This window comes from Notothenia rossii, assembly GCF_949606895.1.
Source record: "Notothenia rossii genome assembly, chromosome: 8".
In the NCBI taxonomy this organism is placed as follows: domain Eukaryota; kingdom Metazoa; phylum Chordata; class Actinopteri; order Perciformes; family Nototheniidae; genus Notothenia; species Notothenia rossii.
In genome coordinates, this window is record NC_136906.1 from 13,430,574 (window position 1) to 13,499,795 (window position 69,222).

Genomic DNA, 69,222 nt, shown 5'->3' on the forward strand with positions numbered 1-69,222 from the left:
TGAGAGTGGCCCACTGGTTTCCTGGGAAACCAAAAAGCAGCCAACTGTCGCTTTATCAACTTGTGAAGCTGAGTATTATGGCTTCAGCAGTTACTATGCAGGAGAGTATGAACTTAATACAACTACTAGAAGGCATTGACAAATGTGAATATACACTACCTACGATTTACGAAGACAACCAGGGCACAATAGCGTTGGCAAAGAATCCTGTTAACAGACAGAGATGCAAGCATATTGACATTAAGTATCATTTTCTGAGGTCTACTGTGGAAGGGGGAAAAACAAATCTGATTTATTGTCCAACAGACCAGATGGTGGCAGATGTTATGACAAAACCTGCACCAAAGTTTAAGTTGATTAAGTTTGCAAAGTTTATGTTTGGAGAGTAACAATTTCTGTAAGGTAGAGAACCTTATAATGTTTTTTTTTGTTTTGTTAAAAGACCACAAATGTGATATCAAGGAGGGTTGTTAGCATTGAGATAAAATGTGTTACCAATTTGTGTTATTTGTTGTGTGTGACCGGAAGCCAATAGCGTCACAGGTTTCAGGTCATGATGGGTATAAATAAAGCCACGCCTCCAATGGGAGAGTCCGTTGAATGAAATGCCACTGTCTCTGATGTGTTGTTATTCCTCCGCTTATTTGGATGCTAAACAGCAATGATGATGCTTACTCTACTTACAAAACATATGGAAGTGTGTCAATGCTCTCCTTTTCACTGGACCCCATAACTCTAATCCTCGAACTAGAAAATGCATTTCCTGCTGAAAATGCGTGCGAATGCTGTAAACTGTGAACATGTGTGGCTGAATTTAGCTGAAAATGCAGAAAAAGCTGAATATTTTATTAATTGAAGGGTCTCTGTAGCTGCTTTTAGCTACAAACACCAAGTAAGTGTGTTGCTGAACTTAGCCGAGAAAGAAAAAGTGCAGAAAAGTGAAATGATTTGAATCAAAATTGTTACAGCTCAAATGCATTGCAATGACTTTGTTGAAAACTTGAAAGTGAAATATTAAACTGGGAGAGAAGGACAAATAGTGAAGTAGCTTAATATTTAAAAGAAAAGGTTTACAAAAGGTATAAACAACAAGATGTATAGCCTCAATGTCCTGACAGCTGAATAATGTAATAGTTGAATGGTTTCTGTAGCTGAAAGTAGGCTGACGGAGTTAGCAAACAGCATTCACACTAATAACTCCTAATATTAATAGCCTCTGTAGTGATTTCTAATCTGCTGTTCATAGACCTGCTCTTATTAGAGAAGCACTGAGCGGTAAAACACCACAGCAACATGGAGGTCTCTGCTCATGTCACTGCTTAGAGAGAGTGAGGGCTTCATACGTAAGACAATAGGAAGAACACTGTTACAGCATCAACCAATCAATATTGGACTAATTGCAGAAACTTGTACATGAGGAGACAGCTTTTGCCCTTTTTCGTTTACGAAGAACATACTTTGAATCCGGAGACAAAGCAGGGAAAATGTTAGCTCATAGATTGAAACAAATAGAAAACAGACAGATTATTCCAGCGATCAGAGATGAGCATGACAGGCTACAGTGTGATGCAGCCAAAATCAATGAATCTTTCAAGAATTATTATTCTAAATTATATAGCACAAAAAATAACTTGAATGAAGAAGCCTTAGATAGCTTTTTCTGAGATTTTAACCTCCCGAGCGTCAGCTTGGCTGACAGATCTGCTATGGAGGCACCTGTTTCCCAAAATGAAATAGAAAACGCAATCATGAAGATGGCATCAGGGAAAACTCCAGGGGACGACGGTTTTGGAACAGAGTTCTATAAATGTTTTAAAGAACAGCTTTCACCATATTTACTGTTGTTATTCAATGAAATATTAGAATCTGAAGCCATGCCTCCCTCCATGAGCAGGGCCATTATCTCATTGTTGCCTAAACCGGGCAAAGATCCTTCTCTGATGGGTAACCGCCGCCCTTTAAGCCTTCTAAACTGTGACTACAAGATTCTAGCCAAGATACTGGCACTCCGTTTGGAGAAGGTGGTTCCATCTATAGTGCATCTAGACTAAGTAGGTTTCATTCCAGGCCGCCAGTCCTCAAATAACATGAGGAGGGTTTTTCAGATTATCCTAGAAGCAGGCTCCAGCAATCTGCCAATGATTGCAGCATCACTAGATGCTGAGAAAGCTTTTGACCAAATAGAATAGGCATATCTGTTTTACACGCTCAAAAAATGTGGCTTTGGGCCCAAGTTGATTAGCTGGGTTAAGGCTTTGTATAGCGCTCCCTTCTCTTCTGTTAGAACTAATGGGTTAATCTCAAAACCTTTCCCCTTACACCGTGGTGTGAGGCAAGGGTGTCCTGTTAGTCCCCTACTTTTTATTATGGCTCTAGAACCATTAGCCTGTGCAATTCGCGCTAATGGTGACATACATGGTGTGAACATTCATGGACACGATTTCAAATTAAATATGTACGCTGACGATATACTTCTTACTTTGAGCAAGCCAGCACTCTCTATACCCGCAGTTCTTGATATGATACATTTATTTGGCAGCTTCTCTGGATATAAGATAAATTGGAACAAGAGTGAAGCAATCCCACTTAACTCATATACATATAAACACAACCTAATGAGCACCCCCTTTATTTGGAAAACAAATGGAATGAGGTATTTGGGAATTAACATCGTCTCTCCTATCTCTAAAATCTTTAGCCTTAACGGCCCTGCTATTTTCCAGTCCATTAAGGAGGACATCAACAGGTGGATGGCCATACCACTCTCTCTATGGGGCAGAGCAGAAACCTTGAAAATGAATGTTCTCCCAAGGCTTTCTCATATTATCTCCTCTATCCCTCTTGAATTCCCACTAAAATGGTTTAAAGATATCAAATCCCTATTTACTCTATTCCTTTGGAATAATAAGAAACCCAGAATCGCACATAATAAGTTGATCATTCCAAGATCAATGGGAGGTTTGGGAGTCCCAGATGTATTCCAGTATTATCTGTCCTTCAATGCAAAGTATCCATTATCGTGGGCGTACAAAAGTGCCTCTTCGGTAGGCAGTTGGCAATGGCTGGAGCAATCCATCATGTCTGTAAACCAAAACATATCTCTGGCATCAATGTGGTACTGCCCAAAACCACCACCCTCAATGGATAATACCATCATCCGCTTTTCATGCTCTATTGGAAAGCAACTGCACAGGAGACTCAACATAGAGGGGCTCTCTTTACCATCTTGCCCCATTTGGAGTAACCCCTGTATTTCTGCAGGAGGAGGCACTTTAAGTAATAATATCTGGCAGAAGGCTGGTATTACTACAATTGGACAGATATATAGAGACCAAACCCTTCCATTTCAACAACTCAAAAATCAGTATGGTCTCTCAGGCTCGTCTTTTCTATCATATGCACAACTAGCATCTATTATTAGTACAAAATGTAAGGAGGGAGCCATGCCTGCTTCATGTATGGAAGAGGACCAGCGCCTCAAGAAAGCAATCATATCATCAGGTGTGGTCTCTAACATTTATAAATTATTATCTAGGGCTGCCCCGAATACCTATTCTCCTGTCCAACTGTCCTGGGAGCATGCCTTGAATATCTCTCTGTCTGCTTTGCAATGGAACTCCATTTGGCAGTCAGCTATGTTTTCATCTAAATATGTAAGATTCAGGATCATACAGTTCAAAATTCTAGATAGAGCTTACATCACCCCTGTTACAAAATCCAAGATGGACAATAAACACAGAGACTTATGCTGACATGAATGTGGCAAGCGAGGTACATTGTTGCACCTACTCTGGGAATGCCCAGCGGTAAAAAAACTTTGGTCAGAAGTAATATCCTTATTGTCTGAATCTTTAAAAGTTAGTTTCCCTACATGTCCCATTGCATGTCTACTGGGTCTCAAGCCAGATGGCAATCTTGCAAGGACTACCGATCGGCTCTGGACATTGGGCTGTTTAGCCACAAAAAGACTCATCCTATTAAACTGGAAGGAACGCAAACCAGCCTGCTTTACTAGGGACTCATGGCTGAGGGAGTATCTGGACCTACTGAACATGGAGCGTGCAGCTTCTCTGCTGGGGGATTTTGAGGGGAGACAGGAGGATTGCGGTTCACTGCCCGCAGCTCTCCTGTCTAACCCTGTCAATATGGCATCTCCTGTGTAATGTATAATGTATTGTGTATGTAATGCTCTGTGTATGTCACAATCAGCTGTCTTAGGAAGTCATCCTTGGATCCACCCCCCCCCCCCCCCCCCCCCCTCCCCCGTTACGTTTTGTTTAGTTGTTTGTTGTTACATGTTTTGATGTACGGTTTGTTATCTGGTGCAATGTCTGTTAAAAAAAATAATAGTAATAAAAATAAAAATAAATAACACAGAGACCACAGCCTGTTCCTCTCAGAGGGGATGCAGAGTTGGATGGTGCATGGGCAGAGGACCATGCAATCACTTGACCCTCTATCTGCAGGAATACTGGTGACATGTTTTGCTTAGTCATTGGGTGGGTCTGTGCTACGCGATAGAGAGAATATATGCAACAGCAGAGTTTAGATGGATATTGAGCTTCATAGTACTGCAGCAGGTACTGCTACTCTGCTCTCTGAGAAACAAAAATAGGAATCTGCCCGAAAAGGGTCACCTCAGCATCTATATAGAATTTGGATCCATTGCTAATCCAAAACTGCTAAACATTTTGGAACTGGGGCAATTATTTTCAACAGGAAATGTTCATTACTGTGTGAACAAAAAAAACAAAAACAAAAAAAAACCGAAAGGATGTTAAAACATTTATAGCTTCAGGTCCTCACAAAAAACACTACTTTGTAAATAACACTGAGCAGGATTCAACAACTTACACGTTAAGGTAACTATGTCTCTATATTCACAAGTTTAGGAACGTAAACTTGTGATTATGAACAACTTTTCACTGCTTTTTATTTTCCCCCAAGAAACCTTGATCAAATTTTATTGCCAAAGTAATGAAAAGGAAACTTATATATTTAAAAAAAAAAGTGTAATATAGTCATTTGTGAATCACTAAAGATAAATCAACTTTACCTCAGGAGGTCAGTAAACATAAAATTGTTGATAAAGGCAATTCCTTTTAAGTCACATGTGTGATATAACCAGGAAAGAAAGTGAAAGTGAGCAACTGTTATCGTATAAAAGATACTTTCCTGTCGAGTTGAAAGGCACTTGAGACAAATAACTGAAGGTGAGGATTTATATTATTTCCCAATTCTTGTTATGCTTTCATCATTTTGATTATAGTTATCCTTTTAGTGCAGTACAGTTATAGAAATAGTTACTGTATGTATGTTAACATTATTTTTTATCTCAAACCTTTAATGCTTTGTAGAGATGCACTTAACATTAATTTTTTTATATAAACCTATATTTTTCTAGTTCTGTGAGTTTATTTATTTCGTTTGATTGAATCTCTTTATTACCTGTACAAACACTGAATTTTCCATAACGCTGCTTGTTTGTAGTGAGCAAGATTAACTGAAAGATACTGTGAAAAATATAATTCTCTGGATAAATACAAAACAAGTCATTTTACCAGATTGCTGCTTAGTGATTCACTTACAGTAGATGTTCGGGTCTTGGTTTGAATAAAGTCTGATCATAAGGCAAAGAATGCATTATAGGGTATTTGTTCCTGACTGCACTCAAAGAGAAGAGCATTTACACTCTCCTTTATTCTTTAAATAAAAGAAAGGGGAAAGTGAAATCATTTATTTTACCTTCAATGTCTGTTAGAAATAAGGTGCAGTAAACATAAACAGACTTACAGTTTCACTGAAATTGTAGATAAACTAAATATTTCACGTCTATTTTAAAACTACATAGACTTATTTGAAGGGTTTAAGATAACACTAATCTGTCCCTATGGCAGTGGTACGCTTATCAAGTATGTACTGTAAACTCATAAGAAAGTACTGTGAGTATTTATTGAGCGGGACAATTTAGCTTTTGATCAAGTGAAAGTATTTTTTTTTTTACAGTTTTTAGTTATTATACCTTTGTACTTTTTAAATTGAACTTTATTTGTTATATATTTTCTGAAGTAGCAATTCAACAGACTTTAAGATATTAATACATTATAAAAGGGACTTATAATATTATACATCATTAATAATACTTTACTATACATGATGAAAGTTGTGAAATATTTGATCTCAAATGTTGTATTGATAATGTTTTTACAACAATTTTTTGTTGAAGCCATGGGAAACTCGACCCCCCCACCTCCCCCCCCACCTTCTCCAAAAGGTGAGTCACATTTTTCTAAACATTGCCTAATAGATTAAATCAATCAAAATGGGACTAATGTTTTACTGCAAATGTTCACTTTACTTTTCAGTTTTGCCTCACTCATGGAGGAACTTGCCTTGGGGGTGAGTTCATTTTTCAGTGTGTGGTGTCTCTGGTGTTTAGTGGCTTTTATACAAATAACACTTTTTAAAACCACAAGGAACCTGCACACTCCTTTGTTGAGACTCACCTTTGTTATGCAATTGTTTCTATTTGATGTCACTTCTTAGAAAAATAATGTTTTCTTCTGTTGGGTCTCAGTGACACCATTATGCAAAACTGATAATAATGCAATCTAAACTAAAGTCTAATGTTTTTCCATTAAACAGAAACAAAGTGAGAGATTTGCAGATTGTGAAGGATTACCAGCCTTTTAAAGAGGATGTCCAGCTCAGATTTATGCTTTATGGACCAGCTGGTGCTGGCAAGTCCAGTTTCATCAACTCTGTGGACAGTGTTTTACGAGGCAAAATAATTCGTCGAGCTGCTGCAGATTCACTCTTCCGCGGGAGCTTCACCACACAAGTAAGAATCCCTGAAAGCATTTCATAAGACACAACAACAATTAAAAAACACAGAACATATCTTTCTCTGGCTCAGTGGTTAGAGCTGGTGCCCCATGTTCTGAGGCTCAGTCCATGCTGAGGAAGATGCAAGTTTGAATCTGGCTTGTGGTCCGTTAACACATGTCTTCTTTTTATCTCCCCCCTACAAAGAGGTTAATTCTCAAATAAACCGGATAATCTGGCCCCCCCCAAAAAAATGTATTGCGTTACAATATTCCGTTTTTTAATTGTAGTTTCAATTTTTTAAATGTGGTATTTGATTTTAGGTTTTTATTTTGTATGTTGATTTCTGCTTTTTCTTTTAAATATTTTCTATTTTGTGAAATGATGTTATATTTTAAAGGTTAGGGCGACCATAACGGCATTTTTTTTATCTTACAGTACAGAGAGTTCAAAATCCCAAAAGCACCAGGGACACATTACCCTTTTGTCTTCAATGACATCATGGGCCTCGAGAGGGAAACAGGAAAAGGAGTTAGTTTGGAAGACATCAAACTGGCCATGAAGGGACACGTGAAGGATCGTTACAAGGTAGAACTTGGTACAACACAATCCCACATTGTGGTCATTTTCTACCATCCATATTATGGATGGAATGTATGAAATATGAACTATGGAAAACTAACGAGACTCCATTAGAAACTATTGTATTTGTGCATGCAAATTATTTTTTATTTTTTATTTAACATTGTTTTCCAGTTCAATTCTGACTCTCCCATCGCTGAGGATAACCAATACTACAACAGAGACCCCTCTCAAAGTGAAAGAGTTCATGTTCTGGTTTGCGTCATCCCTGGCAGCATAGCAGGATTACAGAATGATAATAACCCATCACAGTTACTGACTGAGGATTTCGAGAAAGAGTTGAGGGAAGTCAGACTTGCAGCCAGGGATATGGGTAAGGGTTGGATAATAAATGAACAAATACAATTATGTACATTGTATTTTAAAAGTATATTTAATGTATCGTAATTCTAATAAAATATAATAACACAGTAAAATAACCTGACCAACTTTATTTTAACTGAATCTGATTCTGCTCTGTATTTCCAGGAATTCCTGAAATTGCTATTCTCACCAAAATTGATGAAGCCTGTCCAGAGGTCGGCGAGGATATAAGGAACGTGTATAAGAGCAAGTACCTGAAGAAAAAGGTACGTTTCTATTGGTAATTTAGTTTTAGACAACTGTAATTCAAGTTGGAATATCATTTTGTTTTACACTGTTGTATTGTAACAGCAAGATCTCCTTGGATCAGCACTTTCATTTCTTAAATGTCATATTCTTAAATGTAGATTGAGGTGTTGAGTGGCAGGATGGGATTTCCACAAAACTGCATCTTTCCTGTGAAGAACTACCACTCAGAGATCGACACAAATGATCACACTGATACACTGATACTGAGCGCACTGAGAGGGATGATTGAATCTGGAGAAGACTTTGTCAACGACCTGTAAAACTACATTCTGCTGAGGCAGATCTTGTTTTTATAACAACATGTAAAAAGGTCCTGTTAACAATTATGATAATTACATGAAGTGGGCAAAATGGCTTTTAGTTTTTTTTTTTTGCAGCCTGTAATGCATCATATCTATAATATAAATGATGGTGTCTCTACCTTAATGAGTAGAGTATGAAAAGGCTTTATTTTTCCTATATTTTATGTTTTATTTGCATTATGATATTGTTAGTTATATGCTTTGTTGATTCAGGTGGTAATTTATATTGCCGTCTCCGCAGGTAATCGAGAATCTGAATATTCGTAGGTCGAAGAGGAGATTTGGTTGAAACGTGTTCAGAATAATGATACCTGTCACTGATTAAAAAGTGTTTTGTATATAATGATCTTTTTTTTTTAATGTAACCAGATCATATTCATCAAATAATGATAACATCAATATTTTTAAATGACATAATAAACATAATTGTTTCAATCAAGACAACAGATCAGAGCAGTTCTGTGATTTGCAGCTCATTCAGATCAAAGCAGCTTCACTTGTCTCTAAGAAAACCCTCGTCAGGTTTTAAAACATGCATGTGATTACACTCTCAAAAACAATACATGGTGTTTCTTATTTTTGCTTGCATTAAATGGTTCAACAATGATGTACATTAATTGTTTAACATATTTGGTGAATCCATATTTTGTTGTTACATTGGGAGGGTGCAAAGTCATGATAATCAGTGCCTGTTTTATACAGTGTGCCTATTCTAGGATGGTTACATTTTAATGCTTTGATTTCTGTATCGATGAAGATGAAGCTGTTGATCTACAATCATTTGATTCTCACCAATAATATTTTGAGCAATAAATGCATTCACACATTCAATTGTGACTTAGTGTGTACTGTAGTCGTTGGTGTTAATCAACATTGCTGAAAAAGTAAGGTTGAAACATATGTATTCAAACTTGATATGAATGTAAAGGATAGTCAAGGCAGCACATTTATTTGGGTTGTTGGCACGCAGCAAATCATTTTTGGGTGGTCTCTGCTGTTTTGCTTCTAACGCTATGGCCTAAAATGAATAATTGTACCGTATGGTTTGTGATATATTTATTTTAATGTCACCTTATATATATTCATGTGTGTTAAATTTGAAGGGACAAATTACATTTTTCCTCCCCAATATAGAGAGGTGAAGTCTTTGTGTTTAGAGTGGGATGTGAGCAGGAGACATCCTTATTTGGGCATAGCTCTAAATCTCTGGAATGTTTCCATCATAAAAAAGAGGGTGCGTTACACATGCTTAGGGCAGATGTGTGTGTGTTTTCATTGCAGTAAATATTAGTGCTGCGTGATTACTGTTCAACTATACCTCTGTTTTTATTATTTCATGTGTGGGTACTAAATGGCTACAAACATTGTGGAGAAATTAGCTTAAACATGTTTTATTACTCTGTATGAAAAAGGAGCAGTTGTGGATGACAGGAGACATTCTTCTTAAAAGATCTCCAGCATGTCAAATATTAGGGAAGTCTACATGATAAATATATGTGTGTGTTTAATTACTTTGTATCAAGAATAGCAGTAATGTTTTCCTCGGTATTGTGGATATTAAGGTCACTCACATGTGATATTTGTATAGTCCAACTATATCTTGGTTCGCTCTTCTTTTCTTCATACGGCCGAGGTGGTAAGACCTCTCCCAGCGAGAGGACCAGAGCAGGGGCACCCGAAGGGGGGCCCCTTTTGAATTGTTTTGTGTTGTATTGTATATTTTACCATTAAAGCAGATTATTGTTTAACCCTTATCCTGGTGCTTTGACTTTTCCTTCTTGTAAAACAAACTCATAGAGGAACGCGCGGAGCAGAGATTCTGCCTAAACAGGTTTAACAACAGCAAACTTGACATTTCAATCAGGAACAATGCCTCTACTTAAATGTCTTTAGAAACGTAGCTGTAATCACAAATTCTAAATATGATATAACAACTTGTTTTTGTTCAGAAAATGACATCAACTTACTGTAATGCAGCCACAATAACACTGATGCCATATCACACTATTGGGATAAGATATTACATTGCATTTAATTTAGCTGATGCTTTTATCCAAAGCTTTTATCGTGTCATTTCACATTTAACAGCAGTATCTTTACTGAATGCACCAGCTCAGCTTCAACACAACTCCCCTGCCAATACCATGATATACTGTGGCAATAATATACCTGAACTCATAGCTCCACTCAGACTTTTACTAATAAAATAAACTTCATTGACAAGATACATTCCATAAATCATGTTTAGTCTGTAATATTACTTAAATAACTTTTCAAACAGTTACTTATCTTAATAAAAAACAGTCTAATTTAATTTAGATTTATTGCTACATATAAATTATTTGTTTCCATACTGCTACTTCCTCTCATGGTTAAGAGTAATACTACCATACTTGACAACCTTGAGACCTTAGAAATAGGGAGCATTTCAAAACCACCGCCCGGCGGCGGGTTGAGACATTTTCCTGCATCCTACTGACTTTTAAAGATGAAAAGAATAAAAAGCACACTGCAACAGGATTTATATGTTAAAACATTTTTATTGAATGGGCCATCTACAAAAAGCTAAATGAAATTCATCTAGATTCAAGTAATGTCAAAATGTCATTTTCAAAATGTCAAGTAATGTCAAAAAGGCTTTTCTGATACCCAAATGGCTAAATTGTCTTTCTAACCCCAACCCTAACCGTCCATAGTAACCTAGCAGATAACTTGACATTAAAAAGGAACTGGAGACTGTAGTTTGTTTCCAGTCTTCTACCAATCGTAAATGTTGATGTTCTTATGATTTCTAACTTCAAATGTTTATATCACTTACAACTACAATAAGCATCTACACATGCTTATTGTAGTTGTAAGTGCAATGCCTTGCTGCCTCTAGCACCATCCTTGATGGAGCGTATGTGTGGGCTGGACCTGTATAATTTATTTTACAGGAAAGGAGTGAGCAGAGGGTAGAGTTGTCCATTCTCGTTCTGTCACTATCTTCCTCACCATGCTAAACACCCTCTCTGATGAGGCATTGCTGTGTGGAATGCACAAAAGTGCCATCATCAACTGTGCTAGGTTCTTGAACCTTCCATCCTTTCCAATGAGAGCCCAAAACCTGTCCACTCGTGTCTCCTCAGGAAGTTCTGCCCTATCAACGACCTGGTACTCCACCACTTCTTCCCTAAGGCTAGACAGATCCAACCTGAGCTGATGCAGCCTCTTCCCTAGCTCTACCACTGTAAATAAAAATGAATAACTGAATATTATGTTTTCTCTGTAACCAACCTCAATTAAATACAAAAAGAATAAAAACACACTAAATAAAAGTTTCACTACTGCACCTGAGCTTGGGGTGAACTTATGCCGTGACTCTGGGTCCAACACGATCAGATTTTGTAGGACGATGTTGTCCAGGGGAAACACTCTCAGCATCTTTGTAGTCACAGCTACAAAGAAGCCTCTCACTGCCCTATGACATGATCAGATGCACAATTACAATATGATTCAGTTACCTAGTGATTTTATATAGGTGTGTGTGTGTGTGTGTGTGTGCGTGTGTGTGTGTGTGTGTGTGTGTGTGTGTGTGTGTGTGTTTTTATATGTACTTCTGTCATATAATAGTATATTGAGCCCCCATTGTTTATATTAGTAACTATTTTAATATTGGAGCCCCGGGATGTCTTAATGTTGTTGTTTCAGTACATTGATAACGAAGGAAATCTAATCTACTGTAATCTAATGATAGGATTGCAGTTGTTTTTTGGACACTTAGCTTACTGAAGCATCCTTGGGACAGGCAGCTCGTCTTTCTTATCCTCCAGGAAGGTCTGTGCCTGATCCCCAATAAAGAGATCTTCATCAGGAAACTGCAGGCTGGTGTCCTGGAACTGGATTTTCTTTAGAGGCACATCTGCAATGAGATGGGCAGGGAGAAACCTTCCTAGATATCGCCGTACAAGGCTGCACATTTCCTTGTGCAGCCTATGCACCATCACCCCCTCAGCTTAGGAACACATGATGGATTTATCAGTTATGAAACATGATGCCATTAGAAAGAGGGGTCCTTCAGTTGGTAATGATAATAATTGAACATGGAGACCCTAATGCTGTAAATATGTTTACATTATCTATGCTCACCTGAAAGGCAACATTGAAATCCACCAGTGGTTTCAGAGCGTGGGAGAGGAAGGAGAAGAACTTTGTCTTCTTGCTGGACAAGTGACCTGCCAGCATCCTCACTTTCCCAGGCTTCTCCACATCCTCGTGACTCTCAAAATATGCCAGCAGTGCATTCCACTGATTCAGGACTCGGTTGATGCAGGTCAGCAGGCTGAGCCACCTTGTTGCGCAGTACCTGAGAAGCTTCAGTGTCTGTATCTGTGAACTCAACAAACTCTTTGTAGAGCTCACATCGCTCGGCACTAAGGTTTATAAAAAAATAAATAAAGAGGGGGGGTTGATTATTATTATTACATCCAATATCTGTCAAAATGTGTCACAGAGACTATACTACCCTAGGTGTATTGTGATACATATCAACATATCAATATGCTTAGCCTACCTGATGTCAAAGTGACTGTATATGGCCTCCAGAACCTCTTCAATGGGCTGGTGGAGCGCTTTGATTCCACATCCAGTTGCCAGCTGGACTAGATGGCAAATGCAGCCTATATCGACGACGCCTGGCTGCAGCTCTTTGATGCGACTGGCAACAGAGTTATGTCTGCCTTTCATAACACTGGCGTTGTCACTGTTGAAGGCGACTAGGTTGTTTCAGTCGATGTTTCTCTCACTGGAAATCAAAAGTACAACATTACTGGTCAGTGGTCAGCCTCTTGAGACAGTAGCCTATTTAAATTTTTTGGACAGTAGGCCTATTGATTTTACAATTACCTTAGCACTTTGGTCAGGGATGTAAATAAGCGCTCTGCTGTGCCAATGTTGCACACTGGCATATGAAGGAACTTGGTGACCAGCGTGTCCTCCTCAAACACTCTGACCAATATCACAAACTCCTTATCTGTGCTTCTGTTGGTACCCTCATCACACATGAGACCAAACCTCCTTGTCCAGTGCTGGGGCAATGGCACCTGCCAAAATAAATAGCCAAAATAAAATAGCCTACAGTTTGAAGTCATAACCTACTCCTTCTTCTCACACACATTACATATAAGATAAGACAAGATGGAGCTTTATTAATCCCCTTGGGGAAATTCAGTTGTTCAAACAGCAACAGGGTTAAGGTGAAAAAACCGGATAGCACAGATTCACACAGATTAATAAAATAAAAAATAAGATCAAAGTTAAAAAAAAAAAAAATAATAATAATAATGAGAAACTATGAAATAAGAAAATAATACAACAAATAAAAATGACCATATATACATATTGGGTCATATAAACTATGAATTAAAAATGAAGATGGACATTTATACAAATTGGATCATACATACCTATTATTTAACATATTAACATTAATATGGGGAACTTTGTTATAATGGCTAACGTTAGCTTACCTTTCACAATTTGAGTAGCCTTTGTTCTCCCACATGAATATTGCTTGGCGATCTCCGAGTCTGGGAACATGTCTTTCACTGATTTGTTTATTTCATCCGTGAAGGTGAAAGGGATGTTCTGTTTGGCCACCAACATAGACATCTTTACTTCAGCATACACAACTGGATCAGGTCTACCTTTTCCTAGCAGGCTGGCGATGCTTTTTGACCCTGTAGCTGTTTCGCTGACTTCTTGTGTTTTCGGAATCTTCGTGGTGTTTCACGTCTGTGCGACCACCATACGCGATACTGAAATCGACTTTACAGCATTTACAAAAAGCTTTCCCCTTTCCCCTAAAACTCTCCGTGACAAATATACATTCTTCTTTCCACGAGGGCTGGAATTTACATAAATATTTCTTTTTCGATCTCATTTTATCAGCGAACGGCGTCAGAGAGGTATAATGGGAGACTTTCAGTTGAAAGGACACGTTACCACGGAAACCAAACAAGTGTGTAGCTGTATTAAGTCCGAGTGGAAACAGTAACATTTGGAGCTTTATTTATGTTAGAATAAAACATGTCGTGAGTGACTGACAAATAAGATTTGCTCACGAGTCGTGAATAAATCTGATTTAGTCAGAAATCCGGAGAAATGCGGGAGAAATATAACCCCGGGAGGAAATCGGGAGAGGGCCATGAAATCGGGAGTCTCCCGCGAAAATCGGGAGGGTTGGCAAGTATGGACTTGTAACTGACCAAAATCCTCTCCCAGAAATGACTGTCTAGAATGCCGTATCCCAGAGTAGGTGTTTGGTGGTATCGTGGAACTAAAACCTTGTACCCAGTGTTGTCACAGGATTGGACTGGGACCTGTGCACTAGCACAGCCAGTGATGTTTTTTATGCAGTTAATCAACATGGCGAAACACCCCAAAGCCAGTAGGGTAAGAGACCAGTCCCAGGGGGAGTTTAGGCTCCAGTGTACAAGGATAGCATAGGGGCGCCCAGGGAAGGGCTAGATGTTGCATTCCATGTCCTAACGTACCGATTGATCACGATGGCCTCTTCTCGAGAACATATTACTTTCATACCTTAAATGGTATGAAAGGAGGGAGGGTACATTTCTCATGATAGACAGTTACAAATGCTAGCAGAACAAGATGACCCACCCCTGTATACAGAGATGAGATTGTTCAATGAATGTCCAGCCGATGTGATACTTTAAATGATGAAATCATGTGAAGAAGTGAACATGCTAAAATGGAGTGAATACATTTCAATTTACTTTACACTATTCCAAGATAGTTTATTTTATTCTTTTATACTATTCTAATAATAGTAAATGTCATGTTTCCTATTACTTTGCACTATCCTAAAATTGTTTGTTTCTTTTCACTTTGTAAAAACAAGTGCCTTAACACTGAGCGTGGTATGAGAACGCTTTCTGTGAAAGGAGGGAGGAAGAAATGTTCTAATACCAAGCCATCGCTGCTATTTTGAAGAATGATATTGAATGTAAACACTAGAAGTTATGCACAAGGGAAAACCTTTATATTTGAGCACACTGAAAGTATTTATTTTTTATTTTTGTAAAGTTAAGACTATTGAACCATTCCATTTTAATTGTATGTTTTTGATATGAGTTATGTAGGAACTACTATGCAAAGTTCAGATGAAGAACTCATTGATTTCAGTATTAGATACACACCTTTTATGTGTGTAAGGAGGGATTGTTAGAAATTAAAATCAATGTTTTGGATGGCATAATGTAGCTTAAACATACCGTCAGTTTAGATGCTGTTTTATACTGAAAAACCAGAAGTTCTCGCGCACAATGTCTGATATCAAGCTTTTATTCTGAAAAACCTTCATCTCTGGTTAGCATTTAGCATGTGGCTAATATTCCTTTCCCTATAGAGGTACATTTCGAAGTGAAATGACATGGAGTGATGCACACCGAAACCTACTGATTTTAACACTACAACTATGGACGTCGAGATATTATTATTGCTGAATATTAAAATGAAGTTTTGTTTACAGACGTGTGTAGCATGTGAAAACATCCGGAACTACCGGAAATGATAACTGCCACGAAGTATTTCCTGTAATTTTGGAGTATTGATTACAGCGTTTAAAATGTATTAAAGGAAAAGTAATGAAAGAGATAAGGAGGAGAAAAGGCGTGTTTAGTTATATATTGAATGTACAATGTCTGAATCCTCTGTTATGCGCAACAACGGATATTAAAGACGCGGAGGGCCGGCCCCCAGCAGCGCCAACCGGCCCACAGGGAGGAGCCAGCAGAGGATATTTAACAGCTGGAAGAGTGGTTCTCTGTTCTCCTTCGCTCTCGAGAGCCCGAGAACACAGCTGTTTTTCTCACTGAACAATATTCTGCTTGTAACATTACCGCGCCTTTTTTAATTAAAGTACCCATTTGAACCTTCTCAAAGACTTCATTAGTCTCCCTTTTTAAAGCTTCTCTCCTGGACGCGAGAATAACGAACAAAGCTAACAGAGGCTAATAAAATGGCGGCTTCACAAAACTTTTTGGGTAGTTTTACGGGGCGTGGTCAGAAATGTGAACCTTTTTCTCCCATGAAAGTACCTGCTCTCTAGCAGGGACTGAAAAGGGGGTGAAAAGGTTCTCATGAATTAAGTTCTAGTTCCGGATCTTTTTGGTGTGAACACACATTTTCGGAACTATACTGGGAAAAGTAATCTGGTGTGAAAGATAAAAGTATCCAAGGAATACACAATAGAATATATAAAGAATAAATGAAATATTTCTACAAAAGACCAATTCAATTCAAAAACAGAAACGTATTGACATAGGTAATATACATAAAAAAAGGCTTAAAATGTATTCAGTATTGTATGAACATTTTTTAATTGGGGTGTGGACGTCACATCCTCTTGCGGGGTCCGGGGGAACAACTCTAAACACCCATATGAAAAAGATCGGTTAACATTTTAATAACCAAATGAGTATATGCACATAACCAATAACCTACCATAGCCAATAACAAATAAATGTAACTTATTTAATTGTTGTTGTTCATTCAAATCTTATTTTACCTAGTTAACATTTATTTATGCATATTCTTTTATCTCTCCCTTTTTAAACGATATTTTTCGTTCACTGTCCTATAGTATACTTTGAAATTATTTCAAAACTATTTATCCCAATAATTATAAAGGTGTGCATTGGAAATAATTTATTTACATAAATTGCATTTATCTCTCTCTCTCGCTCGCTCCCTCCCTCCCACACCCACTTTGGCTGTGAGCTGCGGGCGCCTGATAAGCCAACATCCCTCACTATCACCACTTACAACATCCATCGTACAGGGCAAATGAAACGTGTAACCGGGGTGAAAAGGGTGTTACCTTTACTTAATTATGAATAATGTTACATCAAGGCTGAAAATTAGGGTAAGCGGCAACAGTCAAAAAAAATGTTTCCCTCCCAGAGCTGCCAGCGGCAGCACCCCCCCAGATCTGGCGCCCTAAAAACCGTCCCTGCACAGGACAAGTGCACAGCAGAACAACATTTCATTGCATCTGGCTCATGAATGTTCAGTGGTGGCTGGCCCATAGGGGGTGATAGGGCGCCGCCCTCCCTAAACCACACACACACAAGGAAATGCTTTTCATATACACTGTATGACTGAAGTACTGTGCTGGGGCGATGGAGAAATCGTCCCACGGAGGCAGGTCTCTGTAGCATGTTAGCCAATTGTTGATTCAAGATATGAACGAGTGTCATAAAATGTAGCCAATCAGCGTCCTCAAAACTTCTTCCGGAGAGGCGATTCTTATATCAACACATCCTCACTCCCAGGTCGGCCTATGTTGACGTTATGTCAAGTCCCCTGTGTCTGATTTTTCCAACGCAAGACGGGGGGGGGCGGCCATGTCGGCTTTTTCCAACACAAGGGGGGCGGCCCTTAGCGTATTTTCAACTTTCGGGGATGTCCACAGGCTTCTATATAGCTCCCTAAACGTATGTTGTAGACGACTTGAGATCGCGAGCGAATGCTACCCGCAGATCCATTCTCACAGCGTTTATCAACCCTTTTCTTTCTCAATATCAAGCCAAACTTATTGTTTTTACTTCTTTATTTTAATTGAATAATGTAGGACTTTTGTTGCCGTCAGTTATGGGGAGAGTAGGGGCTCAGAATACTGAAATCTGTATCTGTATTAATGGACGTGCCGTTGTGCAAAACATTTTATAAGGCCTCACGTCCCAAGTGCGTCCCATGACAGATCTCCTTCTCCTTCCTGATCTTGCACCGGATCCTGGCACGAGCTTTGTTGCCGTCTGTATCTTTATAAAGCCGCTGAGAGCGTCTCTTTATACTTGCAACCAGGACCTCAATTCTGTTGGTCAAGGCATCAGCATCATCGGTAGTGGTTTTTGTTGTTGTTGCTGCTTAGAAAGAAGTATGTGGTTTAATACATCATATTAAAACACTTATTAAATAGCTTCACTTCAACATAATTGGGATAAAGTAATATTGCATTCTTAAAAATGCTTGGCAGGACAGTCCTGGCGCTGCCACCTTCATTTCTTCAAATGAATGAAAGCTATCCGTGTCATAAATTGTGGCAAATTGCAGTGTAGCAGGCCAGTATCCAATCTGGATGAGATTGTCCACTCCAGCAGCCCAAGTGGCATGACACGCTTCACAACTTAACTGAGGCATGCTAAGATCATGTCTTCCTAGAAAAAACAAAACACATCCCCTCTAATTTAAAATGTAGACAGAAGTCATGTGTAAATGTATGTCTATCTATTCAGCTGACATTTCTCGAGGGGGTGTAACTGCAAAGACTTTCACCACTTCGGGATTACTCCACCACTTGAAATCAAAACACCCGGACAAATATGCGGAGTAAGATCAAATCACAAGCACTGACAGCGAGGGACTGTTCAGCTCTGCCTCTCATGTGCTTGATGAGAAGAGGAACAGACTTATGGCTGATGAAGCAGAGAAGCTAATGTTCATTAAAAAGAACCTCCCACTTTTCCTTAATAAGTAGACAAGGCTGGCTTATCATAAGCTTATCTAGTTCTACATGCAGGGCCGTGGGAAGTAGGGGTGCTGAGGGTGCTGCAGCACCCCCTGGTGGAGGACAGGGGATCTGCACTTCCACAAGATATAATAAAAAAAAAACGAATTTTCAGCCTTGATGTAACAACATTCATAATTAAGTAAAGATAACACCCTTTTCCCCGGTTACATTTTCCATTTGCCCTGTACGATGGGCGCTGTGAGTGATGAAGTGGGGGATGTTGGCTTAGCAGGCGCCCGCAGCTCACAGCCAAAGTGAGAGAGATAGAGAGAGGGGATACCGCGGTACCGGCGGGGATTGTTGTTAGCTTCTGCTGCGCTAACGGATATAAGAAGCTGTTTCTATAATAATGTGGAGGGAGAGCTGTCCTGTCAGACTGAGAGGCTCAGTGAGGTAAAGGACTCTGAGGGCTTAGATAGTTCACTTTAGTCGAAGTTATCTCAGTGGGTCTCAAACGTTTTGATCACAATTTATGTAAACAAATATTTCCAAGGCACACCTTTATAATTATTAGGATAAATAAAAACAGGTTTGAAATCATTCCAATGTATACTATAGGACAGTAAACCAAAAATATCGTTTAAAACTGGAGAGATTTTAAAATATACATAAATAAATAAATGTTAACTTGTAAAATAAGATATGAATGAACAACACAAATAAAATAAGTTACATGTATTTGTTATTGGCTATGGTTGGTTATTGGAAATGTTCACATACCTGCTTATTTGATTGATAAAATGCAAACTGATCTTTTTCATATGGGTGTTTAGAGTTGTACCCCCTAGATCAGTCTCTAATTGGGCGCTCAAAGTGCACCAAATTGAAGCATTTTACTTTAAAATGTTAAAAAAATCTTCCCGGGGGGGTACCCCCTGACCCCCCTAGAGGATGTGAAGTCCACCCCTCCAATTAAAACATGTTATAATATATAATACATTTGAAGCCTTGTTATATAAGCTGTCCAACATGTCAATATATTTCTCTTTTTGCAGTGTATTGGTCTTTTGTAGAGGTTTTTCATTGCCAGCTAAAATATTGCCTTATAGGGCAGCACATTGGTCAGAACCAGCCCTGGTGTCATCCCCACAGCACCCCCCATTTGAAACATGTTCCCACGGCTATGTCTACATGTCTACTCTATACCCACTTTCCTGAACCATTTTTAATTGTGAGTTATAATTCACCATCTCAGGTTATCATTAGGGGGAAATGACAGCAGCACAGTGTTCAATATATTGTACTTTCGGTATCTAAATGATACAATGTTGTTTACATTGCTCATGATGACAGACCACCTTATTTGCAGATTCTTGAAATTGTAATTTCATTTGTAATTGATTGTGGATTTTGTATCCAGTTTTCACTTTATGTATCTTTATACAATGTTTACTACTTTGCTTATGAGGACAGACAGCCTTATTTACAGATTCTTGAAATTCAATTGTAATTTCATTTGTAAATAGTTACATTCATGTGGATTTATCCAGTTTGCACATTTGTATGCATGCACTTATAGGTGCATTTGTTGTTGTTGAAGGCCTGGCTGTTAGTCTTTATTTACACAATTTTGTTGTAGACCTACTGGCCTAGATGTTTATGCAGTTTTAAAGCACCTTGGCTTTGTTCTGAATGCACTTTGTTGTAGTTATCCTACAGAGAAAAGAAAATGCACTTGACTTGGAATTAATGTACTGTATGCATTCAAAAGTGCTGAATAAATGTTTTATGGACCCATAATAGTGATTATTATTTAAGTTAAGTTTTGCCATAATCATGTATTTTTCCATAATCAGGTAGTTGAACACCATTGGTAAAAAATGTATACATTATATATATATATATATATATATATATATATTTCTATTAATCATTTTCGGCCTTTCGGCATTCGGTTTTTGGCCAACTGTTTCCTATTTTCGGTATCGGTTTCGGTCAAGAATTTCCCATTCGGTGCACCCCTAGTTTTTTGAGAACAAAAATTCGTAACTAAAGCACCATAATACATTCTGACGAAAAATACAAATGATTATGAATAAAAATAAAAATAAAAGAAGCCTATCGTGAGTTACTACAAGCTATAAAGTAGATTTTAAAAACTGAGTTTACCTCAGAATACTATTGAAATACAAAAACATGGTTTGAATGTGAAGTGTGTCCAGTATAGCTGTTATATTCTGGTTCGGTGGTACAGTATCTACAGTTTCCTTTAGATCACGTGATTTAAAAGGATCAGGGGAGAAGGGAGGGGTGGGCTTGCAGGGCTGCAGCTATACGGATGTTTTCTCAACAGCCCGGTTCTATTATCCTGCATTGCACTCTGTCATTCTGTGTTATGTGCTGTAGTATTACTCTTAACCACGAGAGGAAGCAGCAGTATGCAAACAAATACAAATAATGTATGTAGCAATAAATCAAAATTAATTAAATTAGAATGTTTTTTATTAAGATAAGTAACTTTTTGAAATGTTATTTAAGTAATATTACGGACATATTGTTGGGGAAATATTTTCCAAGGTCCATAACATTGACCCAGTTTATCAGTTCAAACTGTCCTGACTGAGCACAGGCACCTGTAACCTTGGCTGCTGTATTCTCAGTGTTCTGTCTCCCTGCTCCTGCCTGTTGGCGTCAGCTGATAGAGGTGTTATGATTCTATCTTGTTATGCAGCATGTTGATTATTCTCTCTGAACTAGCTAAATACATGGGTCTGGGGTAGAGTTCTTCAGATTTGATGTGGCGACTCTACCGTGAAGTCAGAACCTCTGGCTCTTTGACTTGTGATGTGAATTCTCCGGCCGAAGCTCCTAAATAAACCATCAGTGTTTGACATCAAAGCTCCTGCTCTTCCCGTGTCTCCTTCATGAGTCGGTGACTCCCACTAAATTGCTACACAGAAGTTTCCCCCCAAACATCATTTATGGAATGTATCTTGTCAATTAAGTTATATTTTAGGAGGAAAATTGTGAGTGGAGCTATGAGTTAAGATATTTTATTGCCACAGTATATCATGGTATTGGCAGGGGAGTTGTGTTGAAGCTGAGCTGGTGCATTCAGCAAAGATACTGCTGTTAAATGTGAAACGATATGATAAAAGCTTTGGATAAAAGCATCAGCTAAATTAAATGCAATGTAATCTCATATCCCAATAGTGTGATATGGCATCAGTGTTATTGTGGCTGCATTACAGTAAGGTGAGGTCATTTTCTGAACAAAAACAAGTTGTTATGAAGCTCAGCGCAAGTTCAAGCAGGAAGACCTATCACTTCGTATTGCGCGTCATGGCAATACTCGCTCCCTTCACTAAATGATAGGGAGCGCCACTCCTCAGCTAACCTATCACTTCCCTCCATTCACAAGCCTAATCATCGCACCTGTTAATCCCTCTATATATGCTCTCCCCTTTTCCATCAGCTGTCTTCCAGGTGTCAACGCGCAACCCTCCTCCACCCCTTCGCCTCCTGCTTCCACCTCAGGTCCAAGCTCAACCTTCTCCCTTCCAACCGGACCTAACCACTTATCACCACTACCAGTGTCTAGACCCAGGGGGGTTCATCGGAAACGGTTCTTTCCCTTCCCGAATGATATCCTACAAAACCTGGGCCTAATCGCCAAACACCATTTCATTCACTTGTTATAAACTGTCATCATTATGTTTCATTTATATAATGTGACCCGATAATAAACATGTATTCCATACATCACGTCTCTCCTGATTGAAATATCATATTTTCTCCAAATTGTTTATTCTAAATCTACTTAAAAAATATGTATGAAATTGGAATGAGTCTGAGTGAGTTTGTAGCATTTGTGATTAGAGGGACATTTCTAAAGACATTTAAGTAGAGGCATTGTTACTGAATGAAATGTCAAGTTTGCTGTTGTTAAACCATACGGTACAATTATTCATTTTAGGCCATAGCGTTAGAAGCAAAACAGCAGAGACCACCCAAAAATGATTTGCTGCGTGCCAACAACCCAAATAAATGTGCTGCCTTGACGATCCTTTACATTCATATCAAGTTTGAATACATATGTTTCAACCTTACCTTTTCAGCAATGAGGATTTACACCAAATGACTACAGTACACACTAAGTCACAATTGAATGTGTGAATGCATTTATTGCTCAAAATATTATTGGTGAGAATCAAATGATTGTAGATCAACAGCTTCATCTTTACAGAAATCAAAGCATTAAAATGTAACCATCCTAGAATAGGCACACTGTATAAAACAGGCACTGATTATCATGACTTTGCACCCTCCCAATGTAACAACAAAATATGGATTCACCAAATATTTTTAAACAATTAATGTACATCATTGTTGAACCATTTAATGCAAGCAAAAATAAGAAACACCATGTATTGTTTTTGAGAGTGTAATCACATGCATGTTTTAAAACCTGACGAGGAGACAAGTGAAGCTGCTTTGATCTGAATGAGCTGCAAATCACAGAACTGCTCTGATCTGTTGTCTTGATTGAAACAATTATGTGTATTATTATTATGTAATTTAAAAATATTGATGTTATCATTATTTGATGAATATGATCTGGTTACATAAAAAAAAAAAGATTATATACAAAACACTTTTGTGACAGGTATCATTATTCTGAACACGTTTCAACCAAATCTCATCTTCGACCTACGAATATTCAGATTCTCGATTACCTGCGGAGAAGGCAATATAAATTACCACCTGAATCAACAAAGCATATAACTAACAATCACAAATCATAATGCAAAGAAAACCTCAAATATAGGAAAAATAAAGCCTTTTCATACTCTACTCATTAAGGTAGAGACACCATCATTTATATTATAGATATGATGCATTACAGGCTGCAAAAAAAAAAAACTAAAAGCCATTTTGCCCACTTCATGTAATTATCATAATTGTTAACAGGACCTTTTTACATGTTGTTATAAAAACAAGATCTGCCTCAGCAGAATGTAGTTTTACAGGTCGTTGACAAAGTCTACTCCAGATTCAATCATCCCTCTCAGTGCGCTCAGTATCAGTGTATCAGTGTCATCATTTGTGTCGATCTCTGAGTGGTAGTTCTTCACAGGAAAGATGCAGTTTTGTGGAAATCCCATCCTGCCACTCAACTCCTCAATCTACATTTAAGAATATGACATTTAAGAAATGAAAGTGCTGATCCAAGGAGATCTTGCTGTTACAATATAACAGTGTAAAACAAAATGATATTCCAACTTGAATTACAATTGTCTAAAACTAAATTACCAATAGAAACAAACCTTTTTCTTCAGGTACTTGCTCTTATACACGTTCCTTATATCCTCGCCGACCTCTGGACAGGCTTCAACAATTCTGGTGAGAATAGCAATTTCAGGAATCCCTGGAAATACAGAGGAAAATCAGATTCAGTTAAAATAATGTTGGTCAGGTTATTTTACTGTGTTATTATATTTTATTAGAATTATGATACATTAAATATACTTTTAAAATACAATTTATATAATTGTATTTGTTAATTTATTATCCAACCCTTACCCATATCCCTGGCTGCAAGTCTGACTTCCCTCAACTTTGTCTCAAAATCCTCAGTCAGTGACTGTGATGAGTTATCATCATTCTGTAATCCTGCTATGTTGCCAGGGATGACGCAAACCAGAACATGAACTCTGTCACTTAGAGAGGGGTCTCTGTTGTAGTATTGGTTATCCTCAGAGATGGGAGAGAGAGGATTGAACTGGAAAAAAAATTTAAATAATAAAATAATAATTTGCATGCAGAAATACAATAGTTTCTAATGGAGTCTCGTTAGTTTTTATTGATAGTATAAAATGACCACAATGTGGGATTATGTTGTACCAAGTTGTACCTTGTAACGATCCTTCACGTGTCCCTTCATGGCTAGTTTGATGTCTTCCACACAAACTCCTTTTCCTGTTTCCCTCTCAAGGCCCATGATGTCATTGAAGACAAAAGGGTAATGTGTCCCTGGTGCTTTTGGGATTTTGTACTCTCTGTACTGTAAGACAAAAAAAATGCCGTTATGGTTGCCCTAACCTTTAAAACATAACATAATTTCACAAAACAGAAAATATTTAAAAGAAAAAACACAAATCAACATACAAAATAAAAACCTAAAATCAAATACCACATTAAAAAAATTCAAACTACAATTAAAAAACGGAATATTGTAACGCAAATTTTTTTTTGGGGGGGCCAGATTATCCGGTTTATTTGAGAATCAACCTCTTGGTAGGGGGGAGATAAAAAGAAGACGTGTTAACGGACCACAAGCCAGATTCAAACTTGCATCTTCCTCAGCATGGACTGAGCCTCAGAACATGGGGCACCAGCTCTAACCACTGAGCCAGAGAAAAATATGTTCTGTGTTTTTTTTATTGTTGTTGTGTCTTATGAAATGCTTTCAGGGATTCTTACTTGTGTGGTGAAGGTCCCGCGGAAGAGTGAATCTGCAGCAGCTCGACGAGTTATTTTGCCACGTAAAACACTTTCCACAGAGTTGAAGAAGCTGGACTTGCCAGAACCAACAGGTCCATAAAGCATAAATCTGAGCTGGACATCCTCTTTAAAAGGCTGGAAATCCTTTACAATCTGCAACTCTCTCACTTTGTTTCTGTTTAATGGAAAAACATTAGACTTTAGTTTAGATCAAATTATTATCAGTTATGCATAATGGTTTCACTGAGACCCAAGAGAAGAAAACATTATTTTTCTAAGAAGTGACATCAAATGGAAACAATTGCATAACAAAGGTGAGTCTCAACAAAGGAGTGAACAGTTAGATAGTTGTGCTTTTAAAAAGTGTTATTTGTATAAAAGCCACTAAACACCAGAGACACCACACACTGAAAAATGAACTCACCCCCAAGGCAAGTTCCTCCATGCGTCAGGCAGAACTGAAAAGTAAAGTGAACATTTGCAGTAAAACATTAGTCCCATTTTGATTGATTTCATCTATTAGGCAATGTTTAGAAAAATGTGACTCACCTTTTGGAGAAGGTGGGGGGGTCGAGTTTCCCATGGCTTCAACAAAAAATTGTTGTAAAAACATTATCAATACAACATTTGAGATCAAATATTTCACAACTTTCATCATGTATAGTAAAGTATTATTAATGATGTATAATATTATAAGTCCCTTTTATAATGTATTGATATCTTAAAGTCTGTTGAATTGCTACTTCAGAAAATATATAACAAATAAAGTTCAATTTAAAAAGTACAAAGGTATAATAACTAAAAACTGTAAAAAAAATAATACTTTCACTTGATCAAAAGCTAAATTGTCCCGCTCAATGAATACTCACAGTACTTTCTTATGAGTTTACAGTACATACTTGATAAGCGTACTACTGCCATAGGGACAGATTAGTGTTATCTTAAAACCTTTAAGTCTATGTAGTTTTAAAGTAGACTTGAAATATTAAGTTTATCTACAACTTCAGTGAAACTTTGTAAGTCTCTTAATGTTTACTGCACCTTCAACAGACATTGAAGGTCAAATAAATTATTGACCTAATCCCATTTCTTTTAAGAATAAAGGTGAGTATTAATGCTGTTGTCTTTGAGGGCAGTCTGGGAAAAAGACCCTAAATAACATGATGTGTTCTATCCCTTATGATCAGGCTTTATTCAAACCAAGACCCGGACATCTAAGTGATTCACTAAGCAGCATTCTCTGGTAAAAATGACTTATTTTGTATTTATCCAGAGAATTATATATTTCACAATATCTTTCATTTAATCTTGCTCACTACAAACAAGCAGCGTTTTGGCAAATTCTGTTTTTACAGGTTATAAAGAGATTATATCAAGCCAAATAAATAAACACCCAGAGCTAGAAAAAAGCATTAAAGGTATGAAATAAAATAATGTTAACATACATAAAGTAACTATTTCTATAACTGTACTGCACTAAAAGGGTAGCTATAATCAAATGATAGCATAAGAATATACTGAATTGGGAAGTAATAGAAAATCCTCACCTTCAGTTATGTGCCTCTCGCCCAAGTGCGTTTCAACTCAACAGGTAAAGTCTGTTTTATACGATAACAGTTGCTCACTTTCACTTTCCTGTTTATAGCTCACCATGTGACTTACAAGGAATTGCCTTTATCAACAATTGTATGCTTACTGACCTCCTGAGGTAAAGCTGATTTATCTTTAGTGATTCACAAATGACTATATTACACTTTATTTATTTTCTTAAGTTTCCTTTTCACTACTTTGGTAATATCATTTGACCACAGTTTCTTGGGGGAAAAAAATAGAAAGCAGTGAAAAGTTGTTCATAATCACAAGTTGACGTTCCTAAACTTGTGAATGTAGAGACATAGTTACCTTAACGTGTAAGTTGTTGAATCCTGCTCAGTGTTATTTAAATTGTAGTGTCAAGTGTGAGGACCTGCAGCTACAAATGTTAACATCCTTTCGGTTTTAGTTTTTTGTCTTTAGTTTTGAAAGAATTGAAATCTGATGCAAGATGGGTGTGTCACACATTGAACGGATATGAACACTTCCTGTTGAAAAGAAGCTTGAAAAACCCTCCAGATTGCCCCAGTTCAAAAGTTTTAGCAGTTTTGGATTAGCAATATCCAAAATAATTCTATATAGATGCTGAGGTGACTATTTTCGGGAAAATCCTATTTTTATTTCCCAGAGAGCCGAGTGGCAGTACCTGCTGTAGTACTATGAATCTCAATGCCTATCTGAACTCTGTTGTTGCATATATTCTCCCTCTTCTTTCCTCCCATAATTCTCCTTACTTGGTCAGATCCCACTTCTGAAACCATTTGTGAGAACGACCGTTGAGCGGCCCAGACCAAGTAAGGAGGCAGAGGCAGAAGATCCAAAAATATAACCCGACGGGGCATTTATTAAATGATCAACACAATGTTAAGATCACACACAATGACACAGCCACAATGAACTGCTCACGTGCCCAGCCTGCGGCCACCAGCAGCTCACTGACACAAACAACAAGACACAGCACTTAAATAGACAAACTAATTACACACAGGTGAGGGGGGAGGAGACCACCCAGGGCTCCAGGTGCGCAAAATCACCCAGCCCAAAGCCATCAGTCCATAGTGACGCAGTTCCCTGCGTCACATTTCCTTCCTCCTCTCCCCAGAAAGCACAGTGTCCCACAGTCTCGGCCTCACCAGCCAGCCACCTGGCCCCAATGCCGCCATCCGGAAGCTGCTCTGTCCCGTTGCAAGGCGTTGGTCCGCCCCTACTCCAACCCAGGCTCTGTCGACCCCTCGTGGGTCTTCTAGCTAGTCCGTTAGCTCGTCCTTTAGCTACTCCGGTAGATCGTCCGTTAGCTACTCCGGTAGCTCATCCGTTAGCTACTCCGGTAGCTCGTCCGTTAGCCACTCCGGTAGCTCGTCCGTTAGCCACTCCGGTAGCTCGTCCGTTAGCTACTGTTGGAGATTCGGAGGATGTTGGAAACCAACCTCGTCTCCGCGTGTCGTTTGCTAAGCTGGGTAAATTCGTAAAAAAGGAAGGGATTAAGAAACACCAGAATACAAGTTAAACAATAATCTTGCTTTAATGATAAAGAGTAACAATACACACACAGACACAAACACAAAGACAAAGGAAGTACTTCCTGCTCTCTCTCCTGTCCTACCCTCCTGGTCAGCCTGAAGAAAAAGAGAGCGAACCCCGAAAAACACAGTGTTTCATACTAAAAACACAGGAGGGGGTGTGTGCGGGCTTTCCCCCCGAGGTCATTTTATTGGCAGAGACCAACACATGGCCTGTCGCACCCAATCAGTGCGACACAGCAGAAGAAACCTGGTTCACATCTTGTAGCCAGCCCACACCTCCTTTATGGCCCTTTGTCCCTGAGTCCATCTTCCCCCCTTCAGGTTACCACACACAAGTTAAAAGTATGTTTTAAGATATAGTTGTTATAGTTGGCTAAATATACGTAATACATGTTAATTACTTTCATATCAATAATAACGAGGAACACATTACCTATGCTCTTAAGCAGTATTAGAGATTCTTTTCAAATAGTCAAATTTCACACAGGCCTAATATAGAGAACACAATCATTTGTCCTGCAGCCTTTCCATTTGTTTGAGCTATTGTTCACATCTTTACTTCAAATAAAAGGTTTCACATTGTATATTTCCAGCTTCCTTTACACATACTGTTATTATTAATACAAAGTAACCAACCACACATATCTATTGAAAACAAGTCGATTCCCCTGATAATTGACCTGCTGAACCTCTTCGGAATGTGTCTCCTCCCCCAACTCTCTCGTCCCTGTCATAAAAAACTGCTTCCATTTCATATAGAGTAATAAAAGATGTTTAAGCTAATTTCTCCACAATGTTTGTAGCCATTTAGTACCCACACATGAAAGAATAAGAACAGATGTATAGTTGACCAGTAATCATGTAGCACATATATTGACTGCAATGAAAACACACACACATCTGCTTCAAGCCTGTGTAAGCACACCCTTCTTTTACGAGGGAAACATTCCAGTGTCTTGGCCCTATTCCCAAATAAGGGTGTCCCCTGCTCCCATCTCTCTCTAAACACACAGACTTCACCTCAATATATTGGGGGAGGGAAAAGATACTTTGTCCCTTCTGATTTTAACACACATGAATATATATAAGGTGACATTAAAAGGAATATACCAGATTTAACTTTCCTGCCATAACACGTTACTTTAATCCTTCAAATAATTCAAATAATCCTTCACTACTCCGTTAGCTCGTCTTTCCTGTCTCTCAGCTCGTGCTGCCTGTCTCTCGTCTCCTGCTGCCTCAGCAGCCGTGGCCCCCTGGTCAGTTTCAGGCCCAGCCACCCCCAGCCGCGGTTCTTCCCCTTGGTCCCTCTTCTTTCCTCCCATAATTCTCCTTACTTGGTCAGATCCCACTTCTGACACCATTTGTGAGAACGACCGTTGAGCGGCCCAGACCAAGTAAGGAGGCAGAGGAAGAAGATCCAAAAATATAACCCGACGGGGCATTTATTAAATGATCAACACAATGTTAAGATCACACACAATGACACAGCCACAATAAACTGCTCACATGCCCAGCCTGCGGCCACCAGCAGCTCACTGACACAAACAACAAGACAAAGCACTTAAAGAGCCTGTGACACGATTTTCCCCCATCATCCAAACCCATCAATTTGAGTAAATATTGTCCCCTTGAAAACCGTTACTGAACTGATTTAGGATATTTGTACTTTGATAACCATTAATCTGCCCTTCAATGTTGACCATTTCCTGGATCTTCTCGGGGATTCTTCAAGTCCCGCCAAATTATGGGTGACGTCAATGCGGGCACAGCGCTCCAGCTGCACCGTTCAGGATCCCAGCATCTGCATGTAAACACACGATGGCGCACACAGCAGCAAGCTCAGACAGCGATGACAGTTTAATTTTGAACGTGTCTGAGAGCTCATATGAGGCTGAAGGATCGGTTTATTTTGTATCTGTTAGAAGTTTAGGAATTAGGTGCGTCAATATGGGCGATCATACGGTCATGTAGCCAGTGGTGGACTGGGACTAAAAATCAGCCCGGGACTCTCGACCGGCCCACTTCGGTACCACTAGTAAATTGTCAACGGGGGGAGTGGGGCATGTGCTAGTGACTTATCCGACCGGCCCACTTCGGTACCGGCCCATCGGGATTCGTCCCGATGGCCAGTCCGCCACTGCACCCAGCCCAGCCCACGTAAACTGTCAACGGGGGGAGCCTCGCTGCGGGGAAACGGTGGACCTAGTGTCCCGATCGGAGTGGGAATAATAATAATAATAATAATAATAATAATAATAATAATAATAATAATCCGTGCATTTTATCCATTAATTTCCCCAACAATGTGGTAAAAAAAACCACACGTTTAATCCATGTTGGTGTACTACTACAACCAGTGGTGTAGTGGGGATGTTTTTACCGGGTGGACGGGGTGGTGGGTGGACGGGAGACACTATGGACGCGCTCGTGAACTGTCAACGGGGGGGGGGGGGCTTGGGTGTCTTTCGTGTGTCGCCTGTCAGCGCAACTTACATGATGCCGTTTAGACAATATAATAATAAAGGGCGGTGCCGGCTGTCAGCGAACCGATCCGGCCTTTCTGCGCGACTATCACTCAAATGCGGGACATAGTCTCAATGTGTGGGACGCGGGACAAATAATAAAAATGCTGTGTGTGCAGTCCCGCACAGTGCGGGACACCTGGTCACCCTACACACACAGTTCTGCCCAGTGGTGTAGTCTACGTGATACGCAGGTATACGCCGTATACCCACTAGAAAATGCCAGTGATTTCCGTATGCCCTCTTAAAAATGAGCGATGATACGTAACAACATCATTTTGTGACTTCGCGTTCACGCTTTCGCCCCCTTCTGTGTTAATACTTTTGGACGTCTGGGGCTTCCGTCGCCTTTGGCCTGTTGCTAAGCAACAGCAACACACTTTGTTTGGCTCTGACAAACCCCACGTTTCTCTAACGTTATCAGAATTTGATCCTTCCATCATTCAAGTTCGCGGAGCGCTAAACAGGAAGCAAACATGAAACGAAAACAGACAAAAATATTTTAATGTTTTCCGAAGTTTTCCCCTATTACCACTACAGAAGAAGAGCCAGGTTAGGCGGCTGTCCTAAAGGTGACAGAGAACGAGCCCGGCGCTACCGCAAATTTACCCGGTAAGTGGAATTAGCATGGTTATCATTAACGTAACAGTAGCTGGAATGTAAGAACAGGCATCCTTGGTTAGAGTGGAGGGAAAGAAAGTTAGGTAAATGTCAGCACACATGCAAAGGAAAGCTGATCTAAACAACAGAAATTCATAAAGTCAATGACTATGCAAATGAGAGTTAATTCATGGTCATGTTAAAAGTGCATTTAAAACATTTGCACCATTATATTACTATATGTTAGTTATCAGTAGTTGTCAAATAATTAGCTATTGAAAAAGTGGAAGATTTTTCTCCTTTTATCTGCTTTTCATGCATTTGTTAGCCATGATGTAAATATTGTAAGCAGTTTATTAAATACTTTTGAGTAAATCTTGGCTCTTTTCTGCAGATATTATTGGTAAAAACTTGTATTACGCTAATTAGTCATGGTTTTGTTTATTTCCAGGTTGTGCTCTTTGCAGCGCTACAAAATCAACAGGTGTCCTCACAGAACAACGAGTGTCTATGTCTGAGGAGTGGGTGCACTTTAAGATCCAGTCCTCAGATTCAAGCAGATCAACATCTCTGGCCTCTTTGAGAAACAAGATTAGACGACATGAGACGTCCAGAGCACACAAAATAGCCCAGGAGCTCACGGAGAAGGGTGGACAGGATTTAGTTGGAAATTTGGTGAGAGCTGTGTCAGAGACAGTGTTTGCAGTAGGCCATATTGAGATTTTGATAAAAATGTCGATTAATTGTTCAACCCTAGAAGATAAGTGGGCTTTTTCCATCATTGTTCATTCTTTTATTTTTTTATTGTTAATGTCTCTGGCAGTTAAAAGTCACATAAAAATGCTTATAATACATTGACATGTTGATAACACATAACCAGTCTCAAGACTAGTCTATGCATTACTAAGTGTGATGGTGTTCATGAGGTGTTGCTTCGAGACAGGATGAATACAATTATTACAGTATACCCACTACAAAAAAGTAGACTACACCACTGGTTCTGCCCCTCACACACACACGCTTCAAATCAAGTTGCATAAATGCTTGAGCTACGTTTCTATTATAATTACTGTGAAATCTGCCTATTATGTTTTCGTCATTATTACAACAAACACACACTTGCAACTGATAACACTGGCAATGATTTTAGATGTATTAGACTATTAAAAAAAGAAATCATGCTTCAAATAAGTGGGGGTACGGCGTACCCCCGCGTCCAACGCCCACTACACCACTTACTGCAACTACAAAAAGCTAAGGTTTGTTTTCTCATCAGGAAATGCAGACCGGCTCAAACAAAAGATTTTTAAATCATCAGCCTCACGATCATTTAATGCAGGGGTGTCCAAACTTTTTTCATCGAGGGCCACGCACAGAACAATATACGAAGGGCTGGGCCACTCACTAGAGGTATGTAGCCTCATAAGTTCAGTTATAAGTTGGCACAATCAATCAAATGTAGGTAAATTATGCGTGTGAGTGTTGGCAGCTCATCCCTCAAAACAGAAGCCTCAGATTGATTATAGTATAATATGAAAATACACAACCGGAGAAAATCTGGCACTTCCTTACAGAGCCCCTCCTCCAACACACACGAACGCGCACATGACCAATGAGGGCACGAGATAAGTTTGTGCACAGATGGAAGGCTGACAGTCAGGTAGGCCATCCAGTTACTTTAGCCGGGCCGGCTCAGATGATTGGTCGTACTTTTTACAGTACTACGGCTTCCAGATGAATTTTTTGTTATGGATTTTTTGTCAAAGCACTTCAGATATTCATTGCTATCGGGATGTTAAGAGCATTCCATGGAATATAACAAAAAGTGTATCTCGAGCCGGTTTCTCAAACTTACCTACCCCACCTTTAAGAAGTACAATATAAGACAAGCATAAGTTTCATTTTTGGGCCATATTCCATTATACTTTTTTAATTTGCTGAGGGCCGATTCAAAATGGTCTGCGGGCCGCATTTGGCCCCCGGGCCGTAGTTTGGACACCCCTGATTTAATGTATCATATGTTCGCCGAATTGACATGAAAGCACTAATAAATGTAGTTTCATCCACTTGAGTTTACAAAAATAATCGATTTGTTTTTATATCACATCCGACGGGAGGAAATTCAGCAGCTCTCACTACCGATTTTTAATCCTAATTTAATCATCATCTTCACCACGATCATTTATGTTTATGTTCGCCGAATTGACATGAAAGCACTGACAAATATGTATATACTGTATTCAACTTCATTAAAACGTTATTAACGTGCCTAAACTCAGTAATTCACCATTTCTACGCATGACAACACACTTTGTCCGTGTTTGGCTCTCTCGCCGCACAGTGAAGCGTTCCCGCATTGACGTCACTTCCGGCTTCCCCACAAAACCTCAAAATGAGTCGAAGGAATTTTCCCGCGATGTTCGAAATTATTGATATTTATCGGAACGGTATCGCTTTTTCTTTTTTAAACTGACGGTTCAAGATTACTAGTAGCCCACTATTTCATTGCACAACAGTTGTTGGGTTCGTGTCACAGGCTCTTTAAATAGACAGACTAATTACACACAGGTGAGGGGGGAGGAGACAACCCAGGGCCCCAGGTGCGCACAATCAACCAGCCCAAAGCCATCAGTCCATAGTGACGCAGTTCCCTGCGTCACACCCACCCAATGACTTCTCAAAACATGACACCAGTATTCCTGCAGATAGATAGAGGGTCAAGTGATTGCATGTGGTCCTCTACCCATGCACCATCCAACTCTGCATCCCCTCTGAGAGGAACAGGCTGTGGTCTCTGTGTTATTGTTGGGTTGATGCTTTAACAGTGTTCTTCCTATTGTCATATGAAGCCCTCACTCTCTCTAAGCAGTGACATGAGCAGAGACCTCCATGTTGCTGTGGTGTTTTAGGGCTCAGTGCTTCACTTATAAGAGCAGGTCTATGAACAGCAGATTAGAAATCACCACCGAGGCAGCGCCGTATAGACTGAGAGTTACGTCCTCTCCGTTCACTCCAATGGACCACTTTTTTACAGCAATGGCGGATCGTGGAGAGTCTCAATCGTTCCCCGGAAGTTAGCGCCAAGGCTAGCAGAGCTGTAGAGTTGCAGCATAATAGACCGGCTGTGACGGACTTTTAAAGGTAAGAAGAAGTTTAAAGATTTATATTGCGGATATTATCAGTACATCTGATTCAAATTAACATGTGTATTAAAGGATGTCAGTGGATTATTCTTAATTATTAGATTTAGGGAACGTTTACAGATAACAGATAAAGCTAGGATAACGGATCAAGTTAGCAACACACGTTGAACAGCCTTTTAATTGTAAATTCCGTTCTCTTAATGTCATTTCGTCCAACGTTGTTGAATTAGAGAAGAGGGGCTTCTAAACGGGATTGTATGCGGGGGTGGAGGGAGTTAAATATTAGATAAATATAATTTTGGTGCGTGTAAGAGTGAGTGTTTTTAGAAGAGCCATATTGTGTCCTTGTGATTATGTTGATTATTACCTGTCTGTATAATGTTGCAGCTCAGCTGATTTTGGATTGATGGCAAAGGGAGAAGGACTTAAGTGAGAGTGAAAACACAAGGTAAGTGTAATACTTTTAATCTCAATGAGACCTATCCTGGTTAAATAAAGGTAAAATAAATACTACTGTTTTATATAAGTAAGCTACGGTGGCTGGGAAGTGCAATGGACAATTACAAAGTGTGAAACACTTTAACAAAGCTTGAGACAAATTTACATTTTATAAAACAAAATAACATTAGCAAAAACACTTTTACCAAGGATAAAACAATTTAACATTAACAAAAAAAAATTAACAAAATGCAAAACACTTTAGCATTTCCCGAAACACATTAACATTTCCCGAAACACATTTACAAACCAGAATCAAACCGGAAGTGACGTGACGTGACATGACCATAGGACGTGACGTGATTGGCTCAAATTTAAATTTGTTTTGGCGGAAAGACCGAAGGTGCGAGTGTGTTTCATATACAGTCTATGGTGTGTTTACGTTCGGTAAACATGTTTTGTCCGTTTTGTGGAAACAACCTGGGACAAGTGACACGGTTTTGCCTTTCGTGTGGAGGATCTCTGGAGTGTTTAAAGGACACGGACCAGACAGAAGGACCAGATATCTTGCATCATTGCGTGCAATATTTTTATGAAGGTCACTCGTATGCTGTAATCGTGGACATTTTGTCTACCTTTCACGGTGTAAAAATCAGTTTGCGGACTCTTAAAAGCAAACTGAATCAAGCCGGGTTTTACCGCAGAAAGGGTTATTCCTCTCAAATCGCTGTAATTAACGCCATCAGGTTGGAACTTCGTGGACCTGGACAATTGTTTGGATACCGAACAATGTGGCAGGTACTAAAACAAAAGTACAGTCTTCGAGTGAAGAAAGATGATGTTATGAATTTGCTCCGGGAGCTTAACCCTCGAGGCTGTGAGAGGAAATCTCGCAGAAGGTTTATAAGGAGAACCTACCACTCAATGGGACCGAACTATATGTGGCATGCTGACGGTTATGACAAACTTAAGCCATTCGGTGTGGCCCTTTCAGGATGCATAGATGGATTTTCACGTAAAGTACTATGGCTTGAATGTGGTCCAACAAACAATAACCCAAGAGTTATCGCTCAATATTTCCTCAAATGTGTGCGAAACCTCGGTGTCATCCCCATGAGGCTGCGGACTGATTGTGGCACGGAGAACGGAATTATGGCTGCAATTCAGTGTACCCTACGTCACCATCACCATGACTACTACTCTGGAGCGTCCAGCCACATGTATGGCACATCCATGACTAATCAGCGTATTGAGTCCTGGTGGTCCATATTAAGAAAGGGAAGGTAAGTGTTTATCATTATTTTCTCTTACTTGCCAACCCTGTCAGACAAACAACATTTGCTTAGCTAAAGTGTATCAGTTTTTATTATAATAGATATAATATATAGCCTGTAGTCTATGACCCAGACTATACAAGGCCTTTCTTTATAACTTCTTTTTGGAAGAAATAAAGTTAGAAACTGTGAACATCTAAGCGTGGGCTTTGGATTGAACAGCGGCCCCTGAGGGGACCTAGGCCCTATAGGTTGTGAAGCAAATAAATTATGAAATAGACACTCAATGATTTGTTGTTGATTTTACTGGTAACCTTTTAATGTAATTTGTAGAATTGTTGTATATTGCTTAATAATTCACTTGAAAATATATCAATTTCTATAGGTCTCAGTTCTGGATGGAGCTATTTGCAGACCTCCGAGATGCTGGATACTTCAACGGGAGTCACGAGCATCAGTGCCTTCTGAGATTCTGCTTCGTTGATGTTATTCAGAAGGACTTGGATGAGTGTGTGAGACTGTGGAACAGTCACAGGATTCGCCCTTCCAGAACAGCATCATGTCCAGGAGGAGTGCCCAATGAACTGTACTACTTGCCACACAGGTAATACATTGTTGATGGATTGATACTTCTTTGTGTTTTTATCTTAAATGTAAATAAATACTATGTCTTCTATTTAACATAGATTTGGCTCCAGGGACTGTGGATTTGAGATTGAACAGGCAGAATTGGATGCTGTTCCTGAGACAAGCCTGTCAATAGCTCCATGTGGGGACCAAAACATGCAGGAGTACTTGGACTTTGCTATGGAGCGCAATGACCTACAGAAGCCAGAGAACTGGGAGACTGCATCAGAACTGTACATGAAGCTGAAAGAATATGCTCAGTTATAAAGTAATCGAAAAGGTATTCAGAAGTACAGTAGCACTGTTTCACCACTCCAAATCAGATTTCAGGGCTCAACAATTCTTGGTTTCATGGTTTGTCAGACTGCATTTACTCTTTCCCCTGTGATGTATCCAAATGATTATGGTACCTGTTCATCTGAAGACTGGTCCTATTTAGAAAAAAGATATTCCCATACATTTTTAAATAAAAACAGCATTTTGAAATGAACATTGTTTCCAGCCAATCACCATATTTGTTTCAATGTCATTTATACAGCACCAAATCACAGCATAGTCATAACATAAATATCTTAATCATTATAAAATATAACTGTAATAACAACAAACAACGCTCCAATTAGCAAGCACAAACAAGGTTATGTTGTGTGCGTAATTGTGTGCAGAAAGAACATTTCTGTATAAGTCTTATTTCAACCATGTGGACTCACTGGAAACCTGAGAATGAATGACTGATTTACAACAAAGAAGCTATGGGTGGCAATGTGAAATATGTATAGCAAAGTTCAGAGTATTTATAACAATTGTATAGGTATAGAACAATACTTTGATTTTGTCCCAAACTAAATGGACAACATGAGCTGTGAGAAGAAAAAAAAACACGTTCACATCTAACAACAACTATATGAACAACCTTTATAGAGTGTTTACTCTATGAACAACCTTCATAGAGTCTGTACTCTATGGGTCATCCAGTCACATGACTTAAAAACAGCCAAATCCTGGAGAATTTTGCATTCCAAAGTCCATTTGGGACTTAAACACATTGTATGCGTCAAGGAGTGGTAGTTTTAATGTGTTGGAACATGTGTTTGCCATTGGGAATGGAGAGTCATCAAGGAACTCTATTCCTGGCGATGGTTCAAATCCAGATGGGGGAAGTGAAGTCAGCCCAGTCGCAAACATCAAAACATCTTCCAAAGACACAGAAGTCTGGCTTTCTGCAAAGAAAACATGTTCAGATACATTTTGGCAATGTGTTTCCTGAAATAGTTATAAAAACAGCGATTTACAAACCTTCACAATCGAGGAGATAGTCTGCCCAGTAGCCCAAAGTTTGACTTTCCCTAAGCCTCCTGTTACTCCCTGGTGGACTGAGGTCAGGCTTGAAGAGTCGCTCAATTTCCAGAGCAGTAAGTCGCTTTTCAGAGTGGCACAGGACCGGGGCCAGCAGAGTAGGGTGCTGCTGTAGTGCGTTTAAAAACTGAAGGGCTGAAAGACCCTCCTTGAATCTGAAGAGTGAACAAAACAAATGTTTCATCACAAAGTCACATTTAAATAACCTAATACCTAAAACAAGGGGGGGTGGCATGAGCACTTAAAGATTGGCACAAGACAGGCAGGGAAAGGAGAGACGGACGTCCCATATCAGTTATACTACACAGGCACACATTTTGACACTGACTAATTGCTAACAGATAAACATAGAATAAACCAAAGAGGGGGACCATGAGGCATTTTAAACAAAAAATTCTTACATACATTTAAAAAAAATCACATGAATACAAATATGATCTTACCTCTCAATTACAGAGGAGTTTCGGCCAATAATGTACCACTGGAGGTAGTCTGACACAATATCTTTCTTTCTTTCAACAGAAGCCACATGTCTCAGACAACCTGCTGTCTGTAACATTGTGCTGTGTCTCATGGTCATTTCTCGCAAGGCATCCACTGAGGCAGCATTTTCAATCTGAAGATTATAAAATGGATATAAACAATCCAGTCAATAACTGCATGTACTGTATATTCTTGCCATTTTTGTTCCATTGCAAGATTTATATATTACTATTACTACTATCCTTGTGCAATATATACCTGGCTGCTAAATCCTCTATTACAGGATGTGTTTTTTGTAAATTGTGTTTGTTTATCTTTACTAGTTTTTTATCATTCTTCTTAGGTAACATTAAGCTGTCTTTGGCTCTATTCTGCTCCAACAATGTAAATGTCCCCTCTGTGGGACTAATAAGGGTACTCTGATTCTGATCACAAAACAAAAAATGAAGTCAATTCGGTGTATGTGATAAAGGTAAAGTAAAGATGTCTCAAAACACTGCAGGAACTACATAATAATCCACCCTACCACACTGTTGCTGTATGCAATTATCACCTCTTGTAAAGCTTTCCCTACTTCTTCATCAGTTATTAAATCAACTGTTGCTTTGAATGAAGGCTGGCCTGCAAGATAATGTACAAGATCTTCTGACAGGAAATGTGGCCCTGGACCTCCATGCACAACTGACACTGCAATCATCTTTCCTGCCAAGTAGTATTCATCCTCCCTAACAGCTGTGAATAAATGTATTCATATTGCAAAATTAAAACATTATTTACTATATACTTTAATGTACTGTAATGAAACTCAACGTTTTGGAAAAATTGTTCAAGCAACAAATCATATGTCATATGATATATATGGTTAATGATCATTAACAATTGTATTAGTACACTTCTAACCGTATGCATACCATTTGCATTGTAGACCAAGAAGCGGCGTCCGTCTGGCCCATAAAAAATGGGCCGGTCTTTCAGATTCTTCATCAGTAGAGATAACAACTCTCTCCTGGGACCACCTGAGTCAATTCCTTCTTCGAAAACACCAGCATCATCAGTGAATTTTACCAGCATGTCACAGTTTTCTGAATACGATGTACGCTTGAAACCTCTGACTGCTCCATCCCAAACATTAGCCCTTGAAATGTTGAACCGGCTGACTCTTCCATGATCAATAGGCTGTGAGAGGTTAGCAATAATGGCAGGTAATGTAATGTTCATCTCCTCCCTGTAAAGGAAAAAAAGCGACCTTATTAGTGGATATTCCAGAGAGTGCACAAACAGTTTAAGAAAAAAAATGTTGTACCAGAAATATTGTACAGAGAAAAAAAATGTAATGTCACTGTAATAGCTGTCCGTTTACATTTCAGTGTCCAATAAACTCGTCATGTTGACTGCAACCAGCTCTTCGTCCTCTTCTTCAACACATGGTGCATACAGGTCTGTGTATGTACTGTTAGGAAGTGATCATTCCCATGTTAAAACATCTTACAAACAAAAATGTCTTTCTCGTGTAAGTGAGTTACTAACATTTGTACTTACCTGTAGCAAGTAGTCTTGTCTGTATTTGTTTTGGGTGGACCCATATCCTCAGTATCAGATATTACTATCTGAAATACAAATACAAATTTCTGTAACAAAACAACACTGAACATTAGAAACATCAGGCTTCCACAATCTGCCTCAATACCTGTCCAGGCTGAGTTGTGGATGAATGTCCAAGTGCCTTCCTGAAACATGATAAAATTGATAAAATTATTAACTTCATGATACAGGGTATAGTTGAGTTTTAAGTAACATTTAGAGGTAGGAGGAACCATAAGATTTATAAATAACAGATTATTTTTGTTTGAAATTAGATTAAACATGACATGTATGGTATTTTTGTATCCATGTTCACCAGAGAAAATGCTGTGGCCTATTCTTATCATCCACTTAAAGATAAATTACTTATTTTGTAAAAATAAGTACAAACTTACCCTTCATTTTCCGGTTTGTGTTTTGGAGTACTTTTGTTTCGTGGTTCAAATTCAAATACCTGAGAGTAAAAGTGTACAATTATCAACAGCTTCCATTATTGTTCCCTTACCACATATGTCTATCAACAGTGAAACGTTGTGAGTGTTTCTGATAGTAATTGTAACTGCCAAGTTGGTTCTTCTAAAATATTTACCAGAATATAGATTTCCTGCTTAAAATCAAATGTATATGAAAAATAAATAAATGAACATTAAAATAAAATCATTTACGCACCACAGTGTCAGCCTGATTGAATTCAGCTGTGCTCCTAGATGTGATGACAATATCCGAATCAGAGTCTGAGGTATCATCCCCTGTAGTAAAAGCAAAACGTTCAACACATTATTATGTATGCTGCAGTAGAGGATGTTAACATGTAAACAATTAAAATATTGAATAATAACATCCACAAACCTCCTCTAAAATGTTTCTCAAGGCAAATGAAAAGGGTGATCCTGGCATATGCCTTTCCTAAATCCTTTTTATATTCTGCCAATGTGAATGGCTTTTCTGAACCAGGCACATTGACAACCTCTGAGCAGTCTGGATACAAAAGGACGTACGGTCCTTCATCCATGTCCTTGTTAAAGGCTTTCATTTTCTGGACAGCTCGTTCCAGTATAGCAGGTGCTGCTACCTCCGGGTCTGTAAACAACGGGAGTGTTTTCCCTCTCCGAGGCTTTAAATCAACTCCTTGTGGCGACATCATTCCTATGTTTATCTAGTAAAATAGCAGAGATATAAGTAATGACACACACAGAGACACTGAGATTTCTATGAAACGGTTAATGCAGCTTACCTGGACTCGTCTCTTTTCTTGTTTAAGTCTTCCTTTCCCACAGTTAAAAGACTGTTTCTCTTTTGACTTTGAGTTTCTGTACTCCATGAAAAGTTTATAGGATCGGCCTGGTTGTTCTGCTATGAATAGTTCCAATAAAAATATAATAATTAGCAGCTCCAACAATCAGCAAAAGCAAGTGTGCATTAAAGTTTACGGAAAACCTAAAAATAAAAACTTGCATATTAGCTCAATGCGTTGCTATTCCGTTAAGACATGGATTGGTATTTGACTGATATGAAACTGTGATTGAACTTTTATTTACTGCATGTCTTACATTAGCATCACAAAGCTAGCGCAATACTACACTTACTTTGTTTCGCATTTTCCGGCTGTTTCGATGTCCCCTGTGCGCTTGGTACACCCGTCTGGTCCGTGTCCTTTAAACACTCCAGAGATCCTCCACACGAAAGGCAAAACCGTGTCACTTGTTCCAGGTTGTTTCCACAAAACGGACAAAACATGTTTACCGAACGTAAACACACCATAGACTGTATATGAAACACACTCGCACCTTCGGTCTTTCCGCCAAAACAAATTTAAATTTGAGCCAATCACGTCACGTCCTATGGTCACGTCACGTCACGTCAAGTCACTTCCGGTTTGATTCTGGTTTGTAAATGTGTTTCGGGAAATGTTAAAGTGTTTCGGGAAATGCTAAAGTGTTTTGCATTTTCTTAATTTGTTTTTGTTAATGTTAAATTGTTTTATCCTTGGTAAAAGGGTTTTTGCTAATGTAATTTTGTTTTATAAAATGTAAATTTGTCTCAAGCTTTGTTAAAGTGTTTCACACTTTGTAATTGTCCATTGCACTTCCCAGCCACCGTATGAAAGGGATGTTCTGTTTGGCCACCAACATAGACATCTTTACTTCAGCATACACAACTGGATCAGGTCTACCTTTTCCTAGCAGGCTGGCGATGCTTTTTGACCCTGTAGCTGTTTCGCTGACTTCTTGTGTTTTCGGAATCTTCGTGGTGTTTCACGTCTGTGCGACCACCATACGCGATACTGAAATCGACTTTACAGCATTTACAAAAAGCTTTCCCCTTTCCCCTAAAACTCTCCGTGACAAATATACATTCTTCTTTCCACGAGGGCTGGAATTTACATAAATATTTCTTTTTCGATCTCATTTTATCAGCGAACGGCGTCAGAGAGGTATAATGGGAGACTTTCAGTTGAAAGGACACGTTACCACGGAAACCAAACAAGTGTGTAGCTGTATTAAGTCCGAGTGGAAACAGTAACATTTGGAGCTTTATTTATGTTAGAATAAAACAGGTCGTGAGTGACTGACAAATCAGATTTGCTCACGAGTCGTGAATAAATCTGATTTAGTCAGAAATCCGGAGAAATGCGGGAGAAATATAACCCCGGGAGGAAATCGGGAGAGGGCCATGAAATCGGGAGTCTCCCGCGAAAATCGGGAGGGTTGGCAAGTATGGACTTGTAACTGACCAAAATCCTCTCCCAGAAATGACTGTCTAGAATGCCGTTGTTACAGTATAAGTTGAGTCATGACAACTGGCGACATTCTATTATTTTCGTCATAGGAATCCGGGGCGTGTACATTGAGGACCCATTGTTGACTTACCAGGAAAGAAACATCGTTTGTCGTTTACGTTCATCTTTTGCTATATCTGCCTTCCTAAGATCACTTTGCTGCACATTCAGTACTCGTATGTGAGGTTGTGGGTGAGAGTCCGATATCGTGACGCTTACAGGGAGGTATCGAACATTACAAAGTAGGTGACTGTGTGGATGCCTGTTCAAAACATTGCAAACTTCAATAAATCATTTAAATTATATATTTGTGTCCGACTTTCATTTGTTCATCGTTCTTAATGTGATGTATAGTAGCTTTGATAGCTGTCCATACCTTCAGACAGCCTAAAAGTAAAACACAAGTTGTTTATTCACAGCCCGAACGCTCATCGAGATGACTGGATCAGTCATGAAACTTGTGATCAGCTCCGATTAAATTGTGATATCAATTCTGTAGCTAACCTCCAGGGAGCACGTTTATTTTATGAAATACCTGTATCCCTCTCATCACAACAAGACTCTACACTGTGCAGGAAAAACAATTACATACATGAAAATAACCTTGATGCATGGGAATTAAACACACAAACTATCTTCCGTGGCTATACTGATATGTCACAGTAACGGTAAACCACAGAAAAGTAAGTCCAGCGGGGCACAAGTTGAATACATATAATACGGTAGTTCTATTATGCCTTTAAGCCTATACGTTTAACGTTTATTTCATAAAATAAACGTGCTCCCTGGAGGTTAGCTACAGAATTGATATCACAATTTAATCGGAGCTGATCACAAGTTGTCATGACTGATCCAGTCATCTCGATGAGCGTTCGGGCTGTGAATAAACAACTTGTGTTTTACTTTTAGGCTGTCTGAAGGTATGGACAGCTATCAAAGCTACTATACATCACATTAAGAACGATGAACAAATGAAAGTCGGACACAAATATATAATTTAAATGATTTATTGAAGTTTGCAATGTTTTGAACAGGCATCCACACAGTCACCTACTTTGTAATGTTCGATACCTCCCTGTAAGCGTCACGATATCGGACTCTCACCCACAACCTCACATACGAGTACTGAATGTGCAGCAAAGTGATCTTAGGAAGGCAGATATAGCAAAAGATGAACGTAAACGACAAACGATGTTTCTTTCCTGGTCAGTCAACAATGGGTCCTCAATGTACACGCCCCGGATTCCTATGACGAAAATAATAGAATGTCGCCAGTTGTCATGACTCAACTTATACTGTAACACCGTATCCCAGAGTAGGTGTTTGGTGGTATCGTGGAACTAAAACCTTGTACCCAGTGTTGTCACAGGATTGGACTGGGACCTGTGCACTAGCACAGCCAGTGATGTTTTTTATGCAGTTAATCAACATGGTGAAACACCCCAAAGCCAGTAGGGTAAGAGACCAGTCCCAGGGGGAGTTTAGGCTCCAGTGTACAAGGATAGCATAGGGGCGCCCAGGGAAGGGCTAGATGTTGCATTCCATGTCCTAACGTAACGATTGATCACGATGGCCTCTTCTCGAGAACATATTACTTTCATACCTTAAATGGTATGAAAGGAAGGAGGGTACATTTCTCATGATAGACAGTTACAAATGCTAGCAGAACAAGATGACCCACCCCTGTATACAGAGATGAGATTGTTCAATGAATGTCCAGCCGATGTGATACTTTAAATGATGAAATCATGTGAAGAAGTGAACATGCTAAAATGGAGTGAATACATTTCAATTTACTTTACACTATTCCAATATAGTTTATTTTATTCTTTTATACTATTCTAATAATAGTAAATGTCATGTTTCCTATTACTTTGCACTATCCTAAAATTGTTTGTTTCTTTTCACTTTGTAAAAACAAGTGCCTTAACACAGCGTGGTATGAGAACGCTTTCTGTGAAAGGAGGGAGCAAGAAATGTTCTAATACCAAGCCATCGCTGCTATTTTGAAGAATGATATTGAATGTAAACACTAGAAGTTATGCACAAGGGAAAACCTTTATATTTGAGCACACTGAAAGTATTTATTTTTTATTTTTGTAAAGTTAAGACTATTGAACCATTCCATTTTAATTGTATGTTTTTGATATGAGTTATGTACTATGCAAAGTTCAGATGAAGAACTCATTGATTTCAGTATTAGATACACACCTTTTATGTGTGTAAGGAGGGATTGTTAGAAATTAAAATCAATGTTTTGGATGGCATAATGTAGCTTAAACATACCGTCAGTTTAGATGCTGTTGTATACTGAAAAACCAGAAGTTCTCGCGCACAATGTCTGATATCAAGCTTTTATTCTGAAAAACCTTCATCTCTGGTTAGCATTTAGCATGTGGCTAATATTCCTTTCCCTATAGAGGTACATTTCGAAGTGAAATGACATGGAGTGATGCACACCGAAACCTACTGATTTTAACACTACAACTATAGACGTCGAGATATTATTATTGCTGAATATTAAAATGAAGTTTTGTTTACAGACGTGTGTAGCATGTGAAAACATCCGGAACTACCGGAAATGATAACTGCCACGAAGTATTTCCTGTAATTTTGGAGTATTGATTACAGCGTTTAAAATGTATTAAAGGAAAAGTAATGAAAGAGATAAGGAGGAGAAAAGGCGTGTTTAGTTATATATTGAATGTACAATGTCTGAATCCTCTGTTATGCGCAACAACGGATATTAAAGACGCGGAGGGCCGGCCCCCAGCAGCGCCAACCGGCCCACAGGGAGGAGCCAGCAGAGGATATTTAACAGCTGGAAGAGTGGTTCTCTGTTCTCCTTCGCTCTCGAGAGCCCGAGAACACAGCTGTTTTTCTCACTGAACAATATTCTGCTTGTAACATTACCGCGCCTTTTTTAATTAAAGTACCCATTTGAACCTTCTCAAAGACTTCATTAGTCTCCCTTTTTAAAGCTTCTCTCCTGGACGCGAGAATAACGAACAAAGCTAACAGAGGCTAATAAAATGGCGGCTTCACAAAACTTTTTGGGTAGTTTTACGGGGCGTGGTCAGAAATGTGAACCTTTTTCTCCCATGAAAGTACCTGCTCTCTAGCAGGGACTGAAAAGGGGGTGAAAAGGTTCTCATGAATTAAGTTCTAGTTCTGGATCTTTTTGGTGTGAACACACATTTTCGGAACTACACTGGGAAAAGTAATCTGGTGTGAAAGATAAAAGTATCCAAGGAATACACAATAGAATATATAAAGAATAAATGAAATATTTCTACAAAAGACCAATTCAATTCAAAAACAGAAACGTATTGACATAGGTAATATACATAAAAAAAGGCTTAAAATGTATTCAGTATTGTATGAACATGTTTTAATTGGGGTGTGGACGTCACATCCTCTTGCGGGGTCCGGGGGAACAACTCTAAACACCCATATGAAAAAGATCGGTTAACATTTTAATAACCAAATGAGTATATGCAGATAACCAATAACCTACCATAGCCAATAACAAATAAATGTAACTTATTTAATTTTTGTTGTTCATTCAAATCTTATTTTACCTAGTTAACATTTATTTATGCATATTCTTTTATCTCTCCCTTTTTAAACGATATTTTTCGTTCACTGTCCTATAGTATACTTTGAAATTATTTCAAAACTATTTATCCCAATAATTATAAAGGTGTGCATTGGAAATAATTTATTTACATAAATTGCATTTATCTCTCTCTCTCGCTCGCTCCCTCCCTCCCACACCCACTTTGGCTGTGAGCTGCGGGCGCCTGATAAGCCAACATCCCTCACTATCACCACTTACAACATCCATCGTACAGGGCAAATGAAACGTGTAACCGGGGTGAAAAGGGTGTTACCTTTACTTAATTATGAATAATGTTACATCAAGGCTGAAAATTAGGGTAAGCGGCAACAGTCAAAAAAAATGTTTCCCTCCCAGAGCTGCCAGCGCAGCACCCCCCCAGATCTGGCGCCCTAAAAACCGTCCCTGCACAGGACAAGTGCACAGCAGAACAACATTTCATTGCATCTGGCTCATGAATGTTCAGTGGTGGCTGGCCCAGGGGGTGATAGGGCGCCGCCCTCCCTAAACCACACACACACAAGGAAATGCTTTTCATATACACTGTATGACTGAAGTACTGTGCTGGGGCGATGGAGAAATCGTCCCACGGAGGCAGGTCTCTGTAGCATGTTAGCCAATTGTTGATTCAAGATATGAACGAGTGTCATAAAATGTAGCCAATCAGCGTCCTCAAAACTTCTTCCGGAGAGGCGATTCTTATATCAACACATCCTCACTCCCAGGTCGGCCTATGTTGACGTTATGTCAAGTCCCCTGTGTCTGATTTTTCCAACGCAAGACGGGGGGGGCGGCCATGTCGGCTTTTTCCAACACAAGGGGGGCGGCCCTTAGCGTATTTTCAACTTTCGGGGATGTCCACAGGCTTCTATATAGCTCCCTAAACGTATGTTGTAGACGACTTGAGATCGCGAGCGAATGCTACCCGCAGATCCATTCTCACAGCGTTTATCAAACCTTTTCTTTCTCAATATCAAGCCAAACTTATTGTTTTTACTTCTTTATTTTAATTGAATAATGTAGGACTTTTGTTGCCGTCAGTTATGGGGAGAGTAGGGGCCCAGAATACTGAAATCTGTATCTGTATTAATGGACGTGCCGTTGTGCAAAACATTTTATAAGGCCTCACGTCCCAAGTGCGTCCCATGACAGATCTCCTTCTCCTTCCTGATCTTGCACCGGATCCTGGCACGAGCTTTGTTGCCGTCTGTATCTTTATAAAGCCGCTGAGAGCGTCTCTTTATACTTGCAACCAGGACCTCAATTCTGTTGGTCAAGGCATCAGCATCATCGGTAGTGGTTTTTGTTGTTGTTGCTGCTTAGAAAGAAGTATGTGGTTTAATACATCATATTAAAACACTTATTAAATAGCTTCACTTCAACACAATTGGGATAAAGTAATATTGCATTCTTAAAAATGCTTGGCAGGACAGTCCTGGCGCTGCCACCTTCATTTCTTCAAATGAATGAAAGCTATCCGTGTCATAAATTGTGGCAAATTGCAGTGTAGCAGGCCAGTATCCAATCTGGATGAGATTGTCCACTCCAGCAGCCCAAGTGGCATGACACGCTTCACAACTTAACTGAGGCATGCTAAGATCATGTCTTCCTAGAAAAAACAAAACACATCCCCTCTAATTTAAAATGTAGACAGAAGTCATGTGTAAATGTAAATATGTCTATCTATTCAGCTGACATTTCTCGAGGGGGTGTAACTGCAAAGACTTTCACCACTTCGGGATTACTCCACCACTTGAAATCAAAACACCCGGACAAATATGCGGAGTAAGATCAAATCACAAGCACTGACAGCGAGGGACTGTTCAGCTCTGCCTCTCATGTGCTTGATGAGAAGAGGAACAGACTTATGGCTGATAAAGCAGAGAAGCTAATGTTCATTAAAAAGAACCTCCCACTTTTCCTTAATAAGTAGACAAGGCTGGCTTATCATAAGCTTATCTAGTTCTACATGTCTACTCTATACCCACTTTCCTGAACCATTTTTAATTGTGAGTTATAATTCACCATCTCAGGTTATCATTAGGGGGAAATGACAGCAGCACAGTGTTCAATATATTGTACTTTCGGTATCTAAATGATACAATGTTGTTTACATTGCTCATGAGGACAGACCACCTTATTTGCAGATTCTTGAAATTGTAATTTCATTTGTAATTGATTGTGGATTTTGTATCCAGTTTTCACTTTATGTATCTTTATACAATGTTTACTACTTTGCTTATGAGGACAGACAGCCTTATTTACAGATTCTTGAAATTCAATTGTAATTTCATTTGTAAATAGTTACATTCATGTGGATTTATCCAGTTTGCACATTTGTATGCATGCACTTATAGGTGCATTTGTTGTTGTTGAAGGCCTGGCTGTTAGTCTTTATTTACACAATTTTGTTGTAGGCCTACTGGCCTAGATGTTTATGCAGTTTTAAAGCACCTTGGCTTTGTTCTGAATGCACTTTGTTGTAGTTATCCTACAGAGAAAAGAAAATGCACTTGACTTGGAATTAATGTACTGTATGCATTCAAAAGTGCTGAATAAATGTTTTATGGACCCATAATAGTGATTATTATTTAAGTTAAGTTTTGCCATAATCATGTATTTTTCCATAATCAGGTAGTTGAACACCATTGGTAAAAAATGTATACATTATATATATATATATATATTTCTATGAATCATTTTCGGCCTTTCGGCATTCGGTTTTTGGCCAACTGTTTCCTATTTTCGGTATCGGTTTCGGTCAAGAATTTCCCATTCGGTGCACCCCTAGTTTTTGAGAACAAAAATTCGTAACTAAAGCACCATAATACATTCTGACGAAAAATAGAAATGATTATGAATAAAAATAAAAATAAAAGAAGCCTATCGTGAGTTACTAAAAGCTATAAAGTAGATTTTAAAAACTGAGTTTACCTCAGAATACTATTGAAATACAAAAACATGGTTTGAATGTGAAGTGTGTCCAGTATAGCTGTTATATTCTGGTTCGGTGGTACAGTATCTACAGTTTCCTTTAGATCACGTGATTTAAAAGGATCAGGGGAGAAGGGAGGGGTGGGCTTGCAGGGCTGCAGCTATACGGATGTTTTCTCAACAGCCCGGTTCTATTATCCTGCATTGCACTCTGTCATTCTGTGTTATGTGCTGTAGTATTACTCTTAACCACGAGAGGAAGCAGCAGTATGCAAACAAATACAAATAATGTATGTAGCAATAAATCAAAATTATTAAATTAGAATGTTTTTTATTAAGATAAGTAACTTTTTGAAATGTTATTTAAGTAATATTACGGACATATTGTTGGGGAAATATTTTCCAAGGTCCATAACATTGACCCAGTTTATCAGTTCAAACTGTCCTGACTGAGCACAGGCACCTGTAACCTTGGCTGCTGTATTCTCAGTGTTCTGTCTCCCTGCTCCTGCCTGTTGGCGTCAGCTGATAGAGGTGTTATGATTCTATCTTGTTATGCAGCATGTTGATTATTCTCTCTGAACTAGCTAAATACATGGGTCTGGGGTAGAGTTCTTCAGATTTGATGTGGCAACTCTACCGTGAAGTCAGAACCTCTGGCTCTTTGACTTGTGATGTGAATTCTCCGGCCGAAGCTCCTGAATAAACCATCAGTGTTTGACATCAAAGCTCCTGCTCTTCCCGTGTCTCCTTCATGAGTCGGTGACTCCCACTGAATTGCTACACAGAAGTTTCCCCCCAAACATCATTTATGGAATGTATCTTGTCAATTAAGTTATATTTTAGGAGGAAAATTGTGAGTGGAGCTATGAGTTAAGATATTTTATTGCCACAGTATATCATGGTATTGGCAGGGGAGTTGTGTTGAAGCTGAGCTGGTGCATTCAGCAAAGATACTGCTGTTAAATGTGAAACGATATGATAAAAGCTTTGGATAAAAGCATCAGCTAAATTAAATGCAATGTAATCTCATATCCCAATAGTGTGATATGGCATCAGTGTTATTGTGGCTGCATTACAGTAAGGTGAGGTCATTTTCTGAACAAAAACAAGTTGTTATGAAGCTCAGCGCAAGTTCAAGCAGGAAGACCTATCACTTCGTATTGCGCGTCATGGCAATACTCGCTCCCTTCACTAAATGATAGGGAGCGCCACTCCTCAGCTAACCTATCACTTCCCTCCATTCACAAGCCTAATCATCGCACCTGTTAATCCCTCTATATATGCTCTCCCCTTTTCCATCAGCTGTCTTCCAGGTGTCAACGCGCAACCCTCCTCCACCCCTTCGCCTCCTGCTTCCACCTCAGGTCCAAGCTCAACCTTCTCCCTTCCAACCGGACCTAACCACTTATCACCACCACCAGTGTCTAGACCCAGGGGGGTTCATCGGAAACGGTTCTTTCCCTTCCCGAATGATATCCTACAAAACCTGGGCCTAATCGCCAAACACCATTTCATTCACTTGTTATAAACTGTCATCATTATGTTTCATTTATATAATGTGACCCGATAATAAACATGTATTCCATACATCACGTCTCTCCTGATTGAAATATCATATTTTCTCCAAATTGTTTATTCTAAATCTACTTAAAAAATATGTATGAAATTGGAATGAGTCTGAGTGAGTTTGTAGCATTTGTGATTAGAGGGACATTTCTAAAGACATTTAAGTAGAGGCATTGTTACTGAATGAAATGTCAAGTTTGCTGTTGTTAAACCATACGGTACAATTATTCATTTTAGGCCATAGCGTTAGAAGCAAAACAGCAGAGACCACCCAAAAATGATTTGCTGCGTGCCAACAACCCAAATAAATGTGCTGCCTTGACGATCCTTTACATTCATATCAAGTTTGAATACATATGTTTCAACCTTACCTTTTCAGCAATGAGGATTTACACCAAATGACTACAGTACACACTAAGTCACAATTGAATGTGTGAATGCATTTATTGCTCAAAATATTATTGGTGAGAATCAAATGATTGTAGATCAACAGCTTCATCTTCATCTTTACAGAAATCAAAGCATTAAAATGTAACCATCCTAGAATAGGCACACTGTATAAAACAGGCACTGATTATCATGACTTTGCACCCTCCCAATGTAACAACAAAATATGGATTCACCAAATATTTTTAAACAATTAATGTACATCATTGTTGAACGATTTAATGCAAGCAAAATTAAGAAACACCATGTATTGTTTTTAAGAGTGTAATCACATGCATGTTTTAAAACCTGACGAGGGTTTTCTTAGAGACAAGTGAAGCTGCTTTGATCTGAATGAGCTGCAAATCACAGAACTGCTCTGATCTGTTGTCTTGATTGAAACAATTATGTGTATTATTATTATGTCATTTAAAAATATTGATGTTATCATTATTTGATGAATATGATCTGGTTACATAAAAAAAAAAAGATTATATACAAAACACTTTTTAATCAGTGACAGGTATCATTATTCTGAACACGTTTCAACCAAATCTCATCTTCGACCTACGAATATTCAGATTCTCGATTACCTGCGGAGAAGGCAATATAAATTACCACCTGAATCAACAAAGCATATAACTAACAATCACAAATCATAATGCAAAGAAAACCTCAAATATAGGAAAAATGAAGCCTTTTCATACTCTACTCATTAAGGTAGAGACACCATCATTTATATTATAGATATGATGCATTACAGGCTGCAAAAAAAAAAACTAAAAGCCATTTTGCCCACTTCATGTAATTATCATAATTGTTAACAGGACCTTTTTACATTTAAAAAAAAAGAAAGAAGATCTGCCTATGCAGTATTTATTTTTACTGGTCGTTGACAAAGTCTTCTCCAGATTCAATCATCCCTCTCAGTGCGCTCAGTATCAGTGTATCAGTGTGATCATTTGTGTCGATCTCTGAGTGGTAGTTCTTCACAGGAAAGATGCAGTTTTGTGGAAATCCCATCCTGACACTCACCTCCTCAATCTACATTTAAGAATTTGACATTTAAGAAATGAAAGTGCTGATCCAAGGAGATTTTGCTGTTACAATATAACAGTGTAAAACAAAATGATATTCCAACTTGAATTACAGTTGTCTAAAACTAAATTACCAATAGAAACGTACCTTGTTCTTCAGGTACTTGCTCTTATACACGTTCTGTATATCCTTATGGGCCTCTGGACAGGTTTCATCAATTTTGGTGAGAATAGCAATTTCAGGAATTCCTGGAAATACAGAGCAAAATCAGATTCAGTTAAAATAATGTTGGTCAGGTTATTTTACTGTGTTATTATATTTTATTAGAATTACGATACATTAAATATACTTTTAAAATACAATGTATATAATTGTATTTGTTAATTTATTATTCAACCCTTACCCATATCCCTGGCTGCAAGTCTGACTTCCCTCAACTTTGTCTCAAAATCCTTAGTCAGTAACTGTGATGGGTTATCATCATTCTGTAATCCTGCTGTGTTGCCAGGGATGATGCAAACCAGAACATGAACTCTTTCACTTTGAGAGGGGTCTCTGTTGTAGTGTTGGTTACCCTCAGCGATGGGAGAGTCAGAATTGAACTGGAAAACAATGTTAAATAAAAAATAAAAAATAATAATTTGCATGCACAAATACAATAGTTTCTAATGGAGTCTCGTTAGTTTTCTATATTTCATATTTCATACATTCCATCCATAATATGGATGGTAGAAAATGACCACAATGTGGGATTGTGTTGTACCAAGTTGTACCTGGTAACCATCCTTCACGTGTCCCTTCATGGCTAATTTGATGTCTTCCAAACTAACTCCTCTACGTGCATCCCTCTCGAGGCCCATGATGTCATTGAAGACAAAAGGGTAATGTGTCCCTGGTGCTTTTTGGATTTTGTACTCTCTGTACTGTAAGATAAGAAAAATGCCGTTATGGTCGCCCTAACCTTTAAAACATAACATCATTTCACAAAATAGAAAATATTTAAAAGAAAAATCAGAAATCAACATAAAAAAATAAAAACTTAAAATCAAATACCACATTTAAAAAATTCAAACTACAATTAAAAAACGGAATATTGTAACGCAAATTCTGTTTTGGGGGGCCAGATTATCCGGTTTATTTGAGAATCAACCTCTTGGTAGGGGGGAGATAAAAAGAAGACATGTGTTAATGGACCACAAGCCAGATTCAAACTTGCATCTTCCTCAGCATGGACTGAGCCTCAGAACATGGGGCACCAGCTCTAACCACTGAGCCAGAGAAAAATATGTTCTGTGTTTTTTTAATTGTTGTTGTGTCTTATGAAATGCTTTCAGGGATTCTTACTTGTGTGGTGAAGCTCCCGCGGAAGAGTGAATCTGCAGCAGCTCGACGAGTTATTTTGCCACGTAAAACACTGTCCACAGAGTTGACGAAGCTGGACTTGCCAGCACCAGCTGGTCCATAAAGCATAAATCTGAGCTGGACATCCTCTTTAAAAGGCTGGTAATCCTTCACAATCTGCAAATCTCCCACTTTGTTTCTGTTTAATGGAAAAACATTAGACTTTAGTTTAGATCAAATTATTATCAGTTATGCATAATGGTTTCACTGAGACCCAAGAGAAGAAAACATTATTTTTCTAAGAAGTGACATCAAATAGAAACAATTGCATAACAAAAGTAAGTCTCAACAAAGGAGTGAACAGTTAGATAGTTGTGCTTTTAAAAAGTGTAATTTGAATAAAAGCCACTAAACACCAGAGACACCACACTGAAAAATGAACTCACCGCCAAGGAACGTTCCTCCATTCGTCAGGCAAAACTGAAAAGTAAAGTGAACATTTGCAGTAAAACATTAGTCCCATTTTGATTGATTTGAGCTAATAGACAATATTTAGACATATGTTGAGTTACTTACCTTTTGGGGAAGGTGGAGGGGGAGGTGGGGAATAATGGTACTCAAAAAGAGATGTTAACCAATTCCATAAGCCTGCACGGGAAAACCTTTCATCATTTATTAATATCTTAAAGTCTGTTGAATTGTTACTTCAGCAAATATACAACAACTAAAGTTTGTTCAATTTGAAAAGTACAAAGGTTAAATAACAAAAAACTGTAACAAATATTTACTTTCACTTGATCAAAAGTTAAATTGTTAGACATACGTTGAGTTACTTGATCAAAAGTTAAATTTTCCCGCTCAACAAATCGACACATGACTTGCTTATGAGTTTACACTATATACTTGTATACCTCTATTAGGCATTGTTTTGAAAAATGTTGAGTTACTTACCCATTTCAGAAGGCAGGCGAGGTGAGGGGGAATTCGATTGGTCGTTTCCTATGGCTTTAACAAAGAATTGCTGCAAAAACATTATCAATACAACATTTGAGATCAAATCTTTCACAACATTCATCATGTATAGTAAGTAGTTATTATAATGATGTATAATATTGTTAATCCCTTTGTTTTGAAACTTCTCATACTGACTCAAATGTGCTGCACAGGAAAACTTGTTATCATTTATTCATATCTTAAAGTCTGTTGAATTGTTACTGCAGAAAATATACAACAAATAAAGTTTGTACAATTTAAAAAGTACAAAGGTAAAATAACTAAAAACTGTAAAACTTTTTTACTTTCACTTGATCAAAAGCTAAATTGTCCCACTTAATAAATACTGACAGTACTTGCTTATGAGTTTACAGTATATACTTATAAGCATACTACTGCCATAGGGACAGTTTAGTGTTATCTTAAACCCTTTAAATACATCTATCTATATATAATTGAAAGATGTATTTAATCTACAACTTCAGTGAAAATGTATAAGTCTGTTCATGTTTACTGCACCTTACGTTTTACAGACATTGAAGGGAAAATACATTATTTAACTTATCCCCAAACATGTTAATGCTGTTCTCTTTGAGTGCAGTCATTGAAAAAAGACCCTATACGGTAATGCCTTCTGTGCCCTGTTCTATCCCTTATGATCAGGCTATATTTAAAAACAACAATTATATCGGTATAAAACAAATTGTTAAAATAAATGACCTCAGCTGACGTGTCGTTTACTCCAAGTAATGACTTTGAAATTTAAAAAAATTATGTATTTCAAGTTTCTTTTTCATTAATTTGACAAAAATAACTGGGCCACAGTTTCTTGGATGTATGTATTATGTGGATTACTTATTTATAATAATAATAATAACAACATCAGGAACGATACATACAAATTGGTAAGACACTAACATTAAGATAGCATAAAGAAAATGTACTTGGTTGTAAAAAATATATAAAAAGTCATTACCTTCACTTATGTGTCTCTCGCCCGAATGCCCTTCAACTTCAAGAACAAGTAGAAAAATAAGAAGCGGCTACAATTAGTTCATAATCACTAATCACTTGTGAATTTAGAGACACAGTTACCTTAACGTGTCAGTAGTTGTTGAATCCTGTTTTGTGTTATCTACATTGAAGTGTTTTGGGTGCAGACCTGCAGCTATAAAAGTTTTAACATCCTTTCGGTTTCGTTTTTTGCCCTTTGTTTTGAAAGAATTTGCACCTGACGCAGGTTGGGTGTGTCACCAATTGAATTGAAAATAACACATCCTTTCGACAGCAGGAAAAACCAGCTGAAACTCCAGATTGCCCCAGTTCAAACGTTTTAGCAGTTTCGGATCAGCCAATCATCCAATAGAAAATTAGAGAGATGCTCACTTTTTTCCGCAGATGTCTATTTTGGTTTCTCAGAGAGCAAAGTGCTATGTACTATGAGACACAATGCCTGTCTGTACTCTGCTAGTGCATTTTCTTTCCATCACCTATCACACCCAATGACTAAGCCTGGAAAACATGTCACCAGTGAGGTTCCTGCGGGAGACAGAGGGTCAAGTGAAGGCATTTTGTCCTCTGCCTACCATCCAACACTGCATCACCTCTCACCATGCTGTGGTCTTCTTCATCTGGCTGTTCACCTACTTTGACCTGTCATGGTTCAAATGCAGTTTCATCTGCTTTTTAGTGAGTACACCAACTCAACTTTTAATGCTCCCACTTCAACAAATGTGAAGTCTTTGTTGCTTCCACTTCAACAAAGACTTAAAATGAAATATTTTCTCTGTCATTTTAAACTGCAACTTGAACTATTTTGAATCTTTGATCAGTTTGAATTGTTGCTGTTTAAAAAAAGAAAAAGAAAATCAAAAAATTCAGGCTGTTTTTGTTGTAGCCTTTTACACACAATAATTTAGATCAAAGCCTCATTGCAATTATTTCTTAAAGACACACCAAATCACTTAAGTAAGTGAGTGAAAGTATTTAGTCTTTAAACTGTTTTGATCAGAATCAAATAAATTATGTAGTAGAACAACAATTGTTACAATTGTGTCCAGTTGCCGTTGTTGCTGCCTGTTTGGTGTTATTTACACAGTTCATAGTGTGAGGCCACGTAGCTTTGCATGTTTAAAAAATCAGTTCCCTTTGGATCATGTGATCTAACAAAATGAATCTCTTACTAAGGGTTGACAGGGTGTGTCGCACACATAAATTGCAGCCGCTCATGACCAAAGTTAGACACCAATCGTCTGTGCACTGCTCTGAGTGTTCAAACCTCAAACATCAAGTGATTTCTACAAGACATGCTTTGTAATTACTTGGACACAAAAAGCAGTTTGGGTTGCATTTATTGATAAGTCATACATACTCACACAGACATGGAACAAAAATAAGTAATTTGGTTTCCACAAAATACTGTTTACTACATTGTCAGTACCAGGAAAGTAGATCAGAAAGTCGGTGTAAAATAAATGTACGTACCAAGCTGTATGTATGTTTTTTAGAAATAAGGCCTGCTTCTCCACAAGTGCGAGGAAACGGCTTGTAGCTGCCACCTTTTTGCCGCTCTTGGACTACGGGGATGTTGTGTACGTGAACGCCTCAGCTCACTCGCATCATCTGCTGGACGCTGTTTACCATGGGGCTCTGAGGTTCATAACCAACTCTAAACCCCTCACACACTATTGCACGCTGTACGCTTTAGTCAACTGGACATCATTATCAATGCGCAGATCACTGCACTGGTACAAACTTATCTATACCGCTATGCTTGGACTGCTGCCCCTCTACATATCCACTTACATATCCCACAAACAGTAGAGCTATAGACTACAATCTCAAAATTACATCACTCCGTCCGTCCCCTCAGTACGCACGGTGCTTGGGAAAAAAGCCATATCATACTCTGCCCCCTCGACCTGGAACACACTTCAGTAGGAACTTAAGCTGAACACTTTGATACCCATTTGCACCTGCTATATCTGACTGTATATGGATTTCAATGACTACTTTTTTTACGATGTTGTATTTTAGTGTCCTGTCTGTCTGTAACTTTGTGTGGTAGTGTTACACCTGAACAGGTTTCTCTTGAAAATGAGACCTTGGTTGCGTTCGAATAGTCCATTTAGCTTAGGAACCTTCCTAACCGAGTGAAATGACCCGGAAGTCCCTCAGTGGCAGCCATGTTAAGTGCCGTTTCTCTAGAATGATAGGAAAGGAGGTTTCAAACTTCCTTTATAACCTCCTTTAGCTTAGGAACCACTGGACCTCCCTAACCGAAAGGAGAGGAGAAAATGCTGCCCCACAATGCATTGCAGCCGCAGCATTTGACGTCACATAACAGTCGGCCGTTCACGGACACAACCGATTATGACGGAGAAATGATATCATGAAACTTACGGTGCTTATTAAGTATTTTAAAACGTATGTGGTAAGTTGCCAAAGTGCTTTGTTTTGAATGTTCATCAGTATTATAATCAAAAAGTTAAATATGAACCTTAGTTTTTACTGAAATGATCAAATAAAGTCAACATTTCACTGAGCTGTGTGGGGTTTGTTCAACTTTTAAAAGATGTTTGAATATACACAGTGATACGTGTTAAGGACTAACGTTTATAATAAATACATTTGTATTGATTTTAAGATCTTTTCATAGTTCATACAATCATACGTATTGGGATCATTTCTATTAATGTGGACCGGAGGGAGAGGGTGACGAGCATAAGTTTCACTTTTTTATTTCAATTCCAACTTTGGTCATGAAGAATATGTTTCTCTGTTGTTCATAAAGCATAAAGCATAAAACAACAGCATCAGAGCACGTCGGTGCAGAGTCTCCAGATGAGTTTACAGTAGTCCCTCCTTCTTATTATACATCCATGTTGTAGTCCGTTGTATAGACAACTGTAGTTTCCATAGTTTCCCCACAGCAGCAGACGCACACAATGACGTCCACTGGCGCATCATAAACACGTCGGATAGTGAAAGTGCATTCGGATTCTCTAAAGTACCGCAGTCTCTTCTCCTAAGTCCTTTTGAATTCTCCTATCGACTATCCCTTAACCCCGTGACGTTTCACTCAGAGGTCAAGGAATAGGAGATAGGGTTAGAACTTAGCAGCTGATTTTTAAACTATCCGAACGCAACCCTTGTGTCTCAATGAGATCTACACCTGTATAAATAAAGGCTAGACAAAATAAATAGCATTGGTTTCTTCATACCACATTTACAGAACTTTTTTGGCAACAAAGTTACAATGCAGTTTGATACTTGGAGCTAACATTTTTAATAAATACTTCAAAACACAACATGAATGTTTTCATAGGAAGTCCAAATATAATAGGTAGCAAACTTAACTTGCTATTATAAATAACATGTGTATTTCTATGCAGGAAACAGCGAGAGATGAGGCCCGTGCATCTGTTGGTGTGCTTATGTGACTCATTGAAGACAGTCCTCCGAAGGGTCCCAGCATAATGCAGCTCGAGCCCATCTCCACTGCCATTGTACTTGAGGGAGGTGTTCTCATGGACAGAAACAAAGACTTGCCTCGGGCAGTTTGTCTGTTATTTGGGCTTACATATACATGCAATTGGATTACAAATACACTCAAATGTATTCAAACAGCAATGCTCGGACTGGGAAACAAAACTGTTTCACTTAAACCGTCTGTTTGAAATTCAATGTTTATTGAATTACTTTTTGGCATTTGAAAACTAATGTTGTAATGCAGCTGAGTCATGAGTGTTTTTAATGCATTATTTTTAGGGGGATTGTCAGAGTTTACACACTTTGTTTACAGACAAACTATTTTGTGTTGTTGTAGCCTTATCTAAGTTAACAGGAATTAGTTTGTTTGATTGAAATAGTAAACCTTAGAAATCATGAGTTAGTAGAATTCAAATGTAAAGTTAAGATAATTTATTTCCCAACATTTTCCATTGAGTCATACAAACTACAAACAGGCTCACTTTGCCTATATTTTGTATAATATAAATGCTATGATATATCTATAACAATGTTGACTGCCCTTCACTGTTACATGTGTTAGTGTGTTAGATCATGCTTTATGCAGTATGTGGGACTACATGAAGCTCAGCGCAAGTTCAGGCAGGAAGACCTATCACTTCGTATTGCGTGTCATGGCAATACTCGCTCCCTTCACTAAATGATAGGGAGCGCCACTCCTCAGCTAACCTATGTCTTCCCTCCATTCACAAGCCCAATCATCGCACCTGTTAATCCCTCTATATATGCTCTCCCCTTTTCCATCAACTGTCTTCCAGTTGTCAACGCGCAACCCTCCTCCACCCCTTCGCCTCCTGCTTCCAACTCAGGACCAAGCTTAACCTTCTCCCTTCCAACCGGACCTAACCACTTATCACCACCACCAGTGTCTAGACCCGGGGGGGTTCATCGGAAACGGTTCTTTCCCTTCCCGAATGATATCCTACAAAACCTGGGCCTAATCGCCAAACACCATTTCATTCACTTGTTATAAACTGTCATCATTATGTTTCATTTATATAATGTGACCCGATAATAAACATGTATTTCATACATCACGTCTCTCCCGATTGAAATGTTGTTAAGGAAGTGTTCTCTGTAGTCAACCATTTGTCTCAGTCCTGCCAACCCTATGTCCTGTGCCGTTGGAGGCCCCGCCAACTACTCTTCTGCCAGGGGTCCTGCCAATCCTATGTCCTGTGCCGTTGGAGACCCCACCGACTACTCTTCTGCCGGGGGTCCTGCCAACCCTATGTCCTGTGCCGTTGGAGGCCTCGCCGACTACTCTTCTGCTGGGGGTCCTGCCAATCCTGTGTTCCGTGCCGTTGGAGACCCCGCCGACTACTCTTCTGCGGGGGGCCTGCCAACCCTATGTCCTGTGCCGTTGGAGGCCCCGCCGACTACTCTCCTGCCGGGGGTCCTGCCAACCCTGTGTCCTGTCCCGTTGGAGGCCCCCGCCGACTAGTCTTCTGCTCTTCTGTTCCCCTTTTTGAACTCTACCTTGCCCCCGGGCCGTCCGCCCGAGTTCCCCTTTTTGAACTCTGCCTTGCCCCCGGGCCGTCCGCCCGAGACCCCATCCATGGTCTCTGCCTTGCCCCCGGGCCGTCCGCCCGAGACCCGTCCTCCAGACCCCCTCCACCCACCCTGCTGGACTTTGTTTTTTGGGACGTCTGGGATCCGTCCCTTGAGGGGGGGGTTCTGTCACACCCCCAGGTTTATGTCACGGTTTTTAGTGTTGTCTGTCTAGGTTTGGGTGTTTTGCTGTCATGTTTTTCCTCCTGGGTTATTGTCTGGTCCTTTTCCCTGTGTTTTTTTCTCCCGTCGTTAGTTTCCCTGGTGTGTCTAGTTGTTTGATTGTGTTCACCTGTGGCCCTTGTGTTTCTCCTCCCCTGCCCGGCTGTTGCTTGTCCTGTGATTACCCTTCTGTGTATTTAGTCTGGTCTCCTCCTGTGTTCAGTGTTGGTGCTTCTTTTGTATGTGACTCAGTTCACCGAAGAGTGTTTCGTCTATCCAAGTTTGTTATTCACTCTCCGTAACAAAACCAGCTGCCTATAACCTGTCGGTTAATAGCCAGCAGGGCTCGTTGCTAAAGCCTAGTTTTAACCTGTCGGTTTATACATTTCAGAGCGCGCTAATTAAGCCAGCTGCCACTAATGTGTTGCAGAAGCCTGGTTTTAACCTGTTGGTTAATAAACTACAGAGCTCGTGGCATTCCTCTGTCCGAGATACGCCTCGTACACACGGCCTTAATAAACCCATGAGCGCCGTTATAACGCCTCATGTGGGCAGCACTGCACACACCTCCATCCATCCCCTGAGCGTGTACGCGCCTCATGATGAGAGTCGGAGTGAGACGCAGCGTGTGGAGGCCCCGGCGCAGCCCTTTCGGTGTGTTCACCAGGACGACTGGTTCACTTCCACCTGAAGGATGTATACTTCCACGTACCCATCATCCCAAAACACAGGAAATTCCTGCGTTTTCTCATTTCAGGGAATATCTGACCAGACAATCGTCTGCCGTTTGGATATTTCCTGGCTCCTCGCATTTTTGTGTCGAGAAGGCTGGAGCCACTACACAGAGGAGGGATCAGACGGTGGTAATGAGCCATGAGTGCCATTATTACAGTGTGGACAGCGCTGCACACACCTCCGCTCATCCCTCAGGGTTGTTGAGCGCGAAGGCACCTTAAATGTCCGGTTTACGAGCCTTCTCCTAAACGCGACATAAGGAGAGCCTGTGTGAAATGCAACGTCTGGAGGGCTCTGGCGTGGCTCGTCACCATGACAACCACAGCACATCCTGAGCAGGTTCGCGCCTTGAGTGACGGCGCGTGTGTTAGATGGACAGAGGGAAGTTAATGCAGCAAGGCTCCCCGGTTAAGCCGGCTGCTGCCAATAGCCTATTGGTTAAGCCGGCTGGGTTTTTTAACTTATCGGTTAATAACAGCAGGGCTTGCTATTCAAATCCGTCTACCTTAAACTTTTTGGGTTTAGGCAGCATGGATTTTTCCTCTGTCTCAGACACCTCCTACCCACGGTCGTAATAAGCCCACGGAGGGCCATTATTAGGCATCGTGTGGACAGCACTGCACACACCTTCACTCATCCCTTAGTGGTGTTGAGCGTGAAAGCGCGGTTTACGAGTCTACTCCTAAACAACGACATAACGAGAGCCTGTGTGAAATGCAGCGTGTGGAGGGCTCTGGCGTGGTTTGTTACCAACCACAGCACATCCAGAGAATGTACACCCGGCGCTATCAGAGTACTGTATGGTACTCAGGGTGGCGGCGCGTGTGTCTGATGGACAGATGGATGAGCAGGCGGATGGGCAGAGGGTAGTCTCTGCAGTCCGCTTCTCCCCCCCCCCCCCCCCCGCAGTTCTATGGGATACAGGAAGTCTTTTCATCCCAGGAACAGTGTCTCGCGCTCCTTGCAGAGCGGCGGGAACTCGGGTTAAAGAAAGCCTTTCTCCAGGGTTCCTCAAGGGGAAGAAAATCGTTTTTTTTTACTCCCGCTATTTTCTGGTCCCGAAGGAGACGGGGCAGGGGGAATGAGACCCATCCTCGACTTGTCAGTGTCCAACAAGGGAATGGCCTTTTCCCATGCTGACGATCAAACAGGTGCTGGAGTGTGTTCACCAGGGGAGGTTCACATCCATAGTCCTGAAGGATGCTTAGCTCCACGTAACCTTCATCCCGAATCACAGCAAATTCCTGCGTTTCTCATTCCTGGCTCCACGCACTTTTTTCGAAGTGGATGGAGACGGTTGGAGCAGCTGCTCAGAATGGGGATGAGAGTGTTATTTTGCCTGGACGACCGGCTGCGGCTGGCTCGCTCAAGGGAGGAAGCGGTTTTTCAGACGATACAGCTCGTATCTCATCTGTCAAACCTGGGTTTCATTATCAACTGGAAGAAGAGTCCTCTTCCCTCCCAGACATTTAACTGGGAGTGGAATTGAACTCAGCCCGCATGAGAGCGCGACTCTCACAGCAGAGAATGGAGAAAGTGACAGCTCTCCTCCGGTGCAGCTGTTAACCCTGTTAGCAGGCAACACGGTTTTTCCTCTGTCCCAGATGTGCCTATACTACACACGGTCATAATGAGCCCAGGGCTGTTATTACGCACTGTGTAAATAGCACTGCATACACCTCCGCTCATTCCTCAGCAGGTTTGAGCGTGAAACGCGCCTTAATGTCCAGTTTACGAGCCTTCTCCTAAACAGAGACAGGATGAGAGCCGGTGTGAGATGCAGTGTGTGGAGGCCCCCTCGTAGCATTTTCGGTCCGGGCCGCTCTTGGGCTGCTTCACGGGCAACGGCGGCGAGGGGCTCTGACGTGGCTCGTCACCATGACAACCACAGCACATCCAGAGCATGTCGCGCGCTCTCAGAGTATTACTCAGAGTGGCGACGCGTGTGTTCGATGGACAGATGGATAATAATAAGCAGCAAGGCTCACCGGTTAAGCCGGCTGCCCCTAACCTGTGGGTTATAGGCAGCATGGCTCGCTGCTTAAACCGGCTGTCTTTAAAACCTATTGGTCTTTAGGCAACTCGAACAGCTCTCCTCCGGCGCGTCACACCCCGCGGGGCGGTGACAGCCCTCTCCGTGATGCAGCTGTTAGGCATGATATCAGCTGGTCACGTGGTGATCCCCCTGGGTCTCCTTCACAGTGAGGAGACTTCCAGAGGTGGTTTATTCGCCTGCGTATCGACCCTGTGCGTCAGAGGAGATGCATGGTGTACATTCCTCCTTCCGTGGGTTTGGATTTAACCTACTGGAAAAATCTCCACGTCAGTGGGGGTGCCCCTGAGCAGAGTGACGTCACACACCGCAGTGTTCACAGACGCATCTCTCGCAGGCTGAGGAACGTGCATGTCGCAGGCAGTGGGGGGACAGTGGCAGGGTCACATGTCTCTCCATATAAACGTGCGGGAATTACTCTCCGTATGGAAAGTAAGCCAGCACTTCATCCTGTTGCTGTACAATCAACATGTGTTGATTCGAAAAGACAACAAAGTAGCGATCAGCGCAGCTGCTGAACACACATCCTACACAGCCAAATGGACAATGTTCCGTTTGGTATGTATGGAAAAGCCTGGACCCCGTTACGGGCCCCCTGCCTCGTGCTGTCGCTCCTCCAGCTGTTGCTGGACAAGAATTGGCTTATAGCACGGTCAAAACATATGCTGCTGCCATTTCATCTTGCCACGTAGGTTTTGGGATCAGCACGGTGTTTAGTCACCCTCTGACAAAACGTTCTCTACGGGGAGCACAGAGACTCAGACCTGTGTCACGCGCTTTGGCGCCTCAATGGGTTTTGGCTTTAGTGTTACGCGCACTGAGTAAAGCTCCATTTGAACCTTTAGATCAGGTTCCCCTGAAGTCTTTGTCAGCCAAAGTAGCTCTGCTCTTGGCTCTGACATCAGATAAAAGGGTGAGTGACTTGTCTGCTCTCTCTGTGGCTCTGTCATGTCTCCGGATCCAAGGAGATGGCAGCTCAGCTGCCCTAACCCGTTTTTTATGCCAAAGGTTATCACAAGCTCTTTTAGAGCGAGAGTGATAGCTTTGAATGGTTTCTTTCCTCCTCCTCACACATCAGAGGAAGAAGCCACATCTCAGGACGAAATGGACATGGGTTATTAACTGAGTAAGTGTGTTTTGTGCTTCTGGTAACGGACGGAACCAGCGGGGCGTAGACTACATCCTGCTTCGCCCTTAACCCAATAGCGATAGCCTTAGAGGGCGAAGCCTTATACGATATAGAACTGGGGTTACGCACTGTAACCCAGTTTCTATGAGTATAGGCGCAGCCCTCTAAGGTTCGGGCCCCACTGGCTCCGCGAATAGCTGAAGAAAAGCTGTTTGTGTGGGAGTGGATTGTAGGGCCTACTTCCTATTTATACAGAAGTGAGCCCGGAGGTGGGGCCCACGTCATAGGTGGGCGTGGATTAAGTCTGTCAGTGCTGCACACGTGCAGTGGGGATTACCCTATAGCGATAGCCTTAGAGGGCTGCGCCTATACTCATAGAAACTGGGTTACAGTACGTAACCCCAGTTCTGCGTTTTATGTTAGTCTTTGTGAGATCCTTGTTTGTTTTTGATTGTGTTCACGGGGAAGAGCTCTGTATTTCCTGTTAAATTTGCGTTTGGGTCCTGCCTGCTTCTCTCAACCCTGACAGGGAGGGACTTAGAGTTGAAGTCATAATATAATGCTTGATGTGATTTGGAACACAATATGGTGTTGAATCACGGCAGTGTTTACATCACATTACATTGCATTTAGCTGACGCTTTTATCCAAAGCGACTTACAATAAGTGCATTCGACCAGGAAGATACAACCTTGAAGAAAACAGAATCATATAAGTACATCAGGTTTCATAGAGCCAAACATTTCAAGTGCTACTCAACTGGCTTTAGATAAACCAGCCCTTTATTAGTATATAAGTGCTTTGTTAGTAATTCAATCGCTCGAAGTGGAGTCTAAAGAGATGAGTTTTCAGTCTGCGCCGGAAGATGTGTAAGCTTTCTGCTGTCCTGATTTCAATGGGGAGCTCATTCCACCATTTTGGAGCCAGGATAGCAAACCCAAGTGTTTTTGCTGACGGGAACTTGGGTCCCCCTCGCAGTGCGGGTGCGGCGAGCTGTTTGGCTGATGCAGAGCGGAGTGCACGTGCTGGGGTGTACGGTTTAACCATGTCCTGGATGTAGGAAGGGCCAGATCCATTTGCAGCATGGTACCAGTGTCTTGAAGTGGATTCTAGCAGTTACTGGAAGCCAGTGAAGGGAGCGGAGGAGCGGCGTGGTGTGGGAGAATTTTGGAAGGTTGAAGACCAGACAAGCCGCTGCCGTTTAGCTGAGTTTCTGCCGGTAGTCACCCTTCTCTTCACAGAGCTCACCGCTTGCATGCGGACACTTCAAAGGGGCGTGGCCAGCAGCAGTTTGGGTTATATTTAAAGGGCCAGACCCATAATCAGCCCTTTTGTAACAGGGCTGAAATAGAGAGGTATGAGGCATGCTACAATGGGTGATCTGTTTGGTATTTTGAGCAAAACACTTCAGAGACATGTTTTGTATAGATATGGCCCTATAATATATTGTTCAAATATAGCATTATAGGTGACCTTTAATATGTCCAAGTTCCATATATTCAACTTTGTGTTTGTATTCTGTTTTAAATTAAGAGTGTACTAAAAGAATAACAGAGTATCAAAAGTCACGTTGCTTATTGTCAAAATCTTAAATTTGACCTTTTACATTGAAAGAAAGAACACAAAACGTAACTGATGTGTCAGGGATCAAGTATTTGGTAAGTTTTGTGTAATGGGATATACTGTATATGTATATGAATGTATTATGGTCCAAAAATCCTTAAGAATCTTCACAGCAGAAGTAATCCCGTTCTAAATTGGAGACCAATTAAAAGTGTAAATGTTTATGTGGTTTAGTTGAGCATCCAGTGGTCCAGCCTGTCTGGATTCCCTGACGAAAAATCAACACAAATACAAAAATATGTAAAGTACAATGTGTAAGGTTACTGACACTGACTTCTTGCAGTAAAACTTAAATTACCTCAATGCTGAACAGCTTCAATAACTTACTTGAGCTGAACCAAACCAAATTGCAATATCTACTTAACAATATATCTGGAACCATGCGATATAAATGATATATATTTACATTCCTAGATACATATACCTTATAGAAACACTGCACACACACTGAACTGACGCTGACATTACCTAGTCTTTTATATATATTATATATATATATATATATATATATATATATACATACTGTACATATATAAATACATATTACTTTACATTTTATTTTGAAGAAGTTACAGACTCGGACTTAAACGGGGCACCTGCATTAGAGAAAAGTAATTGAGAAAAAGGAGACTAAAGACAAATTTCAATATTTGTGCTATTTATTATGGTTTTACAGCTGTACTGTAGTAACATTTTGATATAAATAAAGTGCAACACTGAATAGAAATAACTTTAAATCAGTGACGGGTACGACATATGTAATCCTTAATCTAACAAAAGGTTTTATTTTCCAACAGAATTTAGTCCTTGACCTGCAAATAATCAGATTCTTGATTTAACATAATAACAACAAGACCTGCCTCAGCAGAATGTAGTTTTACAGGTCGTTGACAAAGTCTTCTCCAGATGTAATCATCCGTCTCAGTGCGCTCAGTATCAGTGTATCAGTGTCATCACTTGTGTCGTGCTCTGAGTGGTAGTTCTTCACAGGAAAGATGCAGTTTGGAGGGAAACCCAGCACGCCACTCGCCTCTTCAATCTACATTTAAGAATTTGACATTCAAGAAATGAAACTGCTGATCCAAGGAGATGTTGCAGTTACAATATTAAACAGTAAAACAAAATGATATCCCAAAATGAATTACAGCTCTCTAAAAACTAGATTACAGACAGAAACGTACCTTTTTCTTCAGATGTTTGCTCTTATACACGTTCCTTATATCCCTCCTGATCTCTGGACAGGCTTCATCAATTTTGGTGAGAATAGCAATTTCAGGAATGTCTGCCAATACAGAGCAGAATCAAAATCAGTTAAAAATAATGTTGGTACAGTTATTTTATTGCATTATCATATTTGTTCTTATTCTATAAAAATAGAATATATATATAATTTATGTCAGATCTAATGTTATGCATTATTGTAAAAGCCTAACCCTTACCCATGTCCTTGGCTGCAAGTCTGACTTCCCTCAACTTTCTCACAGAATCATCCTGCATTCCTGCTATGCTGCCAGGGTTGATACAAACCAGAACATGAACTCTGTCATTTAGAGAGGGGTCTCTGTTGTAGTGTTGATCATTCTCAGACAAGGAAGAGCGAGGATTGAACTGAAAAACAATGTTAAATTGAATCAAAAAATAAGATTAGAAATCAGAAATACAATAATTTCTATTGGAACCTTGTTAGCTTTCCATATTTCATGTGCAAACTATTTATCATGCAGGGATTGTGTTTTCCTCAAATATATGCAACAGAGATAAGATTGAATGAATTCAGTTGTACATTGTAACCATTCTTCACGTGTCCCTTCATGGCCAGTTTGATGTCTTCCACACAAACTCCTTCATCCTTCTCGAGGCCCATTATGTCATTGAAGACAAAAGGGTAATGTGTCCCTGGAACCTTTTGGATTGTGTACTCTCTGTACTGTAAGACAAGAAAGTCCCGTTACCATAAAGACATGGCTGTTCGGTTGCCTTAAAGGTCAAAACATTACATCATAGATAGTATCAGAGGGGTGAAACCCCTCTTTAATGGTCATATATGCAGAGCACACAGCACACAGCACACACAGTGACATTTGGCCTCTGCATTTAACCCATCCAAGGAGTCTAGTACTAGGAGCAGTGGGCAGCTATTGTACAGCGCCCGGGGAGCAATGGGAGTGGGGGAAAGGGGGTTGCCTGCCATATTTAGGTCTGT

The 69,222-nt window shown here is 39.7% G+C and overlaps 7 protein-coding genes across 14 annotated transcripts in view; 2 read left to right on the forward strand and 5 right to left on the reverse strand.

The window, feature by feature from the left end:
* Positions 1-6,271: 6,271 nt before the first annotated feature.
* LOC307014531 (interferon-induced protein 44-like) lies at positions 6,272-10,135 on the forward strand. The gene is made up of 6 exons (XM_079642512.1): positions 6,272-6,399; positions 6,646-6,841; positions 7,264-7,413; positions 7,582-7,780; positions 7,936-8,036; positions 8,178-10,135. Exons 1-6 carry the CDS (start codon positions 6,323-6,325, stop codon positions 8,337-8,339), a joined length of 885 nt encoding a protein of 294 aa, XP_079498638.1. The 5' UTR covers positions 6,272-6,322; the 3' UTR covers positions 8,340-10,135.
* Positions 10,136-10,907: 772 nt separating this feature from the next.
* Positions 10,908-14,360, reverse strand: LOC307016052 (uncharacterized protein). Its single transcript, XM_079645090.1, has 7 exons — positions 13,889-14,360; positions 13,266-13,462; positions 12,934-13,164; positions 12,509-12,793; positions 12,150-12,375; positions 11,714-11,841; positions 10,908-11,608 (listed from the first exon to the last, which is right to left on the reverse strand). Exons 4-7 carry the CDS (start codon positions 12,603-12,605, stop codon positions 11,307-11,309), a joined length of 753 nt encoding a protein of 250 aa, XP_079501216.1. The 5' UTR covers positions 12,606-12,793; positions 12,934-13,164; positions 13,266-13,462; positions 13,889-14,360; the 3' UTR covers positions 10,908-11,306.
* Positions 14,361-22,857: 8,497 nt separating this feature from the next.
* LOC307015376 (interferon-induced protein 44-like) lies at positions 22,858-27,390 on the reverse strand. 3 transcript variants are annotated; one of them, XM_079643932.1, is made up of 8 exons: positions 27,298-27,390; positions 25,945-25,980; positions 25,820-25,853; positions 25,375-25,570; positions 24,806-24,955; positions 24,475-24,673; positions 24,219-24,319; positions 22,858-24,077 (listed from the first exon to the last, which is right to left on the reverse strand). In XM_079643932.1, the coding sequence occupies exons 2-8, from the start codon at positions 25,976-25,978 to the stop codon at positions 23,916-23,918; spliced, it is 876 nt and encodes a 291-aa protein (XP_079500058.1). In that variant the 5' UTR covers positions 25,979-25,980; positions 27,298-27,390; the 3' UTR covers positions 22,858-23,915. The 3 variants fall into 3 exon arrangements, with proteins under 3 accessions (XP_079500058.1, XP_079500059.1, XP_079500057.1); XM_079643933.1 differs by lacking the exon at positions 27,298-27,390 and adding an exon at positions 26,943-27,272; XM_079643931.1 differs by lacking the exon at positions 27,298-27,390 and having other exon boundaries at positions 25,945-26,922.
* Positions 27,391-35,678: 8,288 nt separating this feature from the next.
* Positions 35,679-37,385, forward strand: LOC307016341 (uncharacterized protein; the record flags this gene model as incomplete). Its single annotated transcript, XM_079645396.1, has 3 exons — positions 35,679-36,500; positions 36,877-37,095; positions 37,178-37,385. Exons 1-3 carry the CDS (start codon positions 36,007-36,009, stop codon positions 37,383-37,385), a joined length of 921 nt encoding a protein of 306 aa, XP_079501522.1. The 5' UTR covers positions 35,679-36,006.
* An 819-nt stretch (positions 37,386-38,204) lies between these two features.
* LOC307016340 (uncharacterized protein) lies at positions 38,205-42,430 on the reverse strand. Of its 5 annotated transcripts, XR_013801780.1 has the most exons (12): positions 42,125-42,422; positions 41,773-41,891; positions 41,388-41,694; positions 41,208-41,287; positions 40,934-40,992; positions 40,645-40,684; positions 40,497-40,564; positions 40,318-40,407; positions 39,869-40,182; positions 38,918-39,090; positions 38,415-38,629; positions 38,205-38,338 (listed from the first exon to the last, which is right to left on the reverse strand). XR_013801780.1 is itself a non-coding variant. In XM_079645394.1 (10 exons), the coding sequence occupies exons 1-10, from the start codon at positions 42,297-42,299 to the stop codon at positions 39,086-39,088; spliced, it is 1,257 nt and encodes a 418-aa protein (XP_079501520.1). In that variant the 5' UTR covers positions 42,300-42,422; the 3' UTR covers positions 38,680-39,085. The 5 variants fall into 5 exon arrangements, 3 of the variants coding, with proteins under 3 accessions (XP_079501520.1, XP_079501521.1, XP_079501519.1); XR_013801779.1 differs by lacking the exon at positions 38,918-39,090 and having other exon boundaries at positions 42,125-42,423; XM_079645394.1 differs by lacking the exons at positions 38,205-38,338; positions 38,415-38,629 and having other exon boundaries at positions 38,680-39,090.
* Positions 42,431-51,858: 9,428 nt separating this feature from the next.
* LOC307015378 (interferon-induced protein 44-like) lies at positions 51,859-56,442 on the reverse strand. The gene is made up of 10 exons (XM_079643935.1): positions 56,333-56,442; positions 56,214-56,249; positions 55,196-55,265; positions 54,821-54,892; positions 54,691-54,724; positions 54,248-54,443; positions 53,677-53,826; positions 53,307-53,505; positions 53,051-53,151; positions 51,859-52,909 (listed from the first exon to the last, which is right to left on the reverse strand). Exons 3-10 carry the CDS (start codon positions 55,197-55,199, stop codon positions 52,748-52,750), a joined length of 918 nt encoding a protein of 305 aa, XP_079500061.1. The 5' UTR covers positions 55,200-55,265; positions 56,214-56,249; positions 56,333-56,442; the 3' UTR covers positions 51,859-52,747.
* Positions 56,443-67,660: 11,218 nt separating this feature from the next.
* LOC307015380 (interferon-induced protein 44-like) overlaps positions 67,661-69,222 on the reverse strand; it is a 12,967-nt gene continuing 11,405 nt past the window's right edge. For both annotated transcript variants that reach the window (XM_079643938.1, XM_079643937.1), the window contains exons 6-9: positions 68,803-68,946; positions 68,459-68,627; positions 68,201-68,301; positions 67,661-68,058 (exon numbers count right to left, since the gene is read on the reverse strand). In XM_079643938.1, the coding sequence (XP_079500064.1) occupies positions 67,897-68,058; positions 68,201-68,301; positions 68,459-68,627; positions 68,803-68,946 (576 nt within the window). In that variant the 3' untranslated portion in view covers positions 67,661-67,896. The remainder of the gene's footprint in view (positions 68,059-68,200; positions 68,302-68,458; positions 68,628-68,802; positions 68,947-69,222) is intronic.

What these genes read in the sequence shown, in the direction of transcription:
- LOC307016340 (XM_079645393.1), bottom strand. Translation starts at nt 42,299, where the DNA reads ATGGTGTGTTTACGTTCGGTAAACATGTTTTGTCCGTTTTGTGGAAAC. An exon ending in TCAATCAGGCTGACACTGTG is followed by an intron (nt 40,993 to 41,207) that starts GTGCGTAAATGA and finishes TTTTACTCTCAG; the next exon opens with GTATTTGAATTTGAACCACG. An exon ending in CCACAACTCAGCCTGGACAG is followed by an intron (nt 40,565 to 40,644) that starts GTATTGAGGCAG and finishes TTTGTATTTCAG; the next exon opens with ATAGTAATATCTGATACTGA.
- LOC307015378 (XM_079643935.1), bottom strand. An exon ending in CCCTCCACCTTCCCCAAAAG is followed by an intron (nt 54,725 to 54,820) that starts GTAAGTAACTCA and finishes TTTACTTTTCAG; the next exon opens with TTTTGCCTGACGAATGGAGG. An exon ending in GCGGGAGCTTCACCACACAA is followed by an intron (nt 53,827 to 54,247) that starts GTAAGAATCCCT and finishes CTTATCTTACAG; the next exon opens with TACAGAGAGTACAAAATCCA.
- LOC307015376 (XM_079643931.1), bottom strand. Translation starts at nt 26,053, where the DNA reads ATGATGAAAGTTGTGAAATATTTGATCTCAAATGTTGTATTGATAATG. An exon ending in TGGAGGAACTTGCCTTGGGG is followed by an intron (nt 25,571 to 25,819) that starts GTGAGTTCATTT and finishes TCCATTAAACAG; the next exon opens with AAACAAAGTGAGAGAGTTGC. An exon ending in ACGTGAAGGATCGTTACAAG is followed by an intron (nt 24,674 to 24,805) that starts GTACAACTTGGT and finishes TTTTTTTTCCAG; the next exon opens with TTCAATCCTCTCTCTCCCAT.
- LOC307014531 (XM_079642512.1), top strand. Translation starts at nt 6,323, where the DNA reads ATGGGACTAATGTTTTACTGCAAATGTTCACTTTACTTTTCAGTTTTG. An exon ending in ACGTGAAGGATCGTTACAAG is followed by an intron (nt 7,414 to 7,581) that starts GTAGAACTTGGT and finishes ATTGTTTTCCAG; the next exon opens with TTCAATTCTGACTCTCCCAT. An exon ending in GCAAGTACCTGAAGAAAAAG is followed by an intron (nt 8,037 to 8,177) that starts GTACGTTTCTAT and finishes TCTTAAATGTAG; the next exon opens with ATTGAGGTGTTGAGTGGCAG.
- LOC307016052 (XM_079645090.1), bottom strand. Translation starts at nt 12,605, where the DNA reads ATGCTGGCAGGTCACTTGTCCAGCAAGAAGACAAAGTTCTTCTCCTTC. An exon ending in TTTCAATGTTGCCTTTCAGG is followed by an intron (nt 12,376 to 12,508) that starts TGAGCATAGATA and finishes TGTGTTCCTAAG; the next exon opens with CTGAGGGGGTGATGGTGCAT. An exon ending in TAAGTTCACCCCAAGCTCAG is followed by an intron (nt 11,609 to 11,713) that starts GTGCAGTAGTGA and finishes TTTTATTTACAG; the next exon opens with TGGTAGAGCTAGGGAAGAGG.